Source organism: Protobothrops mucrosquamatus, unplaced genomic scaffold, assembly GCF_001527695.2.
Source record: "Protobothrops mucrosquamatus isolate PMUCROS unplaced genomic scaffold, P.Mucros_1.0 scaffold1566, whole genome shotgun sequence".
Taxonomy (NCBI): Eukaryota; Metazoa; Chordata; class Lepidosauria; order Squamata; family Viperidae; genus Protobothrops; species Protobothrops mucrosquamatus.
The window spans coordinates 354596-426390 of NW_015387733.1; the positions used below are offsets into that span (position 1 = coordinate 354596).

A 71795-nucleotide genomic window follows, 5' to 3' on the forward strand; every position below is an offset into this window, starting at 1 on the left:
TTCCTACTCTCCCAATGTTATTCACAAATCCCTCTCAGGAACTGCTCTCTACTATGAGAAGCCAACATAATAGAAGTGGAAGGGGGTAATACTTTGGTCAGTGCTAATAAACTACACTAAATGTAGATTAAACGGTTACTCTTGCAGGTATATTATTTAAAGGTCGCAAGACGTGAGCTGCAAAGCACAGGTTTTAAATATATCTTTAATGCCATTTGATGGATCAATTAATCAGAACATAAAAAGAAAGGTTGCTGGAATTGGGTATGTCTAGTTTAATGAAGAGAAGGATGAAGGGGGACATGATAGCAGTGTTCCAATATTTCAGGGGTTGCCACAAAGAAGATGGAGTCAAGCTATTCTTCAAAGCAGGGCTTTTCAATCTTTTCACCCATTGTACCACTTTTAGGATATGGCAATATCCGAGTACCACCAGTCACCTAGCAAGATGTCAAAAATTTGATGACCAAAAAAAAAAAAAAAGGAAAAAAGTGATAAAGTACAGGTAGTCGTCGACTTACAACAGTTCACTTAGTGACTGTTCGAAGTTACAATGGCACTGAAAAAAGTGCCCCCCCCAAGCCACAGCCGAGCAAGACACCTGCCTGCCCATCCAGCGGCACTCTTCCTCCTGTCTGAGGTTTTCATTGTTGTGAGCATTTCTGTTGAGGATTGGCAGCGGGGGTGGGGTGGGGGGGGTGTTTGGTTTTTATTCCCCCCATCTGCTGGGTGGTTGCTACAGGTTTTGGTCACTTCACATGACCCTGGGACACTGTGACCATCATAAATATGAATCAGTTGCCAAGCATCTGAATGTAAATCACAAGACCCTGGAGATGCTGCAACATTCCAGCTGATCGGCGCTTCTTCTGGGCTCAGCAGAAGCATCAGGATCAGTGCTGCTTTCCAGCTGGAGCCTGGCGCTGATCCTGGCGCTTCCGCTGAGCCCTGACAGCCCTGCAGCTCCAGCCATCTCTCACTCAGGCTTGTGCGGTGCTGCCACCGGTTCAGATCATTCCCCTCCCCCGCTACCGCTTGTCTAGGATGGTCGCATACCACCTGCCAGGTGCCAATGTACCACAGGTGGTACCTGTACCACTGGTTGAAAAGCCCTGGACTAGATGACCTCCAAGGTCCCTTCCAACTTTATTATTATTGTTGTTGTTATTTTATTGTTGTTATTGTTATAGAATAAAGCTGCAAGAGACGTTGGAGGTCTTCTAGTCCAACCCCCTGCTCAAGCAGGAGACCCTATACCATTTCAGATAGGTGGCTGTCCAGTTTTTTCTTAAGACTGGACAGCCACTGTCCAACTGTCCAAAGTTTAGTTACCCTGCAGTTGGAGCTCTAATAGATGCATTCTGACCAAGGCAGACTTGATAAAAACAATGAGATCATTTGATCCTGACATCTTAGGCATCCATTCCCAACCTTGATTATGTCAGAATGACAACAACCCATGTTGCAATGCACCTTTTTGTCAATTGCATGCAAGCGGACCCTTCTGTTTGACACTCCTGTTAAGGATTTAATTTGCTTTTTTGCTGGTTTGTTTGTTTGTAGCCACTGGCTCCTGCTTAGCTTACGGTTCATCAAGATCTTCGGATCTTCTCCATTTATACTATGGCCTCCCACGCCCTCACTGCACTCATCTCTTCGCTTTTTCCTGCCCAAAAAAACCCCGGGATTTTGCATTGAAACAAAGTCGTCTTGTACTACTGCCTGACTGCCTGAAGGAGGAGCTACCTCAAGAATCAGCTGCTAACATTGCGTTTAAAAAAAAAGCCTACAGAGTTTTTGATCCCTCTTCCTTCCCGTACAGACCCCGGAAGTACAGTTTTTCCTGGTTTCCCCGCCCATTTTCCCGCGCTGCTACCCGGCTTTAGGTCCTTCCCCAAGATGGCGAAGCTATTGAGTTGCGTACTGGGGCCTCGGTTGTACCGAGTCTACCGGGAACGAAGCCCTGCCAGATCGCGCCGCCTCAGGGCTGAACCAGACGATGGGTCCCAAACCTCCTTGGACCCTTCCTGGGTGAGCCCGCTACTTTTGACGACCCCTTGAATTATTTGGTATCGCCCACTACACCCTTTCTAGAGGCTGGGGGGGGAGGTGAGCGAAACCATTATTGAACCCGGACGGGGAGGGCGTTCCTTGACACTAGCCTGCAAGAAGGGACCTGATGAAGACAGCGAGCAGTTGAAGAATTGGGTCGCTTGCAAGCTGGTTTAAAGGGGAGAACAAACTCAACACGGAGAATCCCCTTATTGAGGATCCAGAGGGAGAAATTGCAAGGCAGAAAGCGAATAGCCCGGTTAAAAACCGCATATTGCTTTCCTTATTTCTCAGGCGATTAGAGATCCGTTTTTGTTTTTGCAAAACTTCCCTTTCCTGAAAGGGGATAAAGAGTGTTAGCACGGGCGATGCTCTTGCAGGTTGACATAGCAGCGCTGCAATGGCTAGCCCGGTCGTATATCTATGCCTGCTATGCATCTGAAAATGAACACTGTTCAGTTTAAAACAGCTTGCGGCCATAAGAACCAAAGAGTAAATAAAACAGTATTTATTAAGCATTGTTTCAGGGCATACATAGAAGCCGAGAATCTCAGCCAAATGTTTCACCTTTTACCGTTGGATCATTTCGAACCCTAAAAGAACCGTTGGATCATTTCGAACCCTAAAATAAAGTTTTAAATACTCTAGGCCTTTACCTACGATAGTGTCTTAAAATAAAACACCCATAGTAATCCGACCGGTAGAGGATAAAAATAAGTAAAAGAAAGTGTCTCCCCTACCATGATTCTTGACGGGGGGAGGGTCCCTTTGGGGGAATATTTCATAGGGCTGTTGTGGGAAAAATAAAAGTGCTATGGGTATTACTTTGAAAAAAGGATGAGATAAAAAGTAAAGAAACAAATAGGAAGTCAATAAAGAATAATATTTGTAGCTCAGTTTTAAAATGAGGGGTCCTTGGTAATCTCTGAGATTGGTGGTTTTCTTGCAGATGTTTCATTACCCAAACCAGGTAACATCATCAGCGCTGGCTGACGAAGTTACTTAGTTTGGGTAATGAAACATCTGCAAGAAAACAAGCTGAGAGAGCACCAAGGATCCATCAAATGGGAAATTGGAATGCATACTGGAAAAAGAACCTTCCCTTGCTTTTATATAGGAGCAGATTCTTAGGACTTTAATAATTTAAAAACTGTGTCCCCCAGCAAATTAAAAATAGTTAAGATCAAAATCTTTTCCATGATTCATTTATTGGCTAATAATAATAATAATAATAAAGTTGGAAGGGACCTTGGAGGTCATCGAGTTCAACCCCCTGCCCAGGCAGGAACCCTACACCATTTCAGACAAACGGCTGTCCAGTCTCTTCTTAAAAACTTCCAGTGTTGGAGCATTCACCACTTCTGGAGGCAGGTTGTTCCACTGGTTAATTGTTCTAACTGTCAGAAAGTTTCTCCTTAGTTCTAAGTTGCTTCTCTCCTTGTTGTTGGTTTTGTGCCTTCGAGTCACGATGTTTTTTTTTTAGCAACATTTTTATCATTCCATGAAAGAGAGTGTCTGTCCCAAAGTCACCTAGCTGGCTTTGTGCCTAAGGCAGGATCAGAATTCAGAAAATTCAGAATTCACTAGAGACAGTTTGGTCTATGGTTAAAGCATTGGACTAGAAACGTGAGGACAGTGAGTTCTAGTCCCGCCTTAGGCATGAAAGCCCTCTGAGTGATTTTGGGCCAGTTACTCTTTCTTTGCCCAGCTCACTTTACAGGGTTGTTGTTGTGGGAGAAATAGGGGGAGGAAGGAGTATTAGCTTGCCACCTTATTTATTTATAAAATAAAGGCAAGATATAAATAAATTCATAGTCTCTCGGTTTCTAGCCTAGTGTCTTTAACCACTGCACCAAACTATCTTTGTACTGTTACCAATATATATATATCTATTTTTCTAGAGATTAGACTCAAAGGCTGTGTGTGTGTGTGTATTTCATAATTAGAGCCCAAAGGTGTTCACAGTTGTAAATTCAACCTCCAGAATTTCAGATGCCATGTTAGATCTTCTGTCAAATTTTGAAGGCTGCTATATCATAAATTGCACGTCAGAGTTGGAAAATGCTGTTGAAGTCAAAAATAGAAGAATCTGGATGGGAAAGGGCAGGTTTATATGTTTACATTTTGTCAATATGGGGGAGGTAGCAGACAGCGGTTAGATTAGATTGAGGATGCAGATTACATGCCATTCATAGCTGCATATGTCAGTCTATGATAATCAACGTACAGCAATAGCACTTAGGCTTGTATACCACACCATAATGCTTTTACAGCTCTCTCTAAGCAGTTTACAGAATCAACATATTGCCTCCCTCAGCAATCTGGGTCCTCATTTTGCCGACTTCGGAAGGATGGAAGGATGAGTCAGCCTCGAGCCGCAGTCCTAACTTGAGATGACACCCGTCTCAATCGGACGACGTAAGATTGGTGACGCGGTGGTCCCGACAACCACTACTGTCACTATCTAATCAATAAACAATATCTCTCGGTCAAATCGTATCACCAAGTCCGATCTTTGATCCTCTTACTCTCAAGATCAGGGCGGAACCCGTGTTTCGGTCGACCACTAGAACCTGGAACCCTTCTCTATCAACCCAAGGAAGAAGGAAGAGCAAACTACTGAAAATCTTGCCAAGAAAACTGCAGGGACTTGTTCAGGAAGTAACTGAAAATCATAAACTGACTCGAAGTCACATGTACAACACCCCACCCCACCCCAAAAAAACCCCACATTAGTTGCAAGAGTATTATAGATTAGAACAGCAGAACATCTTGTGTCAGGATGAGTGTGTTATCAACAGGACATTAAGGAAAGGAGTTAAGAGTTGTAATTCTTATTCCCTTAATCTGACACTCTCTTCCCTGTCACTCCAGGATATTGTGTAAAAAGAGAACATAGAAAAATGGCAGATCATAAGAAAAACTGTTAAAATTACCAGGAAGGAAAATGTGACTTAAATCAAGTATGCTGTTGGTGTTTTGTTTATTTTATTGATTAATCAAATTTATAAAGCTGCCCATCTCCATAAAAGCTCACAAATAATTAAAAATGGTATACAAAGCAGAAAACCAATACAGCAAAAAAAAAAGAAGTATAAAATCAGGGGAAAAAACGTATAGCCAAGGTAGTCAACTCCATAACAGTCAATACAGCCACTGTACCTGCTCTATCTTACTCCCAAGTTATTATAATAATAACAGTTGGAAGGGACCTTGGAGGTCATCTAGTCCAACCCCCTGCTCAGGCAGGAAACCCTATACCATTTCAGACAAATGGGTGTCCAGTCTCTTAAAAACTTCCAGTGTTGGAGCGTTCACAGCTTCTGGAGGCAGGTTGTTCCACTGATTAATTGTCCTCACTCTCAGGAAATTTCTCCTTAGTTCTAGGTTGCTTCTCTCCTTGGTTAGTTTCCATCCGTTGCTTCTTGTCCTGCCTTCAGGCGCTTTGGAGAATAGCTTGACTCCCTCTTCTTTGTGGTAGCCCCTGAGATATTGGAACACTGCTATCATGTCCCCCCTTGTCCTTCTCTTCACTAAACTAGACATGCCCAATTTCAGCAACCATTCCTTGTATGTTTTAGCCTCCAGACCTCTAGTCATCTTTGTTGCTCTTCTCTGTACTCTTTCTAGAGTCTCAACATCTTTTTTACATCGCGGTGACCAAAACTGAATGCAGTATTCCAAGTGTGGCCTTACCAAGGCATTGTAAAGTGGTATTAACACTTCACGTGATCTTGATTCTATCCCACGCCTGTTGGCAAAACCATGTTTTTAAGGCTTTATTTCTCCTAAACCAGGTGGCTGCATGTGAATTGGGCTTCAGTTATCATCATCTGTCAACTGCAGCATTGAGATTTATGATCTGTTTTTTGTGGGAGGGAGTCATGAGGTTCGGAAAAACTAGATGAATTCTACACATCAGCTAATTAATTTATTACAACAAAGCTGTAAGATCAGGAATCAGGAACGAAAGGGCAGCTCAGCAAATGTGGTGCAACACAAGATTTTCTTGAGGTAAAAACGTTCCATCAAAGTAGGCAACCTCTTGGCTTCTCAGATATGGCTATGGTAGTAGGTCTAATTGAAGTAATCCCTGATTATCAACCTTGGTAGTTTGAGAGCTAGAGTTGGACCATTTTGGAGGTCATCCGTTTGCCACGTCTTGATTTATTTTAGAATAGAATAGAATAGAATAGAGCTGGAAGGGACCTTGGAGGTCTTCTAGTCCAGCCCCCTGCTCAAGCAGGAGAACCTATACCAGCTCAGACAGGTGATTGTCCAGTCTCTTCTTAAAAATCTTCAGTGATGGAGCGCCCACGATTTCTGGAGGCAAGCTGCTCCACTGGTTGATTATCCTCACTGTCAGGAAGTTTCTCCTTAATTCCAGGTTGCTTCTCTCTTTGATCAATTTCCAACCATTGTTTCTCGTCCTTCCCTCTGGTGCTCTGGTGAACAACCTGACCCCCCCCTCTGCCTTGTGGCAGCCCCTCAGATACTGGAACACTGCTATCATGCCTCCCCTATTTCTTCTTTTCTTTAGACTAGCCAAACCCAAGTTCCGCAGCCGTTCTTTGTATGTTTTAGCCTCCAGGCCTTTGATTTTATCAAGGAAAGTATTTTATTTCCAGTGTTGTTGGTAGAACCCTGGCCCTTCTCAGCAACACAAAACAGAAGAAAATACCAAGTTTTGCTTCCTATAGGTTCTGCACCTTGGCATGTCAGCCTTTATCTGTTGAGAACCAAATATATACTCAGAAACAAAGGCTGATTGATGAGTTAGGAAGAAAAAAACCTGTAGTTTAAGCACAGAGATTCCAATGTCATTCTGTAATTTCATGATAAGGATTGGGGGGGGGAATCTTTCTCTGAAGCCTTGAAGAACTATTGATCACTAGATGTGTGTGTGGGTTGGTTGGGAGTTATTCTTGTATGATTGTGATAAACATTTGTAAGTTGGGAACTAAGCAGCTGCAAAGTCCAAGGGCGAGTAGTCCTTGACTTAACGACAGGTTCATTTACTGACCCAGCTTAAAACGGCACTGAAAACAGTGACTCACGATCGTTTTTTACACTTAACCAGCATGTAGATAGTCCCCAACTTGCAACCTTTCGTTTAGTGACCATTCAAAGTTACTGTTTTTTACACTTAACAAACGTTGCAGCGTCCCCCGTGGTCCCGTGATCAAAATTCAGACGCTTGGCAACTGGCTCATATTTATGACAGTTGCAGTGTCCCCGGGGGACCTTTTGACGAGCAAAATAATTGGGGAAGCCAATTAACAGTCGCGTTGCCAACTTAACAACTGCAGTGATTCACTTAAGAACTGTGGCAAGCAAGGTCGCAAAACGGGGCATAACTTATTTAATCAATGTCTCACTTAGCAACAGAAACGTTGGGCTCAGTTGCGGTTGTGAGTTGAGGATTGCCTGTATTTAACACGCACCAGGCTCAGACAATCAGAGATACCCCCCAGTGCACACAGTAAATCATCCTAGAAATATTCTCAAGAGCATATCCTGGAGTCAGAGGTTCAAATGGTATTTTCTCCAAAGACCTTGCAAGTCCCTGATCTCTGTTACCAATGTTATCACTATAATAAAAGACCTGCGCTTGACCTCTAGGTGTTTTAATTACATGAAAACAGAAGCATATAGCAGAAAAGGCATACGATTTAGAAAGCTGGAAATGTTTCTTCTCGTTTCATTCCCAGATCTTCTGAGTGTTAAAATCCCAGATTTTTCAAGCCAAAATGGGAAGTCTGGAAAGCATGTACCCAATGCATCAAGAGGTTGGAAAATTATCATCTAATTTGCAACCTTGACAACTTTAAGACTTGACTTCGGCTCCCAGAATTCCTCAGCCAGCTGAAGTCCACGAGTCTTAAAAGTTGTCAAGGTTGCAGACCCCTGATCTAAACCATCTATTGTTCAACAGGACGATACACACAAGATAGATGAAAGTGAATGTTGTAGGGAAAGTCTAAAATCGTACTCGTGTCTTAATTTTTCCTCCAAGGAACAAAGGGCAAGATGCCTGAAATTACTGCGTATAATTTCAAAAATAGTGCTTTGCAAACCTTTTGATGCTAGTGCAAGAAACTCATACTCATCTGCCAGGATCGCCGTATGCTACCATCATTCAGGCAGACAGTAGCTTGGGTGTGGATTGCACATGGCTTTAGGAAAAGTTGCAAAGTGCCAGGAGCCAGCTTTACATATAGCAGGTAGTCTTTGATCCTAAAATGAAAGGATGTCTGAATCCCAGATTAAGATACGAGTACGTTTTTAGACTTTCCCTACAACATTCATTTTCACCTATCTTGTGTGTATCGTCCTGTTGAACAATAGATGGTTTAGATCAGCGGTTCTCAACCTATGGGTTGCGACCCCATTTGGGGTCGATCGACCATTTCACGGGGGTCGCCAAGCAAGGCTGTCCGCCATTTTTTTCCCTCTTTTCCGGCGGGTGCCTTACCTCCCTTGAGCTGGGCCAGCTGGTGGTCGGCCTGCTCCGTCTCTGCCGCTTGCCAGCTACGCCTCGGCCGGCGCAGGGGGCGGAACCACGCATGCGCGGCGCTCCCGGGCAGGGAAAGTCCTCGACTTACGACCGGTTTAGTCCTCGACTTACGACCGGTTTAGTCCTCGACTTACGACCGGTTGGGGGTCACGGCATTAAAAAGGTTGAGAACCACTGGTTTAGATGATATTTTTCCAACCTCTTGATGTGTTGGGCATATACTTTCCAGACTAGTAAGACAGGAACAGGTGATTTCTCCCCCACCCCTAGCTTAACAGGGAGCCCGCTTTTCATTTTTTGCTTTCCCCCCCCCTCTAAAGGTTGCAGAGTCTGGTGATCTACCAGCGCCACAGGGGATAAAGTGAAAAGCTCATTTGTGGTCTTTCTGCATTTTGGAGAAGATTTTGAGATGCAAAATATTTGTCTGAGACACCATGATCTGGGGATTACCTGGGAGCCAGAAAAATTGGGGGGGTGGAGTGGGGAGGGAATGATAGTTCTGGAACATATAAATGGAAATATAAAGCAAGAGACATAAATTGCACAGAATTGGGCAGAAGTTGAATTAGAACTACAGATAGTCTCGACTTAACAAGAGTTCATTTAATGACCGTTCAGAATTACAACGGCATTGAAAAAAGGAACTTACGACCATTTTTCACACAACCGCTCCATGGTCATGTGATCAAAATACAGGTGCTTGGAAACTGACTCATACTTATGACCGTTGCTGTCTTCTAAGGTCATGTGATCACCTTTTGCAACCTTTTGCTGAGCAAAATCCATGGGGAAGCCAGATTCATTTAACAGCTGCAGTGATTCACTTAACAACTGTGTCAAGGAAGGTCGTAAATTGGGGCAAAATTCACTTAACAAATGTGTCACTTAGCAACAGAAATGTTGGACTCAATTGTCGTAGGTTGAGGACTACCTGCACAGGTAGATCTCTCATTGATTTGTAGGATTTTTGACTTCCAGTTGCTTCCATTTCCATAGTAATATAGATCCAGGTTTGTGTTAGTGGATACGATTAACCCCAGCCTGTGGCACATAGGACTCAATAGCTATCCCCCCCTTCTCCATATATTACCAATATTCATTCCGTTTCAAAAATAAATCTCAGCCCACTATAAGCACATGCCAATCTTTGAAATATAAAATTAAGAACTAGCCATTTTGTATAAATTGCTGCAGGCCATGTAACTAACAGTATTAGTCCGAATCCCTTATGTTTCCTCAAATAGTTAAACTGCCTTACAAAGGTTTTTGAGAACATTGTTACTTATGCAGTAGATGCAAATCCAGTGGTTCATTGGCCACTATAAAATTGGTAAGTTGGTTGGCTGGCCAGCAACTTGAAACCCAAGCTCAGTAAATGTCTTGTTTCTTTCAACAGGAATCGTATTACCAGCCCCGGACCCTTGAAAAACATGCAGATAGCATCCTTGCGCTGGTGAGTGTCTCCTCCATTTCATTTTGGGGAGAGGGAGAAAGGACCACCACCTCACCGTCTAGAGCAGTGGTTCTCAACCTTTTTAATGCCGCGACCCCAACCGGTCGTAAGTCGAGGACTAAACCGGTCGTAAGTCGAGGACTAAACCGGTCGTAAGTCAAGGACTACCCAACCGGTCGTAAGTCGAGGACTTTCCCTGCCCGGGAGCGCCACGCATGCATGGTTCTGCCCCCTGCGCCGGCCGAGGCGTAGCTGGCAAGCGGCAGAGATGGAGCAGGCCGACCACCAGCTGGCCCAGCCCAAGGGAGGTAAGGCACCCACAGGAAAAGGGGGAAAAAATGGCGGACAAAAAAAATGGCGGACAAAAAAAATGGCGGACAGCCTTGCTTGGCGACCCCCATGAAATGGTCGATCGACCCCAAATGGGGTCCCGACCCACAGGTTGAGAACCACTGGTCTAGAGTGATTGGAACACATTTGTGTTTCTGCAAGTCACGTTCAGGACTGGTCTTCCTCAAAGGAGAAAAAGGCCTTGTATTGTAAATATTTCCTTGGGGTTTTTTGGCTTCCTTTTTCCCTGTATGGAATAGCAATAGCACTTATATATACTGCTTCACAGTGCTTTACAGCCCTCTCTAAGTGGTTTGCAGAGCTAGCATACTGCCCCCAACAATCTGGGTCCTCATTTTACTGACCTGGGAAGGATGGAAGGCCGAGTCAGCCTTGAGCCGGTCAGGATCGAACTGCTGACAGTGAACAGAATTAACCTGCAATACTGCATTCTAACCACTACTACACCAATAATACAAATAGTCCTTGACTTATGATCACAATTTAGCCCAAATTTTCCATTGCTAAGCAAGGCAGTTTTTAAGTGGATTTTGCCCCATTTTGCAGCCTTTCTTGCCACAATTGTTAAGTGAATCACTGCAGTTGTTAAGTTAGAACAGTGGTGGCGAACCTATGGCACGGGTGCCAGAGACGGCACTCAGAGCCCTCTCTTTGGGCACGCGCGCCGTCGCCCCAGTCCTAGGCCTTCAGCTGGGTTTTATAAAACCTTTTCGCTTTAGATCTCTGCCGCCGTGTACAAAAAAAAGAGGTTCAATCAATCAATTTCAACTTCTCACGGGAAAAAAAAAGATCTTGCAAAGTTGGAATTGATTGATTGAACTTTTTAGTCTCACCCAGTCTGCCGTTACCACCGCGCCACGCCCACCCAATGGGCCACACCCACCCGGCACCCGACGATGCATAAGTGGGTTTTGGGTTGCAGTTTGGGCACTCGGTCTCTAAAAGGTTCGCCATCACTGAGTTAGAACATGGTTGTTAAGTGAATCTGACTTCCCCATTGATTTTGTTTGTCAGAAGGTTGCAAAAGGGGATCACATGATCCTGGGACACTGCAACCGTCATAAATACATGCCAGTTGCCAAGCGTCTGAATTTTGATCACATGACCATGGGGATGCTGCAACGGTCATAAGTCACTTTTTTCAGTGCCATTGTAACTTTGTATGGTCACTAAATGAATGGTTGTAAGTCAGGGACTACCTGTATAGCATATCAGAGAATGATACTTTAACTGTTTCCTGTCAGACCCTTCCTCTGGGCTCTATACCTCTGTGCAGGCTTTACAGCTGTTAAGCATTCAAATGACCTCTATCATCCTTGGGTTAGAATGATAGCATCTTCTCTTAGATCTCATTTGTAGCTGACTAGATGGTGAAATCATTAAATGCTTTAGTCTCCTTAAGGGAGCCATTGGACTGGATATTATATGAGATGCTTTGAATGTCTGCTGCCCCTTTTGTTTTATTCTTTGTATTTATTTATTTGCGAGCCAGTTTGGTCTAGTGCAGGGGTAGGCAATCTTGGCTCTTTTATGACTCGTGGACTTCAACTCCCAGAATTCCTGAGCCAGCCATGCTGAGGGGAAAGGGAGAGGTTTCCAAGCTGAGCCATGCTGGCTCAGGAATTCTGGGAGTTGAAGTCCACATGTCATAAAAGAGCCAAGATTGCCTACCCCTGCTCTAGCGGTTAAGGCACCAGGCTAGAAACCAGGTGAGGATCAGTTCTAGTCCCACCTTAGGCATGAAAGCCAGCTGGGTGACTTTGGGCCATTCACTCTCTTTCAGCCCAGCCCAGCCCAGCCCTACCTCACAGGATTGTTGTTCTGGAGAAAATAGGAGGAGGAAAGAGCATTATGTATTTTTGCCGCCTTATTAATAAAAATAATAAAGGTGGGCTAAATTAAAAAATAGGGGGCCTCTATTATGAAACAGGGACTGCATTGACTTCTGCCACCATATTCTGCAGGGGAGTAAAGGAGAGCTGAAGTCCGTTCCAGAGAAATCTGACTTCTAACCCTTGGAATATTGCCTGCTTTAGGGAAGCTGTTAAGAGAAGCTAGAACTCATTAGGAGCCCAATGAAAGCATGTTTACTCACAATACTCACAATACAGTCCCTCGTGTATTACTCACAATACAGTCCTTCGTGGTTTTTCAGGAGTAGCTATGGGTACACCTTCTCTGAGCAGTATCGTTCTTTCCAGACTCGGCTCCCTGTTGGTTTCAGCCACTCTGCTTTCTGTAGCCTTCTCAGCTCTCTTTCTGCTGCTTTCCACCCAGCTCATTTCTCGGGGCACAGAAACACACCCCGGCTTTGCAAAGATTCTTGGAAACGTTGGTTCTCTGTGTAACTCACCCCCTCCCTTTGCTCTGTCCTTGCAGGCTTCCGTGCTGTGGTCCATTTCCTATTACTCCTCCCCGCTCGCTGTGTTTTACCTGTACAGAAAAGGTATGGGCTGCTGGTCCTGTGTGATTCCTTGGGTGTTCAGAGGCTGCCTCTCTGCTCCATAGTTGTAGGTTGGTGGTTATCCTTTGGGTGCTCTGCTCCCCTTCAGGAGGGGTCAGGTGTCACCTCTGGTGGCCACTGCAGGTCATCCAGTCGGGGGGCTGCTGTACTGGACAGGCTTTGCGACTTGGAAACGATGCTGGGAGACACACAGCCTCATGGTCCTGTATTCAGGTAGCCCTCGGCTTACAGCCACAATTGAGCCCCACCTTTTTGTTGCTAAGCGAGACATCAGTTAAGTGATGTTAGGTTTTGCCCCATTTTACGCCCTCCCCTCCCACAGTTCTTAAGAGAATCGCTGCAGTTATTACGTTAAGTAACACAGCTGTTAGGGGAATCTGGCTTCCCCATTGAGTTTGCTTGTCAAAATGTGGCGAAAGAGGATCGCATGACACACACATCCCCGGGACACCGCAACCATCATAAATATAAGCCGCTTGCCAAGTGACCGTGGGCATGCTGCAACGGTTGCTCAGTATGGAAAACTTTGAGAAATGGTCACTAAACGAAAAGTTGCAAGTTGAGCATTATCTATATCAGTGGTGGCGAACCTATGGCATGGGTGCCAGAGGTGGCACTCAGAGCCCTCTCTGTGGGCACGCACGCCATCGCCCCAGTCCTAGGCCTCCAGCTGGGTTTTACAAAACCTTTTCGCTTTAGGCCTCCGCCACCGTGTGAAAAAAAAAAAAAAAAAGGTTCAATCAGTCCATTTCAACTTCTCGCAGGAAAAAAAAAGATCTTGCAAAGTTGGAACTGATTGATTGAACTTTTTAGTCTCACCCAGTCTGCCATTACCACTGCAGCCATGCCCATCCAATTGGCCACACCCATCCAATTGGCCACACCCAGCCAATGGGCCACAGCCACCCGGCACTCGACGATGCATAAGTGGGTTTTGGGTTGCAGTTTGGGCACTCAGTCTCTAAAAGGTTCGCCATCACTGATCTATATGCTGCCAGAAGTCACCCACTAAGTCCCCGGCATTTGCAGGCTGGTTTAAGAAAGATGTCTGCAGGATACCTTGGACCTCTGCCACCCATCAGGGAAGGCAGGAGAGGATTGCATCATCATGGCCTGAGATGAGTGGATCAAGCAGTCTCTGGACCAGGGGGGATGTTTTGAATGAAGTTCTGCTAACTCATTGCTGCCTCGATTGCCGGTTCTTTGCTTTGGCTTTGCCTCAAGGTCATGATTGATGGGCGAGATGCCTACTTGGCTATCCCCAAACCTTCTCCCGGAGCCCTTCCTAAATCACACCAGAATGGAAAAATTGTGAAACATGGGGAACGCTCCCTTAAAGAGATCATGCTTTCTTTACCAAGCTCAGCTCCTGGCCAATAGACATGGACGAGCTCCATGTAGCTTCCTTGGCAAATAATACTGCTTTGCCACTGCCTTCTTCCGGGATGGTTTTTCAAATTCTCTGGGGATTTCCTTGTGGTCTCCTGTCCAAGTACTAACAAGGCCTGACCCTGATGGGCTTTTCAAAACCAGCCGGGATCAACTCAGTTCTGCCACTTAGCTGTGTTTTGATTTGTGTTGAGCTAGCTCAAATTAAATGAAATAGGGTAGATTTCCTAGCTTCTGCTGCCCCCCCCTTTTGGGGGGTGCCTCTGGAGCAGTGGTTCTCAACCTGTGGGTCGGGACCCCATTTGGGGTCGATCGACCATTTCACGGGGGTCGCCAAGCAAGGCTGTCCACCATTTTTTTTGTCTGCTATTTTTTTTGTCCGCCATTTTTTTCCCCTTTTCCGGCGGGTGCCTTACCTCCCTTGGGCTGGGCCAGCTGGTGGTCGGCCTGTTCCGTCTCTGCCGCTTGCCAGCTACACCTCGGCCGGCGCAGGGGGCGGAACCACGCATGCATGGCGCTCCCGGGCAGGGAAAGTCCTCGACTTACGACTGGTTGGGTAGTCCTCGACTTACGACCGGTTTAGTCCTCGACTTACGACCGGTTTAGTCCTCAACTTACGACCAGTTGGGGTCGCGGCATTAAAAAGGTTGAGAACCACTGCTCTGGAGCATCACCCAGATTAAAAAAATATCATCTTTGGCCCAAAACAGAGAGCACCATCCTACAACACAATGGCTTCTTGGCCATTGAACTTTTTTTTTTTTTTACAAAAGGTTCCTTTCCTGTCAGAATATAGAGAATTTAGGCTAAGCAATTTGGAAACCGAGAGAACGGCTCTTTGAGATAAGATTTGCAAAACGGAGCACCTTCATCACAGGGAACAAGACCCTGATTTTCGTTATATTTCCGTTCCTTTGTATTTTTGAAAGGTAGATGTGTATGGGGGCCTCTTCCCTTTTCATAGAAAGTTCTTTCAGATGACCAGGCAGCTGTAATTCAGTGGCAAGCATAAGCCCCACCGTGAGGATTGGGTAGTGCAGTGGTTCTCAACCTTTTTAATGCCGCGACCCCAACCGGTCGTAAGTCGAGGACTAAACCGGTCGTAAGTCGAGGACTAAACCGGTCGTAAGTCGAGGACTACCCAACCGGTCGTAAGTCGAGGACTTTTCCTGCCCGGGAGCGCCGCGCATGCGTGGTTCCGCCCCCTGCGCCGGCCGAGACGGAGCAGGCCGACCACCAGCTGGCCCAGCCCAAGGGAGGTAAGGCACCCGCCGGAAAAGGGGAAAAAATAGCGGACAAAAAAAATGGCGGACAAAAAAAATGGCGGACAGCCTTGCTTGGCGACCCTTGTGAAATGGTCAATCGACCCCAAATGGGGTCCCGACCCACAGGTTGAGAACCACTGGGGTAGTGAATGTCACAGAGCATGTACATGTTTACTTTTTCCATGAAAATGTTTATTCAGAACTCCTATTTTATAAACAAAAATCTGCCAGTATTATCAGAAACACATTTTAGCGGGATACGTTTATGGCGTGGAATATCTTGACCCGCCACTTAGCCAATATCTTGTAACACAGCTAGTCCTCAACTTACGACAACAGTTGGAACAGTCGGAATTTCCATGGCTGCTAAGCAAGGTAACCGGAAAGTGAGTCCTGCCCAATTTTATGACCTTTTTCCTCATGGTTGTTAAGTGAATGGCTGCAGTCATTAAGTGAATCTGGCTTGCCCCCTTGACTTTGTCAAAAGCCAGCTGGGAAGGTTGCCAATGGTGATCACATGACCCTAGGACGCTGCAACCGTCACAAATACAGGCGGGTTGCCAAGCACTAATTTGGATCACGTAACCTTGGGGATGCTACAACAGTCATAAATGCGAGAACTGGCTGTAAGTCGCTTTTTTCAGTGGCTTGTAACTTCCAGTGGTCATTAAATGAATGGTTGCAAGTCAAGGACTACCTGAATAGAAAAGAATTCTTTAATGGCCAAGTGTGAATGGGCACACAAGAAATTTGCCTCCAATGCATAAGCTATCAGTGTACATAGAAACAACAGAGTGATAGGTCATAGTTACAGTCATTAATCATAGGATACAGGCAGCAAGTGATAAATCATAAGATACCAATAGGAGAAGGTAGTAGGGAAGATGAGAAGATGAAAAGGATAATAGCAGTACCGCCTACTACAGGGATAAATATCTTTTAGGCCTAAGGCAGTGGTGTAGGAATTAAGTATTCAGCAGAGTGATGGCAGAGGGAAAGAGCTATCTGTAGTTAGAAACTACAGTAAATAAGTAAATGAACCATTATTGCTGGCATATGTTAGTTATTTTTAATGCCTCCCAGGCCAATGTGTAATCAGATAAAATCAATACATCATATACAGTCAAACCTAAAGCAAGAACTTTGGGGGGGGGGGGGGCTGGAAGCATGCAGATTATTATGGTCCATTGAATCCACTCTGATTCTTTATGACTTGCAGGAAGTCCCTGCTGTTTTCTTAGCGACATTTTTCAGAAGTGGTTTTGCTTTCTTCTTCCTAGAATTGAGAGAGAGAGGGACTGGCCCAAAGTCACCCACCCAGCTGACTTTCATGCCCAGGGCAGGACTGGAACTCACAGTTATCCTGGATTCTAATCCAGTGCCTTTAACCTCTCTGCCAAACTAGCTTGCTTTTACTTTGGAGACAACTTATCGAAAACCACAATAGAAATGGGCAAAGAACTGAAAGACAAAGAGGGAGAAAATACAAACCGTAGCTCCCAAAAGATAACCAAGGGTCAGACGTCAACCCAACTTACAGGAGTGGAATTCCTTTGGGCGTGCTCAGGAGAAATCCAAGCTCTTGACGTTTTTCAAAAAAGAAAGTTGGGAATTCGAAACCAGAAGAATTCACTGGCCCTCTTCCACAGATTAGACATCAGATAGGCTTTTCGTCAGGTAGCTATTTGTCATAGTTTGATATATGAAGGTAGAACAGAGGATGTCACAAGTCTCAAAAAGGTGGGAAGAAGCATTTCTGAGGGGTCCTTGATGTTCTCTGAGCTTGGTTGTTTTCTTGCAGGCGTTTCGTTAGCCAAACTAAGTAACATCATCAGTGGCAGTAGGGAGTGGGGGGTTTGCTTTTCACTTATCAGTGAAGATGTCACCTAGTTTGGGTAATGAAACCCTTTGAAGAAAACAACCAAGCTCAGAGAGCACCAAGGACCCCTTCATTTCAACCCTGAGCTATGTATTCTCCTTTACTGGCAGAAACATTTCTCCAAGTTATGTAGGCCTCTTTGCATTGTCTCAGAAACAAACTGGATCCCTATAAAAGGGGTAGAATAATAGTATAATAGAGACATTGTGCCCAGTTCCAATCAGTAGCATAACTTCCATCTCTCATCCTCAGACATAAAGTCTTGTTCAGCTACCAACATACATGCTGCTTTAGGTAGGGCTCTCTCAATCCAGCAGCCAGGTCTGAGGTTCAGTTAGTCCTTGACTTACAACCACAATTTGAGTCCAGAATTTCCATTGCTAAGTGAGACAGTTGTTAAATGAGCTTTGCCCCATTTTACGATCCTTCTTGCCACAGTTGTTAAGCGAATCGTGGCAGTTAAGATAAGATAACCTTTATTGTCATTTTTTTGCTGTGGGCACAACGGCACGCATCAAAAATGAAATTTAATTGCCCGCTCTCAAAGTGAAACACATACATGACACACACCTAAACATACTACGTACAACATATGTATAGGCTCACACCCCTACATATACATAGCAAATAAATATTAAATACTGTCCATCTTGAATATATAACGGAAGGAGGAAACTTGAGAGTTCACAAGGTTAATGCTGTATGGAATGAAACTCTGGCTGAATCTGGATGTTCTGCTACGGATACCATGAAGCCTCCTCCCAGAAGGTAACAAGGAAAACAGGTCGTGAAGAGGATGTGTAGTGTCCCAGATAACCCTGCTCAAGCAACGCTTCTGTGCTATGTCCTGGATGGGAGGGAGGGAACTGCCAGTGATCTTTTCGGCCATCCTCACCACTCTCTGCACCGCCTTCCTGTCTGAAACAGTGATGCTTCCAAACCAGACTGTGATGCTCTATGACAGGATGCTCTCGATCGTCCCCCTATAGAAAGTGGTAAGGACAGGGGAAGGAAGATGTGCTTTTCTCATGCGAAGCAGAAAATGCAGGCGCTGCGGTGCCCGCTTCACCAGTTTCTCACTGGTGAGCAACTAAGCCAGCTTGCTCGTTAGCTGCACACCCAGGAATTTGATGCTGGTAACCATCTCCACAGGTGAATCATTAATGCACAGAGAAGTGTGGTGTTAAGTTAGTTTGCACGGTTGTTAAGTGAATCAGGCTTCCCATAGACTTCGCTTGTCAGAAGGTCACAAAAGGTGGATCACATGACCTCGGGACACTGCAACTGTCATAAATATGAGGCAGTTGCCAAGCATCCGACTTTTGATCACATAATCATGGGAATTCTGCAATAGACATTAAGTATGAAAAACAATCATAAGTCAGTTTTTTCAGCGTCATTCTAACTTTGGATGGTCACGAAATGAATGGTTGTAATTCAAGGACTACCCATATCAGCTTACAATGGTAAAAGACACTCCAAAAATACTTGTGTTTCTAAAAATGGATATATACAAGATATGCAGCTTTAGTGGTGTTCTTTTTTTATTTTTTATAAAATTTGACACAGACTTCTCAGTGGTGTCACCTTTGATCATCTTTAATTCCTCATCTTAACGGGTAGGTTAAATCATTCCTACAATTGTAAATTAGCAAATACATTCTGCAGTTTTTGCAACATCAAAATCATCTTCAGCCTGGTTTCTTTACGGAACGAGATTGTAACATATGTATACAGATGGATTGATGGGGTAACTATTTTCCTCTTAAAGATGTGAATGCCATTTTGAACTGTATTCCAAAATGGTAGAGTTGGACCATTTTTTTAGGAACCTTGGTTAGGGTGAGGAACAGCCAAGAAAGTTATATCGCATTTTATCTTAGCTCGCTGAAAGTACGTTTCATCCACCTCAGTTCTCATCCTGCTGGCTGGAAAGTCAGAGAGTTGCCATCCTAGAACATCCGGAGGGCAGATTAGGGAAGTCAATAATCAACCCCTCTTTTCCTGTTTAAGAAAAAAAAATGCATTCTGAACCTTTGATGTCTCAACTGCTCACTCTGAACTCCTTCCCTATCTTCTCCTTTCTTTCCAGGGTATTTAACCATGCCGAAAGTTGTTGCTTTTTCTCACTATGCCGGGACCATGCTACTACTCTTGGCTGGGATTGCCTGTCTAAGAGGTGTGTGCTTTGAGGGGTCTGGATGTTGGGTGGTGGGTCTACTGACTTCAGGAAGCCATACTTTGACTAGGTTTGGAAATAAGAGATCTCTGTGCTTGTTCAGTTCTAACTTCTCTTCATGATGATAATACAGGTAGTCTGTGACTTAACAATCATATTCGGGAACAGAATTTTAGTCACTAAGTGATGCGGTCATTAAGCCAGACATCATGGGAGCGGACCTGATTTTACAACCATTTTTTACCATGGTCGTTAGGCGAATCACATGTTCATTAAGTGAATCTGTCTCTTCAATTGACTTTGGTGTTGGAAGTTGGCTGGAAAAGTTGCGAAATGCGATCACATAACTGCAAGACGCTGCAACAGTCATCAATGTGAGCCGTTTGGCAATCGCCCAAATTGTGACAGGACCACAGGGGTGGTGTGACGACAGCTGTAACTTTTGAGGAGGGGTCATGAGTTACTTTATCTGAACCATTGTTAATCAAGTTGTCATAAATCAAGGACTGTCTGTAAAACAAGCCCGGAAGAAGCTTCTGTAAAAGCAAGCCCGGGAGAAAACTCAACAGTGAAGGGAAGGGGAGAGATAACACAACTCTCTGGTGCAATAAATCAGGAAGCAAGGCGACCTGTTCAAATGGCAACAGGTTTAACACTGTGTACAAGAATCTGAACTGCTAACCGTCAAAGCAAATTGGCAGCAGATAAGAGCCAATGGAATTTCAAGGTGGGCTGGACTTAGATCTCTTGTGGGCGCGAAGGGACTCGAGACTGATGGTGCATTTGACCCCTCCCTCGGCCTCAGCCTGGTCATCTCTACTACATCAATAGAGACAACATTGTTAAAAATAATAATAGTTGTGGTTGTTATGAGGATTGAAGGGTTGAGGAGGGATTCAAAGAGAAAGGAACCGCATGGGTCTCCTGGGTGGGAACCCTGAGCAAAATGGACCATTTAGGGCCTCAGTCACTGAAAGGGTTCCGGCTTCTTTTCAGGCATCGGACGCTGGACGAACCCTCAGTACATCCATTTCATTACCATCCTTGAAGATGCTCACCGGTATGGCACACCTGAGCACAAGGTAAGGGTAGCTGTGGTTACGTGTTATTCGTGTGGCGTATGAAATTGTTAAATATGTGATTAGAGAATAATCATATTGCTGTTTTTCATTTTAAGCAAAGGAGACCAAAACAAAGTCCTAGTCAGAAACCAAGAAAGCTTTTATTTGTTTTGGCTGTTGCACACCTTCATCGCTCAACCTTCAGCCTTAATGTTCATTCTCTTTTTAAGGAGGCTAAATTTTGGGTGGTTTAAACGTTGAAGAAAAGGGTTGGTTGTATTTTGTCCCGCATTCATCTAGTTCTTTGAGAAGGTTCTCTGAACCTAGAAAGGGAAAACTGTCTAAGCAGTCTAAACAAGGAAGGTTATTTTGTGAGCGTACTTCATAAAGAAGGGTACCGACTTCAGAGGTTACATTAATCTCATACCACATGTTGTTTCTCATCCTTTTTCTCTTTCTGATTATGCCTCACAGAAGAAACTTGCCAGCTACAATTTTGACTTCAGGAGCTGGCCTGTAGACTTTCGGTGGGACGAGTTCACGAGTCGGTGAGTTGGCAGTGGGGAATAATTCTATTCTGTCCTTCATTTTTGGTTGTCTCTTCTTTCAAGTAGCGACAGAAAACTTGGCTGGGGTTCACAAAATATATTATAGGGTGACAAATGTGAATTGAATGGAAAAATGCAGAGGAAAGTTGGCTGTTGCAGACATTCACAAGATAGCTTCTATGTTTGTATGCATAGAATAGGTAGGGATTTACATATTAGCTAATCCTTCCTTCCTTCCTGCTTCCCTGCCTTCTCTATGTCTTTTTTTCCTTTCCTTTCTGCCTGCCTCCCTGTCTTCTCCATCTTTTCTTTCTTTCCTTCCTTCCTTCCTTCCTTCCTTCCTTCCTTCCTTCCTTCCTTCTTCCCTGCCTTCTCCATCTCTTCTTTTCCTTGTTTGCTTGCTTCCTTCCTTCCTTCCTTCCTTCCTTCCTTCCTTCGTGCTTCCCTGCCTTCTCCATCTCTTTTTTGCCTGCCTCCCTGCCTTCTCCCTCTGTTCTTTCCTTCCTTCCTTCCTTCCTTCCTTCCTTCCTTCCTTCCTTCCTTCCTTCCTTCCTTCCTTCCTTCCTTCCTTCCTTCCTTCCTTCTTCCCTGCCTCCTCCATCTCTTTTTTTCCTTCCTGCCTGCCTCTCTGCCTTCTCTCTCTCTCTTCTTTTCCTTTCTTCCTTCCATGGCTGCCTAACTTTTTTTTGCTGTATCTGGCCATTTGTTATAAATTTAGCATCAGCCAATATGTCCTCCATCCGGATGATATATGCCATTCTTTATTCTCCCAATATTCTCGGCAATCCCTGGACAATGTACTCAATGATCTGGCTTTCATGTGCTTTCTCTGTTGGTCTTGAAAGAAAATACACACAATCTTTCCCCTTGGAGTTAAATTAAACTGTTTGGTAATACTTTCAGGTCAGATTCAAGAAATGTCTCCTTGTTGCGGTCAGAACCAAAGCATCGAAGTGCAGTCAATGGTTTTCTCCATGCGATCAAGAAACTTCCCTGCCAAATTGCCAGGTATATGTCTTGTCTTGCTCCTGTTTTAGCCTTTGCGAAACAGGTTAAACAGGGCTGAGGACACAAGAAAATTATATAATTTAAGGCAGATATCAAAGACTACTTGAACGGATGAACATCTTCACAATGTAATCCAAATAGTTAATGACAAGGGATAATGAGAAGGTGCATCAGTTATGCTTTATAAAAGCTATAGAACTTGGAGAGGAATTCTTTTCATGCTTAGAGAGGAGAGGATGGAGTATTATGAGACACAATTACTGCTCTGCATTATTCATTGACTTCATTAGGACTGGTGAAGCTTTATTTCTCCAGTGAAGCTCCGAAAATTGTGAGCTGACTCAAACTGAATTGCAAAAGAAGCTGTCCAGTTTCATTTAAGTCTTACAAATAATGCACTGAACATAGCAAACATTATACAATCAAGGGAATATTGCGATTATTCAGAGATGCCCAAGATAACCACCGTTATAACATGATGTATATGTACATGCATTGTTCCCTCCTACTTTCAAAAATGAATGTTTAGTTTAAAAATGAGGCAGGTTTGGGTTTGCTGCGAAGTCCTGATAAATTGATCTCTTTGGGAAATTATTGTGCGAATATGAATAAGAGTAGAGTAGAATAGAATAGAATAGAATAGAATAGAATAGAATAGAATAGAATAGAATAGAATAGAATTCTTTAATGGCCAAGTGTGATTGGACACTCAAGGAATTTGTCTCCAGTGCATGCTCTCAGTGTACATACAAGCAACAAGTGATAAATCATGATCATAATCATAAAATACAATCATCATAAATCATAAGATACATACTCAGTGATAGTCATAGGATACTCTATAATTAATCTGGTTTTATAGGGGTTTGTATTTTTATGCTTTGTATTTGTACTGTTTTTAATACGCTGTGCACCGCCCTGAGTCCTGCGGGAGAAGGGCGGTATATAAATTAAATTATAATAATAATAATAAATTATTATTATAATAATAATAATAATAATAATAATAATAATAATAATAATAATTATAATAATCAACATAAATCATAATAGGGTACAAATAAGTGCAATCTGTCAAGGGATCTTCATAGCTCAGTGTTTCTCAACCTTGACAATTTTAAGGCATGTGGACTTCAACTCCCAGAATTCCACAGCCAGCATTGCTGGCTGTGGAATTCTGGGAGTTGAAGTCCACATGCCTTAAAATTGTCAAGGTTGAGAAACACTGTATAGCTTGACACAATCAACATAAATCATGAGATACAAACAACAAAGTTATAGTCATAAGAAGCTAAAGAAATAGGCAATAGGCACGATGAGAAAGCTAATAGCAATACAGCCCTACTAGGTGGTTTGACATCCCAGGGCAAAAGACAATGCTGTGGGTTGTTTAGCAGAGTGATGGCATGGGGGAAACAACTGTCTTTGTGTCTGGTTATTTTGGCGTGCAATTCCCTACAATATTGTCTTGAGGGAAGAAGTTGAAACAGGTTATGTTTCACAGGATGTGAAGGTTAAATGATTGAGGTTTTCTCCTAGAATAAACTTTGGCAGGGAGATTGCACAGTGCTGAGACTCCAGTCCTTCATTTTCCCCATGTGTTTGTTGATAGCTTTATAGTGGCACACACCTTCGGACGGCGTATGCTCTACCCAGGCTCTGTCTACCTGCTGCAGAAGGCTCTGATGCCCATGTTACTTCAAGGACAGGCTCGGCTGGTGGAGGAAGTGAGTAAATACCAACTAGGAATTTAGGAGTCTCAATTCCCAGACTTCTTTCCAGGCAGTTTCTCATCCCAATGCAGGTAGTCCTCGATTTAATAACCATTTGTTTATTGACCATTCAAAGTTAACAACAGCACTGAAAAAAATGACTTATGACCATTTTTCACAATAAGAGCCCTTGCAGCATCTCCCCCCCTGATCACATGGTCAAAATTCAGGTGCTTGGCAACTGAGTAGTAATTTTTGAAGGTTGCAGTGTCGGATAGTCATGTGATCCCCGTTTGTGGCCTTCTGACAAGCAAAGCCAATGGGGAAGCCAGATTCATTTTACAACCGTGTCACTAATCTAACCGCTACAGTGATTCACTTAACAACTGTGGTAAGAAAGGTTGGGAAATGGGGCAAAACTCACTGAAGAACTGTCCGGCAAGAGAAATGTTGGGCCCCGTTGTGGTCATAAGTCGAGGACTACCTGTACAAAAAATAGAAATTAGTTTTCCTGATTTGTTTCCCCCCCTATCTGCTCCATCCTGTCTCCTGGGAATCTGGCCTTTGGGAAGCTTAAAAGAAAGGCAGATGTTACTTCAACCCCTAATAAAGGTTGCCTTTCTCTTTGCAGTACAATGGAAGACGAGCAAAGTTGGCAGCTTGTGACGGAAACGAAATCGATACCATGTTCGTAGATCGAAGGGACACTTTGGAGCCTCAAGGCAGGAAACTAGTGAGTTTGACGCCAAGTCGTGGTTTAATTCACAAAAACGTTATTGATAAATCTGCCTTAGTTTCTCTCCCACTCATACTTTGCAGTAAGAATGTACCAAAATTACTGAGCTGCTAAGGAAAGAGTAGACTTCTATTTCCCCTCACTGACATCAAAATGAAATGGCCTTCAAAGCAGGAACTATTATCGATCTGTCTTTTATCATCCTGTCGGCTCACCTATGTGGGAAAATGCCCGGTTGCCGATATTCATAAATTGTTACTTAATATGGTTGCTTCTCGGAGAAGCTGATCACCTCTGCAACTGTGTGGGAAAGTCTTCCCATCACTTGCTTTGCCTGAGGCGCCTCATGTTTCCACTTTGAAATTTTCCTCAGCAGCTATCTGGGGCAACAGATAACCCTGTCTAGTAAACACCGGCAGAATCTAGGTTCAAGCTGTCCTACACTTAGAAGTTGGGCAAGACTTGCTATCAATCTGACTATCTTTCTGTCTGAATACCAGCGAGCTACGCTTTACCCTGTCTGAGATGCCTCATAGAGTTGCCGTGGGGATTAAATGGGAGTGTGCCCCTGAAAGATTGTTTATTTATTTATTTAAAGCAGTGGTTCTCAACCTTCCTAATGCCGCGACCCTTTAATACAGTTCCTCATGTTGTGGTGACCCCCAACCCTAAGGGCTCCCCAAGTGCGCACCGACGCCGCCCACTCACCCGCTGCGCCCGGGGCTCAGCGCGCCTCGCCTGTCCTCGCCTCACTTCTGAAGGTCGCCAGCCTGCCTGGCTCCAGCTGGCTGGGGGGGGGGGCAGGAAGGCCGCTCTGCCGGCTCCACCCAGTCTGGTTGGAGAAGCGCCCAGGCGGGGAGAGGGAGAGAGAGAGAGAGAGAGAACGTGCGCAAGAGAGAGAGAGCCAAAAGGGCGACAGCACCGGCAGAGCTTAGTTCAGCATCCTCCGCGGAAAGGGCCGCGAAGCAGCGCAGCCTCCCTTAGAAGATGCTCGACGGAAACAAATCCGGCGCTGCAACGGCCCCCAGCTCGAAGCCGTGTGGAGACGGATAGAGGAGCGGTGTCTCGGTTCCTAAGACCATCGGAAATATGTGTTTTCCGATGGTCTTAGGCGATCCCTGTGAAAAGGTCATTCGACTCCCCAAAGGGGTCACGACCCACAGGTTGAGAACCGCTGATTTAAAGCATGCATATAGCCCCTCATCTTCCAACCAATTCTGGGAGGCTCCCAATATTAAAACAACATATAAAATCATATAATCATAAAATTCAACAGAATAACAGAGTTGGAAAGGGAACTTGGAGGTCTTCTAGTCCAGGGGTTGGCCACTTTAAGACTTGTGGACTTCAACTCCCAGAATTCCTCAGCCAGCCATGCTGAGAATTGAAGTCCACAAGTTTTAAAAGCAGCCAAGGATGGAGACCCCTGTTCTAGTCCAAACCCATGCTAAGTTGGAAGAGACTTAGAGGTTTGCTAGTCCAACCCCCTGCTCAGGCAGGAAACCCTGAACAGATTAAAACATTAAAAACAACACTAACCTGGTGCCAAGGCAAACCTCTAATGCACAGTCATCTGATCTTCTCTCAGCGCTTTACAGAAACCTAGGAAGGTAGAGGCCTGCCCAACTTCAGCGGAGAGATTGTTCAGTTGCTCAGCGTTCTTGAGCAATCGGTAGCGTGCAAATCTAATCAAGTAACAACTGTAGGGAGTTGTACAAATTAAGTTGACTTTCCTGGCAGGATAATTTGTGCTCCAGGGCATCATCCTGTCGTTGTAGTGAAGGCAAGGCAATCTTTTTCTCAAAGCAGGATCCTCTCATCAGCCCCAGGCAACATGGCCACTTTTGGCTGTCCCTGGATGGCAGGGAAGATATTTAATACATGCAGTCTTTGACTTACAGTAGTTTGTTTAGTGACCGTTCGAAGTTACGGTAGCACTGAAAAAAGTGATTTATGACCATTTTTTTCACACTTAATAATCATTGCGGTATCCCTAGGGCAGGGGTGGGCAACCTTGGCTCTTTTATGACGCGTGGACTTCAACTCCCAGAATTCCTGAGCCAGCCATGCTGAGGGGAAAGGGAGAGGTTTCCAAGCTGAGCCATGGCTGGCTCAGGAATTCTGGGAGTTGAAGTCCACGCGTCATAAAAGAGCCAAGGTTGCCTACCCCTGCCCTAGGGTCACGTGATCAAAATTCAGAGGCTTGGCAACTGATTCGTCTTTATGACGGTTGCAGTGTCCTGGAATCATGTGATCACTTTTTGTGACCCTTCTGACCAGCAAAGTCAATGGGGAAGCCAGATTAACAGCCGTGTTACTAACAACTGCAACAGCTCACTTAACAACCGTGGCAATAAACGGGGCAAAATTTATTTAATAAACTGTCTTACTTAGCATCAGAAATTTTGGGTCCAGTTGTGGTCACACGTCAAGGACTACCTGCGCCAGAAAACTGCAATGCCTCTCAAAGGAACACTCAGGTTTCCTAACTGCGAGGATTTTGAGCAGGGGTTTGAAGTAGAAGACCTCCAAGGCCCCTTCTAAGCCTTGTTATTCTGTTCTTCTTCATTACCTCTTAATTCTCTTCTTATCTCAAAGAGGACTGAGGTGGAGCTGCAAAGCTTCATAGAGTAGAGGCCACCAGGTTTTCCACATTTGAGGCACAACGTAGAATGTACATCCTTTTATTTGACGCCTCCTTTTGAGTAAGAAAAACCTTCCTTTGCATTTGCAGGAAATTTAAGTTGTCAACTCAAGATCTAGGACCATTGAATGGTGTAAGGCAGTGGTGGCGAACCTATGGCACGGGTGCCAGAGGTGGCACTCAGAGCCCTCTCTGTGGGCACGCACGCCATCGGCCCAGCCCCACCACTCCCCATGGCCCCCTCCTCACCAGCAGCCCCCCCCCGGAGGAGAGTCGTCCCGGGTGCAGCCTGCGCAAAGCAGCACAGCCAAGGACATACAGTTGATGCTGCGGGGCGTGGACAGAGGGCGTGGCCACCATGACGCTGCTGGGCCGCCTGGGCGATCTGCTGTGGCGGGCCGTGGAAGTGGTGGGTGGCCCTGTGGGCAGGAGAGGCGGGGGCGGGGCAGGAGCGAGGCGGTTTTTGGGCACTTGGTCTCTAAGACCAAATGAAATGCACAAGATGATTTTATTTTATTTTCTTAAGTAATTCTTTGTTGCCAAACAAAGGCACCCATTGTTTTGTAAATAACTCAACCCAAAATAAACCAATTTGGGGTGGGTGATGGTTGCTTTGTATCTTTCCTGGAGAGATTGGTTGATCTTATTCCCAGGTCCTGAAGCTGTTTCTCTAAGGATGATTCCCATCAATATCCCAGTATTTAGCACTGTTTGGTAGATCCAGCTACTTATTATGCACAGGATGTTCATAGGCAGGAAGTTGGTGGAAACTTCCTGAAAGTTGGCTGGTTGCACAGTCCATTTCCTGTTCTTTGCGTTGCTGGCGTGATAAGGTTCCTATTTTTGTTCTTTTCAGGTGATTTGCTGTGAAGGAAATGCAGGCTTCTATGAAGTAGGCTGTATCTCTACTCCTTTGGACGGTATGATCCATCTCCCTCCATTGCATTATTTTCAAGGAAAAGGACTTTTAGATGACTTAATTCGCTATTGATAACAGATTAACCTATCTATTAAGTGTATTTTATGTCCTGGAATTGAATTAAACCAGGGATTCTCCCAAAACGATTGCAAGAAAAATTGAAATTCTAAAATGTTTCTGGGATTGAGCCAAATTGTGGGCTATGTTTTCCATTCATATCCTGTGCTAGAATGCAGAAAAAATTTCTCTGCTAGTTTTTTTTTAAAAATTGCTGGATTTCTTCCCTTCTAGCCTAGTCTGGTGTTACACTGTCCAGCAGACAGTCTCCCTCCATTTTGCACTTACAAAATCCATTTTTAATCTGGAAAAGCGGATGGTGCCTGGATGGCGTCTTAGAAGCAGGGCTATGAAAATTAAGTCAATGGGAGAAATCATCCCCAGCCAGATAGGTAGTTGGGTTGCTGCAGAGCTTTAATTACCGTGTTTCCCCGAAAATAAGATCTGTGATGACCCAGGGCCCCGAACGGAAACGTTCACCCAACAGCCCCCACATATGCTGGCACAAGTTCAATAAAACAGTCAACGGAGTTAAACAGTTCTTTAAAGTAAAACAGATAACAAACAGAGTATGATCCTTTCAACGCCCAGCTTGCCTGTAACCTGCAAACTGCAAAACTGAGGACAGCAAGGAAAACTCAGCAGGAAACAAACTTGATCCAAAATACAAAGAGTCCAGATACAAGAGCTCACATCACAAGAGTTCACGTTTGTTCCCGGCAAATGCCCCACCCCACAGCGTCTCCTTAAATACCTACTTCCCAGGTGTGCCTTGTGGAGTGGGGCGTGACGCTCTCCTCCCCAGCAAGTGAGCCTGCCTCTGTTGTTCCCTCCTCCTCTCTGCTCTCCTTGCTCTGGGATCTGGTGGGGAGGGGCCTTGCTCCTCGCCTGAGCTCTGCCTTCCCTGTTCCAAACTTGAAGGGCCCTGGCCTGCTTCAGCCTGTTCCTCCCCACAGTCCTCTGAAGCCACAGACACCCCCTCCTGGGCCTCAACAGGGAACTCCATATCGTCCTCAGAGTCAGGCTCGGACGGAGACATGACAAGATCCAATCAGAAAATAAGCCCTAGCATGATTTTTCAGGACGCTTGTAATATAAGCCCCATCCCCCAAATAAGCCCCAGTTAAGATTGTCAGCCAGATGGACGCATTTAGTACCGTATTTCCCCGAAAATAAGACCTAACCGGAAAATAAGCCCTAATGTGTCTTGTGGAGCAAAAATTAATATAATTTTCAGGGCAAACACAGTATATGCTTGCATGGTCAACCATGTGTTTTATACGTTGAGCTCCTGTCTGGATTTCCTGAACTGAAGTAAGGGAGTGATGGAGACATGTTTTATTGCAACGGTCCCCACCCTTTGCTGCTTAGCGCCCTGGCTGGGGGGGAAGGAAACCGGGTTGTGCGATCAGCAGGCCAGTGTGTGCACATGCATGCGCAGCTCAACTCACACAAGCGGTGGGCCAGCGCACACCTGCATGCACACACAGCTCGACCGCAAGTCGAGATGTGTGCACATGCGCACCAGCCTGCCACTCAAGCAAATTGAGCTGTGCACAGTTTGTGTATGCATGCCAGCCTGCCACTCGTACAGCCCAGTTGGAAATAGGCCACAGCCCAGTAATGGGCAACTGTCCAGGGGTTGGGAATCCCTCTTCCATCATGCCTTTCTGGGCGGGGAGTTCCTAAATCATGTTCAGCGCAAATCTTCATACAGTACTTTGGAAATTACAGGTAGTCCTTGCTTAATGAGCAGTCGCTTAGCAATCATTCAAAGTTACAACAGACCTCCCATGAGCTACTTACAACCCAGCTGCAGAGTTCCAGTGATTGCATTTGGGGCGCTTGGCAACCGGCTCACATTAACGGCTGTTTACAGCATCCTGCAGTCATGTGAATGTGATTTTCTCCATTTACTTCCCATTTCTGGCCCAAAAAAAAAAAAAAAAGGCCCATTGAAGAAAACAGGCTTGCATCACAACTGCAATTTTCGCTTAACAACCACTGCAACAGAAGTTGTAAAATCAGGCATGGCCACAACATGCTGATCCGCTTAATGACTGCCACAATTTATGACCATAATTCCAGACTCAATTATGGTCATAAGTCAAGGACTGTCTCTATAGTTGCAAAATCATTATAGCTGCTTTAGGACCAGGTAGAGTTGATGTTGTGTAAGGATCCTGCTTTTTTTTTTTTTTTAACCCTAGATGGCTCCTTTTCTCCTTCATCTCCTGCTTGAGCAGGGGGTTGGACTAGAAGATCTCCAAGGTCCTTCCCAGCTCCATTCTGATTGATTGATGGTTCTTTTTTTTGTTGTGGCTGGGATTCTAGTTATCACTGATCTTTCCTTTCCAGCTGATTTTTTTCCTTCTGTCTTATAGCTGGATATTCTGTGCTGGGATGGAATCATCCTGGGTTTGCAGGCAGCACGGTAAGTTATCTCTGAGATTTATCTCAGATTATTTTTGAGTTCTCCAGTAACTAGTCTCTTAAGAAATCTGATCTAGACCTGTCCATTCAGTAACATATTGGCTGTATTGCAGACCAATGAGTTAATAAACCAAACCAATTAATACTTGGATCAAAAAAAATGTAAAAGTATTATTTGCTAGGCTGAAACAATGGTCTTTTTTGAAAGCCTTTAAAAGAAGGAAGCAGGTAGAGGCCTGCTATTTACATGAAGTAAATGTGAGTAATTCAATTTCCCATTGCTGTCTGTTCTGCCCTGAATATCTTTTGCTTCCTCTTTGAAGAAGCTTAATAATAGTAATTGTTGATCTCTAATTGGAAAACCCAAGAATATTTATCTTTAAAGAGATTCACTCGGGCTTATAGAGGACAAGAAAGGTTGAGAGCCCTTAAATACTAAATACTGACATTTAACAAATGCTAAAATCCAGGGAAATGAAATCAAGCATTTTTATCTGAGAAATCTAGAAACCTACAATATATAATGTAGAAGAAGGGGTCAACCTGTTCTCCGAAGCACCTGAGGGTAGGATAAGAAGCAATAAATGGAAACTAATCAAGGAGAGAATCATCCTAGAACTAAGGAGAAATTCCTGACTGTGAGAACAATAAATCAGCGGAACAACCTGCCTCCAGAAGTTGTGAATGCTCCAACACTGGTAGTTTTCAAGAAGAGACTGGACAGCCATTTGTCTGAAAGGGTATAGGGCTTCCTGCTTGATCAGGGAGTTGGACTAGAAGACCTCCAAGGTCCCTTCCAACTCTGGTATTCTGTTATAATGCCCAATATTTATTCTTTGTCCTTCTACAGAAGAGGAACTGATCAGATTATTTCAGTGGTTTACATATAGCTAGAAATAATGTTTTTCCTCATTTTGGGCATGCACACACATTCTGGAAAATGTTAGGGTTTTTTTCCCTAGAGTACGGCTATGCAGTAGCATTATCCTGTTCCTATGTGTGGATTTATGTCCTAGTTTTTGTAAGGGCAAAACTGGGTGGGCTGAGAATGACAAGCAAGGTTTTTGGGAAGGGATTTTCATAGAAAAGAAAAGAAAAAAGAAGAGAGGAAAATCCTAGTCCAGTGATGGCGAACCTTTTAGAGACCGAGTGCCCAAACTGCAACCCAAAACCCACTTATTTATCACCGGGTGCCAGGTGGGCATGGCGCACTGGGTGGGTGTGGCTGTGGTGGTCATGGCAGATTGGGTGGGTGTGGCCAAGGTGGGCGTGATCACCTCGATGTTGCTTGTGAGGAGGGATGCCTGTGGGAGCCGGGCAGGGTTGGGGGAGATCCAGGGGGTCTCTGGCAGGTGGGGCGGTGGGCAGGAGGCTCGTCCTGTGGGATGAGGCGAGGCAGGGGCTGGGGCAGCTGCTGCCTGACACCATCGGCCCCTGCACACAGAGGCCAGCGAGCGCATGGGTGCTGGGATGCATCCGGCCATGTGGGACCTCAGCAAGTTAGCGGGCAGCTGGTTGAAGAGGGACAGTTGCCATCTCCGGGGCATGACGTGCGTGCCCACAGAGAGAGCTCTGAGTGCCGCCTCTGGCACGCGTGCCATAGGTTCGCCACCACTGTCCTAGTCTTTTCCCTCAGGCCTGGTCTCCCTACTCCCAGCAGCTTTGCGTTAATTGTTTTCCCCACATGTCTCCAGGGAGTGCCACTGCCACAGAATGAGGCCAACGCCATGGATGTGGTGATGCAATACGCCATCCACCGCTTGGGCTTCCTTCCTGAAGACATTATCCTCTATGCCTGGTCCATTGGGGGCTTCACAGGTATCACATAAAATGGCTGAGAAGGAACTAGCAACTCCTAGCAGAAGGGAGATGTTGGAAAGAGGGAGGCAGTATTTCTCAACCTTGGCAACTTTAAAATATGTGGATTTGAACTCCCAGAATTCCCCTGCCAGCATTCTGGGAGTTGAAGTCTACACATTGAAATTGCCAGTGTTGAGAAACACTGGAGGGGGAGTATTGGCAAACCAGAGTGGGATGTTGTTGTTGTTAATAATTGCGAAGTCGTGTCCGACCCATCGCGACCCCATGGACAACGTTCCTCCAGGTCTTCCTGTCCTCTACCATCTTCTGGAGTCCATTTAAGCTCACGCCTACTGCTTCCATGACTCCATCCAGCCACCTCATTCTCTGTCATCCCCTTCTTCTCTTGCCCTCCATCTTTCCCAGCATTAGGCTCTTCTCCAGTGAGTCCTTCCTTCTCATTAGGTGGCCAAAGTCCTTGAGTTTCAACTTCAGGATCTGGCCTTCTAAAGAGTAGTCAGGGTTGATTTCATCTAGGACTGACTGGTTTGAACGACTTGCAATCCAAGGGACTCGCAGGAGTCTTCTCCAGCACCATAGTTCAAAGGCCTCAATTCTTTGTCACTCAGCCTTTCTTATGGTCCAACTTTCACAGCCATACATTGCAACTGGGAAAACCATGGCCTTGACTATACGCACTTTTGTTGGCAGGGTGATGTCTCTGCTTTTTAGTATGCTGTCTAGATTTGCCATAGCTTTCCTCCCCAGGAGCAAGCGTCTTTTAATTTCTTGGCTCCAGACCCTATCTGAGGTGATCTTGGAGCCCAGGAAAATAAAATCTGTCAACAATTGGGATTAGGTGGAACAAGTTGTATCTTTCTTGGACAGACTACCTAGTGCTTCCTATAAGCCTTAGGTATAGTCCCAAGCCCCTCAGACATTGCCACCATGTTGTCATTTTAGTAAACGAAAAGGAGTAAAATAATAGACTGGGGGGGGGGGTTAATATTAACAGTGATTAATTTAATACAGATTTCATTCAACTTTGATTTGTATTTAAATGATTGTTTCATTCTATCTCAACCCCTTTCTCAGTCTTAGCCTCCCCTTTATTTGTCAATGTCATCCTTACAAGGGTAGATTAGACTTTATGTGTTTGTTGCCTTGACAACAGATCTTCCCTCTCTCTGTCGAAGTCATCTCCTATATTTCTACAGTGGCAATGCTGTCCTTGGTGTGAAACCCCAAGGCCAAGTGTGGCTTTCAGCCTGAACTAAAGTTAGACACCTTGGATTTTAGGAGGTGCCCATCTTGAGGCATACAGAATTTGCATTGCCAAGTTCACGTATCTGGAAAAGGATTTGGTGCCCTAGATGAAATATCCAAACAGAATCCTTTCCTATAGTAACCATGTTCAACCCACTGATTGCCCCTGTTATGTATTAATGGAAACAAGGTTCGTCATACTTGGTGGCCCTGTAATGAACATAAAGAGATTAGAGTTTGAAATGATGCAATTTTGAGGGGACATGAGATCAATTCAAGGCGGAACAATTGAAGTATTTGGGAGGAAGCTGATAGTGGGGTGGGAGCGGGTGATTTTATAGCAGCGGGTGGCAATCTATAACATTCCAGATGATTCTGGACTACAGTATCTGATTCTCTCTTAGAAACATTTTCAGTGGTGAGAAAGGCAGGTAGAGGAACACAGATGTCCTACTTGTTTATGATTTCATGATTTGCCTGTTTGGGTTCCATCTCTCCCTAAATAATGATTTTTTTCTTCCTCCTTGCACCCAACAGCCACTTGGGCAGCCATGTTTTACCCTGATGTCAGTGCCGTCATCCTGGATGCTTCCTTTGATGACCTCGTGCCGCTCGCTCTCAAGGTCATGCCGGAAAGCTGGAGTAAGGGGAAGAACAAGAAATGAACCCTTCTTTAGGGTCCAGTGGTTTCACCTGTTTTGAATCTGTTTCCCAGACTTTTAAATGGTTCAGTCCATGAGACAGGTTAAAAAAAAAAAAAAAACTTGGTCGATTAGAGCTGAACCAACTTCTTCCTTTTAACCACTAAGTTAGTTCTCTTTCCCCCTGGTGGACTGTGTTTGGTTCCCTTCCCTTGTCATCTTGGGAGTGTTTTATTATCCTGTCACTTTGATATCAGCTTGTAGGTTGAAATTCCGGTTTTACAACATTGCTATCAATCAGTGTATTATGTTGTAGACGTCATGGAGCTATGAAATCCCCAGCCCTGAGTAGCTGCTATGTTTAGAAATGGTTTAGTTTGGAATTCTTTCATTTTTTTCTTTTCCTGTCTTCTGCTTTAACCACGATGGAGGTTGGTGGATGTGTAAACGTCACTGCTCGGCCTTGTTTCTCGTTTGTGTGTTTCACAACTGGTGTCGGTTAGATTCTCGACAGGATTTTCCCTTCGATGGCAACGGCCACTGAGATACACAGTGTTCTCGTAATACATTTGTTTACAAATGTACAGGTTGAGCAGATAAGCATTCAGCCAGGGAGTCCAGAATCGTGAACTGCCAAGTTAAGGCTGCATGTTCGTTTAGGGCAGGGCTGGCTCAGGAATTCTGGGAGGTAAAGTCCACAAGTTTATAAAAGAGCCAAGATTGCCTACCCCTGGTTTAGGGGTAAGGCCCACTGACTTAAAAGGAACTTGATGGAAGACAGACAACATCTGTTATTTTTACAGCTTGTTCTGTCTCCTTCCATGCTCCCTATACAAACTGCCAGAGAGTCATTGTGATGTAGTCGTGGTGCAGGTGATAGGATAGGACCAAGGAGACCCAGGTTGATGTCTGTTCTTACTGGATGACTTTGGGCCATTGCTCACTCTTAGCCCAGCCAGATTCACAGGGTGGTGGTGGTTGCACAGATTAAATTGGGGGAGAGCAGGGTGCAGTGTCTGCCATCTTGGGCTAAGGAGAGAGATCTTACTAGACCTGTAAATGTTGCAGACTTTCACCTACCGTTGTTTTAACTGGTAGTGTCAGGGTTTGGACCTGAGGCTACCTACCTACAATTTCTGTGCTCTTCTGCTGAATGGTGGCATCTTTTGTGCAAGGATTATCCTTCAGGCAAGTAATCCTCAACTTACAACCATTTGTTTAGTGACTATTCAAAGATACAATGGTACTGAAAAAGTGACTTATGATCAATATTAGACTTGTAAGCCGCGGGAATCACTGAGTTGCGCAACTCTAAAAATTGAGTGAATAACTCAATTAAAATAAATAAATCCTCACATTTATCCCCTTGATCACGTGATCAAAATCCAAGATACTTGGCAACTAGCATATATTTACGATAGTTGCAGTGTCTCAGGGTCATGTGATTGCCATTTGCAACCTTCCCAACTGGCTTCCAACAAGTAATCAATTGGGGGAGCTGGGTTCATTTACCAACCACGTGATTCACTTAAGAACTGCAGTGATTCACTTAACAACCGTGGCAAAAAGGTTGTAAAATAGGGTATGGCTCACTTAGCAATGGAAATTTTGATCCCAGTTGTGGTCGTAAACCAAGGACTAGCTGAATTTGTGCCAGCCCTTTGCATCCACGACTTAATGCAGATAGTCCCCGACTTACGACCACAATTGAGCCCAAAATTTCTGTTAAGTGAGACATTTGTTACGTGAGTTTTTTTACGACCTTTCTTGCCACAGTTGTTAAGTGAATCACTGCAGCTGATAAGTTAGTAACCCAGTTGTTAAATGAATCTGGTTTCTGTATTGACTTTGCTTGTCAGAAGGTCGCAAAAGGTGATCAATCACCCTGGGACACTGCAGCGGTCATAAACACGAGTCAGTTGCCAAGCCTCTGAATTTTGATCACGTGATCATGGGGATGCTGCAAAGATCGTAACTGTGAAAAACAGTCATAAGTTGCATTTTTCAATGCCATTGTAACTTTGAACAGTCACTAAACAATTGTTGTAAGTCGAGGACTACCTGTATACTGGGGCTGCGTGCAGACTTTTTGTTGGTGTTTGTCAAGATCCATTGTGGAAAGCATTGTGTAGAACACGGGTCCTCAAACTCGGCCATTTTATGACTCATGGATTTCAACTCCCAGAATTCCTCAGCCAGCGTACCTTGAAGTCCATGAGTCGTAAAACGGCCGGGTTTGAGGACCCCTGGTGTAGAAGCTTTTGCATCCCTTGTCTGCGAGATCCTTACAAAATCCATTATTTCAAAATGATTAAGCTGATTAGCTGGAGACGGTGGAGAGCAATTTATTTTAAAAGCTATGTGAAATTGGTTTGGGTTAGAGACTTAACTTGCTGGGCAGAAAGGTGATATAATGTTCTCCTCTTTGTTCCACAGGGAGCTTGGTCACCCGGACAGTCAGACAGCACTTAAACCTGAACAACGCAGACCAGCTCTGCAGGTAGGCCCCTCAGAGGAGGAAACACCCACGGAGCAAAGCCATTGCCAAAAGAATGTCAGAAGATGCCAGCCCTTTTCTGGCTAATTTTTAAAGACAAAATATCCTTTGGTTATTTTGGACCACCACTCCAGCCAATGACCAGTGGCCAGATAGCCCATTGGGGCATTGCTTTTGTTGCCTATCAGTAGCAAGTGGAAGTGAAGATTAGCCATTAATTTCATTGTAGCAAAGATTCAGTTCTGGACTTGTGGACTTCAATTAATTAATTTCATTATAGCAAAGATTCAGTTCTGGACTTGTGGACTTCAACTCCCAGAATTCCTGAGCCAGCCACGGCTAGCTCAGGAATTCTGGGAGTTGAAGTCCACAAGTCATAAAAGGGCCATCATTCCCCACCCCTCATCTAGAAGATGCCAGACAAAGAAAGACTTTCTATAGTGGGTTCTGTGGAGAATGCAGAATTGAAGAGATCAGAACATAATAATAAGAATAAGAATAAGAATAAAGTTGGAAGGGACCTTGGAGGTCATTAGTCCAACCCCCTGCTCAGGCAGGAAACCCTGTACCATTTCGGAAAAATGGCTGTCCAGTCTCTTCTTAAAAACTTCCAGTGTTGGAGCATTCACCGCTTCTGGAGGCAGGTTGTTCCACTGGTTAATTGTTCTAACTGTCAGGAAGTTTCTCCTTAGTTGCATCTCTCCTTGATTAGTTTCCATCCGTTGCTTCTTGTCCTGCCTTCAGGCGCTTTGGAGAATAGCTTGACTCCCTCTTCTTTGTGGCAGCCCCTGAGATATCGGAACACTGCTGATGTCATGTGTCTGATTAACGAAACACTTAAAAGGACTTTCAGGCATATTTTCTTCTAAAAGCATTTATTAAGGTTACAGAGACGTCAGTACAGCATGGTGGAAATGCTTAGGTCTCGTCCCCCCTCGTCCTTCTCTCGTCCTTCTCTTCATTAAACTAGACATACCCAATTCCATCAACCTTTCCTTATACTGTATGCTTTTGCCTCCAGTCCCCTAATCATCTTTGTTGCTCTTCTCTGTACTCTTTCTAGAGTCTCAACATCTTTTTTTACATCGCGGTATTCCAAGTGTGGCTGTCAGGTTCCGAAAGAAGTGACTTTTCAAAGAACTTTGAGGCATAATTACCTTAAAGAATCCTTTAATGAGTTACATAATCCGGCACGAACGAAGTAAAGCCAAAGACTGAAACACCCCCCCATCCTAGCTCTCGCGACAAGCACAACTCCCTCCCTCCTTTCACAGTCATCAATCATATGCTCCAATTAAATAGAGGTGTGAATGTTCTTCTCATCTCATCTTTGTTATTACAGACTGCTGCTGCTTTGACCTTGGCTGAGCTATGCTAAGATAATGTAGTTCTATTCACAGGCATTCCTCCCCCCTCATCTGGCCCGCAATGCCTGCTTTTGCTCTTGAAGCAATGTGTAGGCTAAATAAGATATGTTTGCTTCTTCACATATGTCAAGCAATAACATCCAATGTTAGCAGACTTGACAGTGGCCTTACCAAGCCATTGTAAAGTGGTATTAACACTTCACGTGATCTTGATTCTATCCCTCTGTTAATGCAGCCCAGCACTGTGTTGGCTTTTTTGGCAGCTGCAGCACACTGCTGGCTCATATTTAATTGATTGTCCACTAGGACTCCGAGGTCCCTCTCACAGTTACTACTATTGAGCAAGGTACCCCCTATACCAGGGCGTTTCAACCAGTGGTACGGGTACCACCTGTGGTACATTGGCACCTGGCAGGTGGTACGTGACCATTCTAGAAAAGTGGTAGCGGGGGAGGGGAATTTGTGAAGTGACCAAAACCTGCTGCAACCACCCAGCAAACTGGGGGAATAAAAACAAAACACCCGCCCACCCCACCCCCGCTGCCAATCCTCAACAGAAATGCTCACAACAATGAAAACCTCGGACAGGAGGAAGAGCACCGCTAGGCGGGCAGGCAGGTGTCTTGCTCAGCTGTGGCTTGGGGGGCACTTTGTTCAGTGCCATTGTAACTTCAAACTGTCACTAAGTGAACTGTTGTAAGTTGAGGACTACCTGTACTTTATCACTTTTTTCCTTTTTTGGGGGGGGGTCATCAAGTTTTTGACACCTTGCTAGGTGACTGGTGGTACTCGGACACTGCCATATCCTAAAAGTGGTACAATGGTTGAAAAGGTTGAAAAGCCCTGCCCTATACTATACCTGTGCATTTGGTTTTTCTTGCCTAAATGTAGAACCTTGCTTTTTTCACCATTGAAATTCATTTTGTTAGATAGTGCCCAGTGTTCAAGTCTGTCTTCTTACCATGGAAAGTTCTTCCTAGTTCTTTTTGCCCTTTTGACTTTTCAGCTTCTGATATTTACCATTCTTCCAAGCGGCGAGTTTCCCCCTTAAAACTCCCTGCTTGAAACCTTTTGAAGCAAAATACAGGTAGATCTCAATTTACAACAGTTCATTTAGTGACCATTCCAAGTTACAACGGCACTGGAAAAATGCGACTTACGACCGCTTTTCACAGTTACAACCTTTCCAGCATCCCCATGATCGTGAAATTAAAATTCAGATGCTTGGCAACTGATTCATACTTGTGACCGTTGTTGGGTCCCAAGGTCATGTGATCCCATTTTGCAACCTTTCTGACAAGCAAAGTCAATGGGGAAGCCAGATTCACTTGAGAACCGGGTTACCATCTTACCAGTTGCAGTGATTCACTTAACAACTGTGGCAAGAAAGGTCATAAAATGGGGCAAAACTCACAACAAACGTCTCACTTAACAACAGAAATTTTGGGCTCAATTGTGGTCGTAAGTCGAGGACTACCTGTATTTTGCAGAACCCCCTGTATTGTCCCTTTGCTCTTCCCTTCCAAGTATGCTAAAATGAAACAGGTAATTCTCCATTTTGTCTGAAGCAGGCAACTGTCAGTTTTCAAGCAGGTTAGTCAGAAATTAAAGCTTCTGGCTTAGAACGGGGTGATATGGCGTTGATATGCAACCATAACGGGGACATGAAAAGAGCCCCCTCAGGCGTCGCCTGGGCAACAGTGATGTCACCGGCTAATCCAACGGTTCTCAACCTGTGGGTCGGGACCCCATTTGGGGTCGATCGACCATTTCACGGGGGTCGCCAAGCAAGGCTGTCCGCCATTTTTTTTTCCCCTTTTCCGGCGGGTGCCTTACCTCCCTTGAGCTGGGCCAGCTGGTGGTCGGCCTGCTCCGTCTCTGCCGCTTGCCAGCTACGCCTCGGCCGGCGCAGGGGGCGGAACCACACATGCGCGGCGCTCCCGGGCAAGGAAAGTCCTCGACTTACGACCGGTTTAGTCCTCAACTTACGACCGGTTTAGTCCTCGACTTACGACCGGTTTAGTCCTCGACTTACGGCCGGTTTAGTCCTCGACTTATTACCGGTTGGGGTCACGGCATTAAAAAGGTTGAGAACCACTGGGCTAATCCTTTCAACCCGGAAGTGCCTTGGTAGCTGCTTCCAACATGAATGTGGAAGTAGAACAATGTCCGTAGCAAGTTCATATGAAATGTCCTGGCTTACCTCCGTATTCAAACAAGTCTCCCTGTGGCCTCCTCTTCAGGTATCAGGGTCCCGTGTTGCTGGTCCGCAGAACCAAAGATGAGATCATCACCACCACGTGAGTAAAATAGAAACCAAGGAAAATTGCCCAGATGTCCACCCAGCCTTGCCAACTTGGTTGGGGCAGTAAATAAACATAGCTTTCATGTAATAGTAGCCGTTTAGAGTAGGGAAGATCCATGGCATTAACTCTCCTTTTTTTTCTGACCTTCTAGGGTTCCAGAAGATATAATGTCTAACAGAGGGAATGACTTACTGCTGAAGTTATTACAGCACAGGTAAATAGAAAATAGATAGAGAACCAAACGTTCCCAATTAATAACTCCGATTATATTGCATCTCATCTGCCAGATTTTTCCTAGCAAAATCAGTTTTCAGGAATAGGCGACATTTTCGTGTGTTTTCCACCCAATATGTCAGGAAAACACACTTGTCGGTTTTCAGCAAGAATGCCACTAAAATCCAATGCTTGAGGGTGGAGAATCCAGAGGCCACAAAAATAGGTTTGTGTAGAACTGAACATATTAGTTGACCGCTTTGAGGAAAGGTTTATAAATGCAGGTAGTCCTCGATTTGCGACCACCATTGAGCCCAACATTTCTGTTGTTAAATGAGACATTAGTTAAGTGAGTTTGGCCCCATTTTACGACCTTCCTTGCCCCCATTTGTTAAGCAAATCACTACAGTTTTAAGTTAGTAACCCGGTTGTTATATGAATCTGGCTTCCCCATTGACTTTTGCTTGTCAGAAGGTCACAAAAGCTGATCACACGATCCCCAAGACATTGCAAGCGTCATAAATATGAGTTGGTTGCCAAGCATCTGAATTTTGATCACGTGACCATGGCGATGCTGCAAAGGTCGTGTGAAAAATGATCATAAGTCAAAATTTTCAGGGCCCTTGTAACTTTGAACGGTCACTAAGCGAACTGTTGTAAGTCGAGGACTACCTGTAGATTTTTGTCTGGGTTGGAAGCTGACAGGATTTTATCTCAACAACTGCCACCTGCCCTAGGTATCCCAAAATCATGACTGAAGAAGGCATCAGAATTGTCCGGGAATGGTTGGAAGCTTCTACACCCATGGAAGAAGGTAAATATGGTCAAAACCTAAACCTAAACCCCCAGATGGGTGACATGATGAGGCTTGTCTTGACAGGTGCCAGAGCTGTTGTAGGTTTGGATGATTCATATTAACCACCTTGTGAAGGAATTCTTGGTCCCAACACAAGACAGTTTCAGGAACAGGCATTGGTTACTCAACAGAAAGGGTTAGAAATGTCAGAAGAAGATCTATTCCAAAGATGAAAGGCAGAATTAAAATTGGAATGTTGCTGTGATGCTACTCAAATAAAACCTCTAATGTAAACATGTCAAACACAAGGCACAGGGGCCGAATGCGGCCCGCGAAGTGGTTTCATGTGGCCCGTGAAGCCATCCTGGAAACAGTGAGGGAACGGCTCCCTCTGCCTTGGCCCTGGCCCAGGCCGGCTGGGAGCCAATGTACAATTTTGTGGTGGCCATCTATGCTGCAACACATTCAGTCTTAGCTCCACAAGATTGTCCAGAAACAGTGAGGAACCAGCCCCTGCTGCATTGGCCCCACCCCCTGGGTGCATGCCTTGGCCCTTGCCCCGGTCCCACCCCCTTCTGCCAGAGACCCTCAGATCTGTCACACTCCTGCCCAGGCCCCCACAGGCACCCTTGATGCGAACGATATAGAGCTGGCAATGCGCACCCAGTAGGCCACACCCTCTCCATCCACGCCCACCCAATAGGTCGCACCCACCCTGGCCACACCCATCCGGCCCCCTAAGGGCAACTGCAATGCTGATGCGGCCCTCAATGAAATTGAGTTTGACACCCCCTGCTGTAATTCATGCAAGAGAACTACAAGACATCTTCCCAAAATATATCTCCAGATGCAGCGCTGTAGAATGTTTTAATGGTTGGTTTTATTATATGATGTCCAGAGTCACTTTGTCTAGGATGGAGGGGGGGGGGTGGATGGATGAATGAATGGATGGACAAAAGAAAGAAGGAAAGGAGATGGGAAAGAAGAAAGAGGAAAGGAAAGGAAAGGAAAGGAAAGGAAGCCCTTGCAATCAGAGCAGTGCCCCACCTTTGCATCTCCCTGCCATTCAAGCCAGAGGGCACTACTTAGACCAGTGGTTCTCAACCTTTTTAATGCCGCGACCCCCAACCGGTCGTAAGTCGAGGACTAAACCGGTCATAAGTCGAGGACTACCCAACTGGTCGTAAGTCGAGGACTTTCCCTGCCCGGGAGCGCCGCGCATGCGTGGTTCCGCCCCCTGCGCCGGCCGAGGCGTAGCTGGCAAGCGGCAGAGACGGAGCAGGCCGACCACCAGCTGGCCCAGCCCAAGGGAGGTAAGGCACCCGCTGGAAAAGGGGGAAAAAAAATGGTGGACAGCCTTGCTTGGCGACCCCCGTGAAATGGTCGATCGACCCCAAATGGGGTCGCGACCCATAGCTTGAGAACCGCTGACTTAGACCAACTCCTTGTCATTGCAGCCTCCATTTATAGCCACTATGAAGTAGAAGATGACTGGTGTTTGTCTGTACTGAAGTCGTACCAAGCCAAAGACAATGATGAATTTCCCTGGTCTGTGGGTGAGTTCAGTGTGAGAAACACAAAGAGCAGAAAACTAGGCGTGCCATGAAACCAGCTCATGGAATTGCCACAAGTCAGTCTCGTCTTGGTTGGAGGAAATCTTAAGAATGTGCAACCCAGGTTGGCCAATTGAATTTGAAGACAGGAAACATTGACCAATAATGTTGGCCCTGGCTTACTGGCACGGGAATTAGCTAGTGATATACTGCACTCCCACAACTACTTTTAACTGAGTAGACCAATAATGACGACTGCATTTCAAACCAGACCAGCCAATGGGGAAAATGGAATTTGTGGAACTATCATCTGATTGGTGTGGAGATGCAAAAGGTACCCATCGGCAAGGTCAAGTATTTATTGCTTTGACTGTACTGTAATGCAGTGGTCTGCAACTATTCCAGCCCCTCCCAGTGGGCAGGGGGGTGGGGTGGAGTGAGTGGCAGGTGCAGGCGCGCGCATGCCCTCCGTGCAAATGAAGCAGAGCGAGCAGCAGGCAACCTGCGTTCATGTGCAAAGCTCCACTCGTACGAGCGGAGGTCGCTTATGCTCACACGCAAAGCTCCATTTGCACGAGTGGAGCTTCACACATGAGAGCAAGCACCCTCCGCTCACGCGAGTGGAGCTTCACACACACACGCTTGCCCATTTATCCCATGGCCCAGTTTTGAACAGGCTGCGGCCTGGTAGTGGGCCGCAACCCCAAGGTTGGGGACCCCTGCTGTAATATATCTTAGAAGTGACCCCCTGTGACATGATTTAGCAATCCTCAACTGTCATTGGACTTCTTAGGAACACAGGAGAGGTGGCAATAAAAGCAGTTTTGTCCACTCAATAGGAAGACAGGATATCTGCAGAGTGTAGTGAAAAAAGTCAAGTTGGTAACTGTGATTGTGGCTATGATCAAATGCAGGTTGGTTGCTACGATGTTGTGATCAAAGTTCTACCATTTTTCTGGGCATTGATGGCCACCAACTTGGCTTCGGGCTTTAAACAGCATTTTTAAACCCAAATTGACTGAACAGAGGTTCTGTTGCATCTTGCCTCCCTGTTAGCACCTTCTCAGCCCACCTCATTATTGTTTTCAAACCAGGTGAAGACATGACGCTAGACGGGAGACGACAACTTGCACTATTCCTGGTGAGTTCTCCTAGCCTGCACTCACATATTCTGCTCCCCACACTCCCATCGTTCCAGCATGTCACCCCCCTTTCATCCACCATTTCCCTGTCCAACCAGGTAGGTTTCACAAGACTGCTGTAATGCCCTTAGGATTGACTCCATTTTGTGCATGCACACGCTCAGCAACAACTGAAGCGAAGTATTTGGAGTCACTGCCATCAAGAAACACCGGAATTATCCTGAGGGAAAGGGAATACAGGTAGTCCTCGACTTACAACCACAATTGAGCCCAAAATTTCAGTTGCTAAGCGAGACATTTGTTAAGTACACCTGGCCCCATTTTACGAACTTTTCTTGCCACCATTGTTAAGTGAATCTGGCTCCCCCATTGACTTTGCTTGTCAAAAGGTTGTAAAAGGTGATCAGATGACTCTGGGACTCTGCATCCGTCATAAATATGAGCCAAGTTGCCAAGCATCTGAGTTTTGATCACGTGACCATGGAGATACTGCAACGGTCGTAAGTGTGAAAAACAGTCCTAAGTCAATTCAGTGCCGTTGTAACTTTGAACAGTCACTAAATGAACTGTTTGTAAGTCTAGGACTGCCTGTATTGAAAATCTGACAGTAATTGACAATCTGTTTCTTCGAGTTCAGTACATTAGCTCCACAGTTTGCTCAACCCATTCTCATCCTGATGATGGCATTATGGACAAGAAAACCTACTGGGCCCATCCGATCAGTGGCAGTTGTTGCTACTTTTCCAGTGTATTTAAAGGCTTTATTTTATGGTCCCATTAAAACAGGGGTCTTCAAACCTGGCCCTTTTATGACTTGTGGACTTCAACTCCCAGAATTCCTCAGCCAGCATGCCTGGCTGAGGAATTCTGGGAGTTGAAGTCCACAAGTCATAAAAGAGCCACGTTTGAAGACTTCTGCATTAAAAAAAAAAAAAGGCAATTTGATGGCTACTTTTTAGGCCTTGGAGAGCAGAGATGGCCCAGAAGCTACCAGTTGGGTTCCCCCAATGTAACTTTTTTTTTTTTTCATTCCACAGGCACGGAAGCACCTGCAAAATTTTGAAGCGACACACTGCACTCCACTTCCACCCCAAGAATTTCATCTTCCATGGAACTTATAGCATTCTCCACCACCCTCACCATCCCCACCGTCACCACCTCCCCTGCTTCTCCTGCACTCACGGCTTCTGGTTCTGACGTCCCTTCCGCCTCTACCTTTCTTGTGCGTGCATACACCCGCGTGTGTGTGTGTGTGTGTATGTGTGTGTGTGTGCGTCAGCAGCAGCCATCACTGTCCCTCCCCTATGCTGTAAATCTGCTTCTCTGCCCTGTAATATTGATCATCTGGCCACCAACCCTCACGTCTTATCGTATGGGTTCACAATAAAGATGGTATTTTTTATATTTCCTGACTCTCTGGTCTCAGGAGCTGCAGGCCCTCTGCTGGCCTTGTCTGCTGTTGGAAACTAAGCGGATTCGATCTGGGTTGGAAACTGGAATTACAGGGCTGGAATTTTGGCTGGGGGGAAAAAAAGGGAGGCTGCGGGATACTACTTCCTTGATGTTTCCAAAGAGACAGCATGCAAGTATCCCATCCTCTCTAGGAATCAAATTCAGCTAGAGGACGTCTTTACTGCCTCTTCACAGATAGATATTGGAAAAGCAATAACCTCCAGATTGATAGGACTTCCATGCTGTGTGGTCCTCCTGTTAGTGGGTGAGCTGTTTGCCTCGGGTGGAATATTTCAGTACACAAATAGCCTTTAACTATCCTGAAGAATGTTTAGAAATGAAAAGGGCAGAGAGCATCTGACTAGCTGAAGAAACAGAGGGGGGGAAGCAAGAATTCACGCAGGAAGCAAGAATAGAGTAAGCAGGAAGTATACAGATAAATATTTAAGAAAGGCTAATAAATATCCTCATGAGTTTTTACCCTAACCCTAATCCTCAAAACTAAATGAGGGGGGGGGGGGAATTGGGAATACAAAGTATTGACCTGCCCATTGGGTCAAGAGGACTCTGTTGCTATTTTTTTCTTAATTTCTTAGTTTAGAATAGAGCTTCTCAATAGTTTCCCATAGTTTCAATTGGGAAATTGTGACCGTCCGAAACCTAGCCAAGTTCAAAATCACTAGGGAATTTCTAGAAGCCTGGCACTCTTAACAAATCAGACTATGCAAAAGACAATCAACAAAGCAAAGGGGGAACAAGAAGACCAAAATAATAATAATAGTAAAGTTGGAAGGGACCTTGGAGGTCATCTAGTCCAACCCCCTGCTCAGGCAGGAAACCCTATACCATTTCGGAAAAATGGCTGTCCAGTCTCTTCTTTAAAACTTCCAGTGTTGGAGCATTCACCGCTTCTGGAGGCAGGTTGTTCCACTGGTTAATTGTTCTAACTGTCAGGAAGTTTCTCCTTAATTCTAGGTTGCTTCTGTCTTTGGTTAGTTTCCATCCGTTGCTTCTTGTCCTGCCTTCAGGCGCTTTGGAAAATACATAGATTAACTCCAGGATTAACATCAGACCAACAATCTAACAATGCCCCAATCAAGGAACTGCCACACAAACCAATAGTAAAAGGCCCAACCAAAGAATCTCTAAGGCCACCCCCACCAACACTGACAATCCAATAGAATATAAACTGGCAGCAAACCGCACTCCTTACTAGCACTGATGATGTTACCTAGTCTGGGTAATGAAACGTCCCCACTTGCAAGAAAACAACCAAGCTCAGAGAGGACCCATCAGGTCAACCCTGAACTATAAATATTCTCCTTTATTAGGGCTTCTCAACCTCGGCAACTTTAAGATGTGTGGACATCAGCTCCCAGAATTCCTCCTCCAGCATGGGTGGCAGTGGAATTCTGGGAGTTGAAGTCCACACATCTTAAAGTTACCAAGATTGAGGCCTTAATAAAGGAGAATATTTGTAGCTCACATCTTAAAGGAATGTCTTCAAGGAAAAACAAAGTCCAGTTGTCTTTTGAAAAAACACCTTTGGGGCAGCCATGACCTGGATGACTGAGAATCTCCATAGACAAGAAGAAGAAACTGTTGATGGAGTCTTCCGACAAGGTCTCACACATTTCTGAAGGCAAGATGAATTGTTAAGTGAGTTTTGTCCCATTTTACAACTTTTCTTGCCACAGTTGTTAAGTGAACCACTGCAGTTGTTAAGTTAGTAACACGGTTGCTAAGCGAATCTGGCTTCCCCATTGACATGACCCCAGGACACTGAAAACCTCATAAATACTAGTTGCTAAGCATCCAAATTTTGATCACATGACCATGGGGTGCTGCAACGGTCATAAGTGTGAAAAAGGTCATAAGTCACTTTTTTCAATGCCATTGTAACTTTGGTCACTAAACAAACTTGTAAGTCGAGGACTACTTGTATAAAGATCTGCTAACTATTAAAGAACAATTAAATGCATCGCATTGCTAAGAGTAAGCTGGTTAAAAAGATAATAACTTTGCAGCATTCATACTCGAGCTTCTTTTGTTTTCCTTCTTCTCAGCCCCCCCCCTTTTTTTTCTTGATTTGTTGTAGGGGTTTATTTTATTTATTTATTTTGGACTGAACATCGGGGAAATGGCTGGCAATTTTCAACTTTAGAAAAGCTGAAGAAGCTTGGTGGTCGGAGAAGACCATAATGTACCTTAGGTATGCTCTACAGATAGTCCTTGACTTACAACTACAACTGGAAACTTCTGTCGCTAAGCAATGCAGTCATTAAGTAAGTCATCACATGACCATGCCTGATTTTACTATCTTTTTTGCCACGGACATTAAGTAAATCATGAGGTTGGTAAGTAAATCCAGCTTTCACCCCCCATTGACTTTGCTTGTCAGAGGTCAGCTGGGAAAGTCGCAAATGGTGATCACATGACCCCCAAGACACTGCAACATATGCTTAACAGTTGCTAAGGGCCTGAGTCACAATCAAGTGACTGCAGGGATGTTGTGACAACTTTAGAGCTAGGACCATTCATAAATTACTTTTCTCAGCATCGTCCTAACTTCAAAGTCACTAAACGAATGGTTGTAAGTCAAGGACTACCTGTACAGTGGAGTGTACTCTCAGGTTCCCCCACCCTGGATAAAAGTTTCACTGCTCTCCTTTCTTGGGCTTGGAATAAAGGCTTATTTCTAATATGTCACCATTGTTCAGAATTGAACTGTGTAATTTTTTGTAAGCCGCCCAGAGTCACTGAGAGTGAATGGGCGGCCATATAAATTTTCTAAATAAATAAATAAATTGAGGTGCTTTTCCTCCAGGAATTGTGGGCTCTCCGTCCCTGGAAGTTTTCAAGCAAAAAGATGGTTTAAGGCTTCCTGCCTTGGGAAGTGGGTTGGATTAGAAGACCTCCAAGATGCCTCCAACTTCGTGGTTCCATGATTCTAAGAAGCATTTTAGTTAATTAGCAATTGCAAAATGAGTACTGTTAATTCCCTGAGCTGATACTTGTTTTTTTTCCTGTTTTTGTTTTTGCTTCGTTTTGTGTTGTTTTCAGGAATAGCAGTCGTATTTTAAGGCAATAGGTAAGTTATGGGTCCCGGGCAATGTTCCTCCTTGGTTTCCATCAGCCTTGGTGTGAGATGAACATGAACAAAAATAATTTGGCTGTCCATGAGACAGCCTGGCCTTCCCCGTCCCAAGGCTGAAACCACACACTGTGGCTGGCTGGAGATGATAAAATAGTGTTCCTCCTTTGACTCACAGAGGAAAACCAAACCACCACAAAGAAGCGATAACCTTTTCCGAGGGCTAATTTTGGCCTCTTGTTCAAAAATGCTTCCCTCTTTTTCTTGAGTGGAATTAACGATGGTAGAAGGCATTGCAAAACATCCAAGCGGGGTGCAAATATGAAGTTTTGTCTCCTGAATGTATTGGTGGAAATAATCCTTCTGAGGAAAGGGCAAGGTAACAAAAAAACACCGAGGGGCCATCTTGGAGCTGGGAGATGAAGAAGTGGGGTGAGGCGAAAGACTTCTCTTATTTTTAGTGACCTCTCTTTCATTTGTGGGTTTAAATGGGAAGACAAATTTTTCTGTGGGTGCACGTTTAGGATTTGCGTATGTGAAAGATTAGCCTGTGTGTTCAAGGGCACGAGAGTCAGATACCTCAAAAAAAAAAAAAACCACAGGTATCTCAGCATCCACAAGATAAATTACAATGCCCATTATCCCGAACTATTTGGGAATGATGGGAAGTGTGTGGCCCACTACATCTGGGCACCACAAAGTTGGGCAAAAACCGCTTACAAGAAGAATCAAGAGAATGGTTTCTTGTGAGTAGGATTCTTAAAAGTAGGGTAGGAAGCAGCGTTTGGCTGAGAGGTGGTTAACTTCTGCTTGTCTTCTCCATCAGCAATCTTGGTGAAAAAGCTCACTCATAAACCTGGGGAGGAGGCCTCCTTTCCCTGTGAAGCTGTGGGCTATCACACACACTTGTTTTGGCTCCCTCTGAATCCCAAATGTGCGAACACCAGCACAGAGAGAGTGGAGATAAACTGGAATCCCACCAGGAATGAAGTAATTCCTCTTCGGTTCAACCACCGCCTGATATACCAGCCTCCACAATTACTAATCCTTAAGAATCTCATCATGAGCGATTCAGGGATTTACATCTGTCGCTTATCCAATGGCTCAGAAACTCACGCCATCCTGACAGTAACCACAGGTATGTCTGCATGAATGCATTCGAAATATTACTTTTCCCTAATAGTCAATATATAATTTTTCAGGCATGAACCTTTAACCATTCCATTTTCTGTACCGGCAATCCTCGACTTATGACCACAACTGAGCCCAAAATTTCTGTTACTAAGTGAGTTGTTAAGTGAGTTTTGCCCCCACTTTATAGCCTTTCTTGCCACAGTGAATCACTGCAGATGTTCAGTTAGTGACATAGTTGTTAAGTAAATCTGGCTTCCCCATTGTCTTTGCTTGACAGAAAGTCGCAAAAGGTGATCACATGACCCTTCAACCGTCATAAATATGAGCCAGTGGCCAGTTGGGGGGATGCTGCAATGGTCATAAAATGTGAAAAACAGCCATAAGTCATTTTTTCCAGTGCCATTGTAACTTTTGAACAGTCGCTAAACGAATGGTTGTGAGGACTGCCTGTAGTAAGATCAGATTGAATTGAATTAAATTGGTTGAATTGAATTGAGTCGAATGATTTGAAATGGATTTTAATTGTACTTGTTTCTTTGATGGTACTCCATGCCAAAACAGTATCCTGTGTAAGGAGAAAAAAATAAGATCAAGTCTTACTTGGGGAGTTAATTTTTGACTCTAACTAGCACACTGGGAAAGCACTTTGAACAAATGTGGTTCAATTTCTATGTGCACCACAATGAAGCCTGCTGAAAGCTAACCTGGGTTTAGGATATTTAGAATCATAGAGTCATAAAATCATAGCTTTGGCAAGGCTGATCTTCCAGATCTATCTAGGCCAGGAATTATAAGTTCATCCCAGATAAAAGGCTATATTTATTTGAAAACCTCCGGTAATTGGGGATCTACATCTAACTGTACTTAAAAAAGAATTCACAAGGTCAAACTATTTATTTAGGATGCAACTGCATCTTTGATGCCTCTTTAACTGTTAATATTATCAGGAAGTACAGAGAAGATTTATCTCTTTTCCCCCCAGTTGTGATGCAGACTAAAAAAAATCCTATGTGTTGCTAAGAGGCTTATATATAAAAAAGTTTCCATCGGAGCCTATAGGAAGTTTGAAAAAACATGTTAAGGTATTTTTATACAGTTCATAGCTGCAGAGGAAGCTTTCCAACGTAGTGATTCTAGGAAAATTAAGACATCCTGCTTACATAGACCTGTAATTAACAAACAAAGAGCTAAAGATACAGCTGTTTGGACTCATTTACAAATAGTCCTTGATTTATGACCAAAATTGAACCCAAACTTTCTGTTGCTACGTGAAACATTTGTTAAGTGAGTTTTGCCCCATTTTACGACCTTTCTTGCCACCGTTATTAAGTGAATCACTGCAGGTGTTAAGTTAATAACACGGTTGTTAAATTAATCTGGCTTCCCCATTGACTTTGCTTATCAGAAGATCGCAAAAGATGATCACATGACTCGGGACACTGCAACGTCGTAAATATGAGTCAGTTGCCAAGCATCTGAATTTTGATCACGTGACCATAGGGCTATTGCAATGGTCATAAGTGTGAAAAACAGTCATAAGCCACTTTTTCAGCACTGTTGTAACTTCGAATGGTCACTAAACGAACTGTTATAAGTCGAGGACTACCTGCATCATCAAGGGTACTGTTTTTTCCAGAGTTTGTCTCCAAACTCTGGAGCACCCTTTTGTTTGGAGGAATGGAGAATCCCTAAGGTTTTTCAAGGTGGAAAATCTAATGTGTAAGGTGAAAATAAAATTGGCCAAGGGATATGGATTAAAGTCCTTTGCTTGGAATGATGCTCACACACTTCTTAAAGGATAAGTTGGGATGTGCAGAAAATTTGGTAGCATCTGAGAAACTTCTGTTAAACTTCTCATATTTTTTAAAATTTCTGTTTTTACTTTAGATTTTTTTTAACCCACCTTTATTACTGTTTTATTAATAACTTAAGGTGGCCAACATATCTAATACTCCTTCCTCCTATTTTTCCCACAACAACAACCTTGTGAGGTGGGTTGGACTGAAAGAGAGGGACTGGCGCAAAGTCACCCAGCTGACTTTTATGTCTACGGAAGGACTAGAACTCACAGCCTTCTGGTGATTGGCTGAAAATCAGCCAGCCGGCTTTTATGCCTAAGACTGGACTAAAACTCACAGTCTTAGTGATGGGCCCAAAGTCAGCCAGCTGGGTTTCATGCCTAACATAGGATTAGAACTCGCAATCTCCTGGTTTCTAGCCTAGAGCCTTTACCACTGGACCAAATCTGCCCATGGTAGTAACCAGTGGTGGGATTCAAAACCTGAACAACCGATTCGCTGAGTGGACGCCGCTTCCGAAAGTCCGTTCTGGGCCTGGGCCTCTGAGGCCCAGAACAGACTTCCGGAAGTGGCATCCATGTACTTCTGGTGGATTGTTCTGGGCCTGGGAAGCCTGCCCCAGGCCTCCGAGGCTCAGAACGGACTTCCGAAAGTGGCATCTACGCACTTCCGCTGGCCCATTCTGGGCCTTGCAAAAAAGGGCTAGGGCTTCAGCCAGTTTGCCAAAGTCAACAAAAAATTAGCTACCGATTCTGCTGAATTGGTGCAAACTGGCTGAATCCCACCATTGGTGGTAACCATTTTGGATCAATGCTTCTAACCGGCTCTCCCAAAATACCAAACATGGCCCAGAAAGAGGATCTAGTTCTATATTGGGAAGATTGTGGGAAACAAAGCATTCCTGGTTGCCTAGCACACCTTAGGATTCCTTCAACTCCAAAGTTAATCCTGCCATCTACCTTATTTCCTTCTTTTTCTTCAGGCTGCCACAACAATATCTTGGTCTCCTCCCACAAGCTCGGTATCTCCTATTTGCAGCTCAAGTGCCAGTACTGCTCTAAACGGAAAACTGATAGTTTCCGATGGCTGCTGAACTCAAACCGACTAGGCAACCGCCCCTGGGCTAAGAAGACCAGTATGGGCTCGTCAGTATTATTACATGCCATACAGGATGAGATATGGGGACGCTGGGAGTGCCAGTCTACTTTCAATCCTGCTTGGAGTTCTGAATTTTGCTTGAGTTCACCCACTGGAGAGAAGGACGAAAGTAAGTTGGAAATAAACGGTTTGCTTTTAATGGTAGTTTACAGTATGTGCATTAAAGCAGGGGTCCCCAACCTATGGGCCACGGCCCACTACCGGGTCATGGCCTATTGGCCACCGGGCCGCATAAGTGGCTGGCCGGTGTGTGCAAGTATGCATGCACGCACAGCCCCACTTGCATGAGTGTCGCCACAAGCATCACAGGCATTCGTGACCACACTCATGTGAGTATCACTGTGAGCGTTGCAGGCGTTCGCGGTCCCACTCACGCAAGCACTCACAGCCCCACTCGTGCGACAATGGGTGTTCATGCCCACAGGCATGCATTCACCCACACACACAAAACCATCCCTTCTTTCTCCCCTCCCCGGGCCGCCAATCCCGAAAAGTTGGGGAACTCTACATTAAAGAGTTGCACACAGAGAGGGGAAATGTTTAGCAGACATGGCTTCTTCCCATCAGTGACTGAACTAGATGTACCAGGTGTCCAAAAATTATTTGATTTCCCCATCAGATATTGAAGGAGACAATCAGTACTTTCAGGCTCCTTCTGGAGAACCATCACTGTCCATTTCTCCAACTGGTTTTTGTACAGGTAGTCCTCGACTTACAACCATTCATTTAGTAAATTCAAAGTTACAACGGCACTGAAAAAAGCGACTTACGACCGTTTTTCACACCTATGACCGTTTTAAAAGCTGGCCTCATCCAGATGAAAGTTACGACTCTTGCAGCATCCCATGGTCACGCGATCAAAATTCAGATGCTTGGCAACTGGCATGTACTTAGGACGGTTGCAGTGTCCCGGGGGTCCTGTGATCCCCTTTTGCATCCTTCTGACAAGCAAAATCAATGGGGAAGCCAGATCCACTTACCAACCCTGTTACCAACATAACAACTGCAGTGATTCATTTAACCACTGTGGCAAGAAAGGTCGTAAAATGGGGCAAAAATCACAACAAATTTCTCACTTAGCAACAAAAATGTTGGACTCAGTTCTGGTCGTAAGTTGAGGGCTGCCTGTAATTAAACCACCTTAAAATCTGAAACTCTTTCAGAAGATGGAAAGAGGCCACAGTGCTTGACTTGGGAAAAAAACATCACGTATTTTTCATTCCATTGTCATTTTCCCAACAGTTCCTGAAGATATTGATTCTACTGAGCCCACTTGGTCAGCATTCTCTGATTGGTCGAGTCCTGCTGTCCTTCAAACCACCGAAGTTGCACAGAAACGCCATGCCGGGGATAGAATGGCTACCTGGATTTGGATGCTGCTGTTAGTTGGTGTGGCTCTGATCGCGGCTGCCTTGAGTGTGACCTTGCATTTTTGGAAAAAAGATTTTTCAGACAGGTGGGTCAAAATGCTTCTGTGAAGAACTTTGATGGGAGGGAAGTGACGCATTTTCAACCGGGTATTACTCCACTCTCTATTTTGGCTCCTGTACAGGTAGTCCTCAACTTACAACCATTCATTTAGTGACCGTTTGAAATGACAACGGCACTGAAAAAAGAGATTTAGAACTGGTCCTCACAGTCATAACCATAGCAGAATCCCCCATGGTCAGAGGTCCCCAACCTTTTGAGCATCAGGGACCGGTTCCATGGAGAGAGGGTTTTTTGCAGACTGGAGGGGGCGTAGTTTCATGTACTGCCTGCATCCTGCTTTGCTTGTTTGCGTGGACCAGTTTCTGACATGCCGCAGCCCGATGCCGTTCCATGGACCGGGAGTTGGGGACCCCTGCCCATGGTCACATGATCAAAATTTGGGTGCTTAGCATCATCATTCATTGGCATCCTTCAGTCTCGAGAGATTATGGTATCGTGCTCTGAAAGGAGGTCCTAAAGCAGCATCTGGTGTGGCTAAAAAGGCCAATTTGAGAGTGGCAGTCCCTCCCACACTGAGGGCAGATACAATCTGTCCCCTGTCCAACCCCCAGATTTCGCTGGTTCTGGGACTGCCTCTTTGCCTCAGCCTTCCGCACAAGTGTCTCTTCGAATTGGAGAAGGCCATGCACTTAGCAACCGGCATGTATTTACAATGGTTGCAGTGTTTTGGGGTCAGATGATCGCCATTTGCAAGCTTCCCAGCCAGCTTCTGACAAGCAAAGTCAATAGGGGGAAGTTGGAGTCGCTTAATGGCCATACAATTTACTAACAACTGCAGTGTTACACTTAACATCCATGACAGAAAAGGTTGTAAAATCAGGTGTTAATTCCCTTATCAGCTGTCTTGCTTAGCAGCACAAATTCAAATTGTTGAAAGTTGAGGACTATCTATAATTTCATTTGTCTCTCATTCGCTGCTAAGTCATTTGCCATTGATCATTAAAATGAAATTGTTGATCATTAAAATGCTTGTTAAATTTAGAAACTCATAGCTCTTCTAATAGATCACAGGGAGTTGATCTAGTAGATTCTCCCCAAATGCCATCACATTGTGCTCCTTATTACTGGCTGCTATTACTGGGCTTTGGAAACATACCTTGTTTTTAGGAATGGATTCATTGGTTGTATTTATATTCTTCTTTTCATCCAGGTGTCCTCATAACAACACTGCAAGGTCAGTTGAAGCAAGACGTTGTAATCACCATGAAATAACTTTCATGTCATACAGTGGGTGGTATTTTAGGTCCTAGTCCAATGCTTTAACCATTACATTATTCTTGGCCTTACAGTTGTCTTCAAGGATTTTGTAGTGTTCCAAATAAAATCAAATGGGAATCAGGTTGCAGCCATTCCACCATTATCCATCCAGAGAGTCTGCTGTATGCATTTAAACTTTCTATACCAGCATCTCAACATCAGCAACTTTAAGATGAGTGGACTTCAACTTCCAAAATGCTCTAGGTAGCATGAATTCTGGGAGTTGAGGTCCACATGTCCTAAAGTTGTTGAGGTTGAGAAACACTGCTCTAGGCTATTTGGAACCTCCTATGATCTATGTTTTATGGGGAAAATGTCTCTTCTTCATAGTCTCTTCTCCATTTAGACAAGAAAAACCAAATCCACAGATGGTACCTGGCTCAATAGTTGTAATTGTGAGAGTGATCTTGAAGTCCTAGAGGACAATCACTTGAACATGAGCCAGCAATGTGCTGCAGCTGCCAAAACAGCCAACACAGTGCTAGGTTGCATGAACAGAGGGATAGAATCAAGATCATGTGAAGTGTTAATACCACTTTACAATACCTTGGTAAGGCCACACTTGGAATACTTCATCCAGTTTTGGTCACCACAATGTAAAAAAGATGTTGAGACTCTAGAAAGAGTGCAGAGAAGAGCAGCAAAGATAATTAGGAGACTGGAGACTAAAACATATAAGGAACAGTTGCTGGAATTGGGTATGTTTAGTTTAATGAAGAGAAGGACGAGGGGGGACATGATAGCAGTGTTCCAATATCTCCAGGGTTGTCACAAAGAAGAGGGAGTCAAGCTATTCTCCAAAGCGCCTGAAGGCAGGACAAGAAGCAACAGATGGAAACTAATCAAGGAGACAACCAATTTAGAAATAAGAAAAAAATGTCCTGACAGTTAGAACAATTAGTGGAACAACTTGCCTCCAGAAGTTATGAATGCTCCAACATGAAGTTTTTAAGAAGAGATAGGACAGTCATTTGTTTGAAACGGTGTAGGGCTTCCTGCCTGAGCAGGGGGTTGAACTAGATGACCTCCAACCCCCTGCTCAGGTCCCTTCCAACTCTGTTATTCTACAAAATGTATGAGGTCCCATCTATTATGCAATTGTAAGCACAGAATGGTTGGACATTACACTGGCCTACAACCTGTCCCTAAACCAGGGGTAGGCAACCTTGGCTCTTTTATGACTCGTGGACTTCAACTCCCAGAATTCCTGAGCCAACATGGCTCAGCTTGGAAACCTCTCCCTTTCCCCTCAGCATGGCTAGCTCAAGAATTCTGGGAGTTGAAGTCCACGAGTCATAAAAGAGCCAAGGTTGCCTACCCCTGCCCTAAACCCACATAGTATCTTTCAGAAGTAAAATCTATTCTCAGTAATCCCTGCCAAGGTATGAAACATTGCCAAATCTGCTTATCGAGAAAGGAGTTTGATAAGGAAGTGGATGCTATTTTAGCTGGTCTTGCCATATTGATTATAATATTTTTTTAAAAATTTCTTTCTAGGGCTTCTGGTGAAAGAATGGAGCATACAGGTAGGGAGTGTACGGAGTCTTTCCCACTGATTCTTTTTGAGCAATATTTCTGGACTAGTCCTCTCTGTGCAGAGTGTTTTTGTTTTTAAATGGAACATTTTGAATATTTCCAAAATGACACTGTAGCTTACTTGTTGTTCCTTCCCACAGTCATAGAGTTGTTGAGTTAATAGAGACTTTGGAGGTTTTCTAGACCAAATCTGCACTGCCATCTTTTCTGTTTTTATTTTATTCTCTTTTCACTATGTCCATTTCTCTCTTTTTTCATCTCTTGCTTATTATGACACCACAACCTCAAGATTTTGCTTCCGCGAGAAATCCCATCAGAAAGGAGAAAATAGGCAAACAGGAGAGTCTGGATGAGGTAACTACCCGCTGGATGTTCCTAAGACCACAGCACGGTCAGAATAAACTTGGGCAGATTGTGAGTCCAGGGTGTTATGCCATACTTCCATAATTGGACTCACCACAAATATTAACTTTTCAACACAGTTAGTCCTTGACATGACTGGGGGCTTCAGCCTGATAAGTTTGTCTTTAAGTGCACAGGTAGTCCTCGATTTACAATTTTTCACTTAACGGTCTTTCAAAGTTATGATGGTGCTAAAAAAAGAGGGCATACAATTAGTTCTTGCATTTATAACTGTTGTAGCATGCCCACCCTCACGTGATCAGAATTTGAGTGCTCAGAACCGGCATGTATTTACCATGGTTGCAGTGTCCCAGGGGTTATATGAATGCCATTTGTGACCTTCTCAGGGACTTCTGACAAGCAAAGTCAATGGGAGAAGCTGGATTCGCTTAATGGCCACATTATTATTATTATTATTTAAATTTATATACCACCCTATCTCCCTTACGGGACTCAGGGCGGTGAACAGGCAATAATAAAAATCACAATAAATATTAAATAAAAAGCCTGCTCTAAAATACCCCATATAAAAACCCCTACCAAAACACAATCAAAACTATGCCAGGCCGGCCGCACGGAATAGATGGGTCTTCAAGGCTCGGCGAAAGAGGCGCAGGTCCGTAGTTGTACGTAGATCGGGGGGGTAGGTCATTCCAGAGGGCAGGAGCTGCCACAGAGAAGGCTCTCCCCCTGGGGGTCGCCAGCCGGCATTGACTGGCCGACAGCACCCTAAGGAGGCCCTCTCTGTGGGAGCGGACTGGTCAAAGGGAGGTATTTGGTAGGAGGCGGTCTTGCAAATACCTAGGTCCATTGCCAGGGAGCGCTTTAAAAGTTGTTACTAACACCTTGAAGCACACCCGGAAGGCCACCGGCAGCCAGTGCAGCTCGCGCAGGAGAGGCGTTACATGGGAGTATCTAGAGGCCCCCAAAATCCCCCGCGCGGCCGCATTCTGAACTAGCTGGAGCCTCCAGGTGCACCTCAAGGGGAGCCCCATGTAGAGAGCGTTGCAATAGTCCAGGTGGAAAACAACAAGGGCTTGAGTGACCGTGCGTACGGCGTCACGATCCAGAAAGGGGCGCAACTGGCGTATCAGGCGAGCCTGATGAAAAGCCCCCCTTTTAACAACCGTGTCAAAAAAGGTCAAAAGAAACCAGGCATGGCTCTCACCTAATACTCACATTGGACATTTCTGGTCCCACTTGTGATTATAAGTCAATATCTACCTGTGGTTCATTATTTATCAGCTGGCCGGACTTCCCCAGCTTGCTATAGTCTGGAATTGGTCCACCAGACTCGTCACCCTGGTAAACACATTGGAAATTATAATCCAGCACTTGTAAAAGGAACCTAGTTTGAAACGGTTAAGCTACCTAGGAGAGAGTTCCCCAACATTTCTGGATTGGCAGCCCGGAGGGAAAAGGAAGGGTAGGCATCTTTATGCGCACGTGTGAACGGGCCCACTAGTGCTCGCACGACACTCGCAGCGATGCTAGCGTTCACGTAACACTCGCAGTGACGCTAGTAGGGGGTGTGTGAGTGCATGCACAGATGCACGCTCACTGGCCAGTCACTCACATGACCCGTTGGCCAACGGGCCATGGTCCGGTAGTGGGCCATGGCCCACAGGTTGGGGACCCCTGGCCCCTGACAGTCTTTTTAAGAAGGAAAGGAGAAATGAAATGCTGGAGCACAACTGTTATATTATCAATTGTTATATTATAGCAAATATTATTTCCCCCCCCTTCAGTCTCTAAGGGTATTCTAACCAATAGAATAAAATATTTATAGTTCAGGAGGATTGAACGGTGGGTGGGGCCCTTGATGTGTTCTGAGCTTGGTTGCTTTTTTGCAGACATTTCATTACCCAACTAGGTAATATCATCCGTGCTAGCATGAGTATGCTAACGGGTATTAGAATACTACTAATTAGATCAGGGGTGTCAAACTCAATTTCATTGAGGGCCGCATCAGCATTGCGGTTGCCCTCAGGGGGCCGGGTGGGTGTGGCCAGGGTGGGTGCGGCCTACTGGGTGGGCATGGATGGAGTGGGTGTGGCCTACTGGGTGGGCATGGCCAACTCTACATTGTTTGCGTCAAGGGTGCCTGTGGGGGCCTGGGCAGGAGTGGGACAGATCTGAGGGTCTCTGGCAGAAGGGGGTGGGACCAGGGCAGGTGCCAAGGCATAGTCCACTGGAGGAGCCTCACTGTTCCTCTCAGGCGATGCGGGGGGGGGGCTTATGGAGCTAAGACTGAATGCGTTTCAGCATAGATGGCCACCACAAAATTGTACATTGGCTCCCAGCTGGCCTGGGCCAGGGCCAAGGCAGCGGGGGCCGTTCCCTCACTGTTTCCAGGATGGCTTCGCGGGCCACATGAAACCACTTCGCGGGCTGCGTCCAGCCCCCTTGCCTTGTGTTTGACATGTCTGAATTAGATAAATCAACCCTTTATCTAATGCTGCTTTCTTTTCCAGAGATCTTCTTCCCTTTATTATGCTCAGCTGCAGCATCTCCAAGGAAAATCTCCACCTGTTCAGGCTCCAGACAATGCCACGGTATATGCTGTGATTGTCTGATATCACTTTTCATCCCTTCCTACTACATGCACTCGAAGACTGAATCTTTTTTTTTACCTGTGATACATGCTGAACTTCACCTGGACTCTGTTTTGAATGGCATATTGTGAACTCAACAGGCACAGGACCCAGCAAATCTTCCTGGCTCCAAGTTTGAATGAGAGTTTTCCTTGAACCTTTCAGAAGGGTGGGACAAGACATAGTAAAGTAGTAGTAATGCCCTTGGGAGGGTGGGCTGCAGCAGGCTTGAGAGCTACAGTATCCATTTTGGGGAAGCCTAACAAAATTTGTCCCCGTGCAGCAACACCAAAGTGCAAGAAGAGAATATCACTCCCTTCTTTCTTGGGACCTCTTAATAATAGAAATCTTCTGATGTATTTATATCCAGAATATGTCCAAATATATCTCTACAACTAGTCCTGGAGATTTCCTTAGATAGCAAGGGCATTTTTGTCAAGGCCAAAGCAAAACAGAGAAAAGATTATATTCTCCCATTACTTGTATCTTATCTACAGTATCCAGCTGCACCTGCTGTGTGCATTTAAAGAAACAAGGGCATTATTTGCCATACTTGCAGTTAAAGATGCTTTCACCCATCCTTTTGACCTCCTCAACCCCCCAGTTGCATTTGTAAATATCTAAGCTCCTGTGCAGGTAGTCCTCAACTTACGATCCCAAGCTGTGATAGTTAGATAAATCAAGTCACCCATGTGGCTGGCCCAATTCCACGACCACGTAGAAGCAGTCATTAAATGAACACTGTGCTTGTTAAGTGAACCAATGGTTTGCTATCGCTTAAATACTTAAATCATTTAAACATGAGCCAGCAGCCAAAAACCCTGATACAAGCCTTGCTTGTACAAACAGAGGCATAGAATCAAAATCACATGAAGTATTAGTACAGCTTTATAAATCCTTAGTAAGACCACATCTGGAATACTGCATCCAGTTTTGGTCACCACATTACAAAAAAGACGTTGAGACTTTGGAAAAAGTTCAGAAAAGAGCAACTAAAATGATCAAAGGCCTGGAGACTAAAACATATGAAGAACGGCTGCAGGACTTGGGTTTGGCTAGTCTAAAGAAAAGAAGAAATAGGCAGTATTCCAGTATTTGAGGGGCTGCCACAAAGAAGAGGCCATCAAACTATTCTCCAAAGCACCAGAGGGCAGGACAAGAAACAATGGTTGGAAACTGATCAAAGAGAGAAGCAACCAGGAATTAAGGAGAAACTTCCTAACAGTGGAACAGCTTGACTTCAGACATTGTGGGTGCTTCATAACTGGAGGGTTTTAAGAAAAGACTGGACAGCTACCTATCTGAAATGGTATAGGGTCTCCTGCTTGAGCAGGGGGTTGGACTAGAAGTCCTCCAAGGTCCCTTCCAGATCTATTCTGATTGCTATGGGCTGTTTTTCAGCAAATGTCAGTTTTCAGCAAAACTGTCATAAAATATAATCGCATGACAGCGGCATGCTGTAAACGGCCATAAATGCCAGCCAATTGCCGAGCACCAAAAGCACAGTCAAGTGATACCTGGGAACTTCAAATACAGGTCATAAGCACACCCAAGGAGTTCTGTCATAATTTAAAATAGTTGCAAGAAGTCATAAGTCAAGGACTACCTATACCAATTATTTCTCTTGGTTCCTTCCTTTTGCATTCGGGTGTTTTTGCTTTCCTACCACCACATAGATTTCAATGTACTTGGGAGTCCTGTTATTATTAAACACCTTGTACATTTAATGTATGTTTATTATTCTTGTATTTACAACATTGTGTTATAAATATAATAAATATTCAGTATCAGCCATGGATTCCTGGCAACTGAGGTCTTTGTTTCCTTCCTATATATGTTGTTCATTTGCAAGATACACTAGAAACAGAAACTAGAAATGAAAAATTGTAAGGTACAGGTCTCTGATTTTGCAAATGGAAAATGCAGTCCTAAACATTATCCCTACAATATAAGCTGCCTAGAGCAAAATGACTCTTGAATAAACAGGCACAGCGTGACTACTTGTGTGACGGGCCCATTAACATTTATTTAGACATAAAGCAAAAACTGTGCAAAACAAAAATACCATGAACGTGACAAAAATACATTTCTAGTTTACATTCCAACAAACAGGTGATCCTCCCTGCCTCCAAGTCCACTGTTGATCGTCTGCTTTCTCTCCACAGGTTAATTTTGTTGATCACTGTAGAATCAGGTTTCTTGCGAATCTTAGCAATGAAAATATCTGCAGAATCCTTTTGCTTACTAGAGCAGTTACCTTGCGTGCAGCTTGACCTTCAGCCAAACTCACCTATCCTTCAATAAACCAGACTGTGTGCATAGATCTTGATGATTTATTAAATGAACAGCCTTGGCAGCTGGAAGATGTGTGGGCTTCAACTCCCAGAAGTTCTCCAACTTCAGCCTTTCAACAAGCTTGGGAAACCCTGCTCTAAAAGATGGTATGAATTCTGGGAGTTGCAATTCCATACAACTTCAAGTTGCCAAGGTTGAGACACCCTACATCAAAAGATTGTATAAATTCTGGGAGTTGAGGTTCAAGCTTCTATAGTTGAGAAACGCTGCTCTAAAGGATCGTATATCAGCCTTTGGGACAGATCAGCTTTCTGAACAATTGCTTGCAAGCATTTCTGCATAGATGGTAGCAGGTATCCCCTCCTTTTTCTGACTCTGGCACTGCTCAGTCTCCTTGAATTCCAAAACCGAGTATTGGATTTCTTCTGCTTCCTAAAAAAAAAAACAGAAGGGGGAAAAAGAGGGAGATCAAAAGACCAAGGCCCGCTATGGTCAGTAGTATATAGCAAACTCCTTCAACCACCATCAAAGTTACTGAATTTTAGCTCAGGCTAATGACCAGACCATATAGTCAAAGCTACAGTTTTCCCAGTAGTAATGCATGGCTGTGAGAGTTGGACCATAAGGAAGGCTGAGTGCCAAAGAATTGATGCTTTCGAGTTGTGGTGTTGGAGAAGACTCTTGAGAGTCCCTTGGACTGCGAGGAGGTCAAATCAGTCAATGCTGAAGGAAATCAAGCCAGACTGTCCTTTGGAAAGTCAGACACTGAAGCTGAAGCTCAAATACTTTGGCCACCGAATGGGAAGAGAGGACTCATCGGAAAAGACCCGGATGTTGGGAAAGATTGAAAGCGAAAGGAGAAGGGGATGGCAGAGGATGAGATGGTTAGATAGTGTCATTGACCCAATGAACATGAACTTGGGCATGCTTCCAGAGACAATGGAGGACAGGGAGCCCTGGTGTGCTCTGGGGTTGCAAAGAGTCTGATTGAACAATAATGACCAGGCATTGCTTCTTCGTGGTTCACCTGCAGAAGCTCAGGGTATTGACAATCAATAAAACTGAGTTTTCTGTCATGTCTCTCTTGTAGCATAGTCAGATTTTCAGAAATCTTTAGATGAAGATAGATAAGGTGACCAACCGTCCTCCTTTAGGGAGAACAGTCCTCCTTTTGTAAGTTCTGTCCTCCCTCGAAAAGTGTCCTCCTACATGTCCTCCTTTTTGATATTTGAAGACTAATCTGCAGGGGGTTTTTTTCTCATAGAACGCTCAGAACGGCATTCCAGCACCTTTTTTTGATGTTTTTTTTTCAACTTTTGCATGAGCTGTGCTACTCCCCCTATTGGCTTTCGAAAGCCAATAGGAATTGCTGCTGAGCGCGCCAAAACACCCGGCCGGCAAACTTTGCACATGCAAGTTGTCTGCAGCGAAGGCGAATTGGCAGGAACTTACCACCCCTCCCTGCTACCCAACTACACCATCTCCTAGTTAGTTCAGAAGATACCTGGAGGAGACTGGAGCGGTAAGTTTCTCTTGATCTTCGGCTCTGCTAGGGCAATAATGGCTGTGGGCGCAAGAGGCAGGGGCGGTGGGGGTGCTGCGGGCGGGAGTGTGAGGGGTGGCAGCGGCCGGCTGCCCCCCATGCTGTGGGAGCCGCGGGGCCCTCTCTACACGGGGCTGCACAGGGTGGGTGATAGTGCTGGCGGAGCGGCTGCAGGCAGGGTGTGTCGATGGCGGGCTGCCCCCCGAGCCGGCGCTGCTGGTGCTTTGGGAGCCATGGGGCCCGCTCTACACGGCGGGGCAGCGGTGCTGGAGGGGCGGCTGCGGATGGGGGCACGGCGGGCAGTTAATCTTCCATGGGCCGAGCCAGCTTTTACGATATTTTTTTCTTCAATTTATTTGTGTCCTCCTTTTCATTGTAAAAAAGTTGGTCACCTTAAGATAGATCTACCAGAGGGTAAAGGAGAATGGAGGACAAATACCCTCCATCCTCTTCTATCTGCCTCTGTCTCTCTTAACAGAGCTATCATATCTGAGCCCTAAAGGTCCAGAAGATGGCAGCAAAGAAACATCCCTTATACTGTATGTGTCACAGGTTCTTTTAAGTATAGTCCTAGATTTACAACCACAATTCAGCCCAAAATTTCCGTTGTTAAACAAGATAGCTGTTAAATGAGTTTTGTCCTACTTAACAACCTTAACAACCCAAATTTACAACCTTTTTTTGCCACGTGTGTTAAATGAATCACTACAGTGAAGTGGTTGTTAAAGGAATTCTGGCTTCCCTCACTGACTTTGCTGGGAAGGTTACAAATGGTGGCCACATGACTCCAGGACATACCAGTTGCCAAGCATCCAAATTTTGATCACGTGATCACGAGGATGCTGCAATGGTTTGTAAGCAGGGGTGGGATTCAAATATGTGAACAACCGGTTCTCTGTGTGGATGCCACTTCCGGAAGTCCATTCTGGGTCTGGGCAACCAAAAATTAGCTACCAGTTTTGCCAAAGTGGTGCGAACCGCTGAATCCCACCACTGGTTGTAAGTGTGAAAAATGGTCATCAGTCACTTTTTTCAATGTCATTTTAATTTCGAATGACCACTAAAGAAATGGTCCTAAGTTGAGAATTAGCTGTAGTAGATCTGTACTGCTAAAGCAGGGGTGTCAAACTGCTGGCCTGTGGGCCAGTTTCATTATACCGCGCCCACCCCATTGCCGGCAATGCAAAAAGAGTCGCCATACGTCGCAACACATCACGTGATGTGGCGAGTTTGACACCCGTGCTCTAAAGTCTTGAGGGACCTGACTTGGAAGCAGTTAAGTCTGCATAGGTACAGGTGCGAAACACGGCCTTCAAGGAATGAGCCTAATAGTCTGGCAGGACAGAAATGAGTGAGGCAAAAAAAAAGGGAAATCCTTTCATCTTTCTCTTCAGGTGCCAAAGTATTGTTGCCAGAGCAAATCCAAACCCTAAAAGCAATTTCTTAAACTGACTTTATTTGCAGCCAGTTTATGCAAGGGAGACAAACAGCTGAAGACTACAATGCATAAACATCCACTACCCTCTGAAGGAAAGCCTAGACTGGCCCAATATGCAAATATATGTAAATCAGTGATGGGATTCAGCCAGTTCGCACCACTTCGGCAGAACCGGTAGCTAATTTTTTGTTGCCCAGGCTCAGAATGGACTTCCGGAAGCGGCATCCACACAGAGAACCGGTTGTTCACCTATTTGAATCCCACCACTGATGTAAATTAACTTGTTGCAGAATGGTTTTAATTTATAAGGGCTTGCGCTTGAGAAAAAGGACATTTTGTCACAAACTGGAACGTGGATCACGTTTATACCACTGGAAATGGCATATTAATCTATTCAGTACTTAATATAACAATCAGGAGCAGTAGACGTGACACAGAACTTACCTCATTCATCTCTACGTCTTTCTCTTTTTCTTGGTCCTTTAGGGGTTTTTCTACTCCTAAGATTGGAAGATATTAGCAAATGTAATAGAACAAACTACAGCAACTCACTATGACCTGGTCAACAGCTATACTTCCCAGGCACCCATCCTGTAAAAGTGGACTTCACGATGTGGAATGGGAGAGCTCGCTGTGGCCAATTCTCCATGGCAACTCATCGCAGGACAACTCACCACAGGGCAATTCAACAATTCAATTTAATTATTTAAAATAATTTAAAAAATAATTTTAATTTTCATCTTTCACATTTAATTTTCTCCTTCCTGTGGTATCCTTTCTTTAATGATCCCGTCCCATCATTTTGAGGGAAGTCAGAGCCCCAGAGAAGGAAATATTAAAAAGGCAGAAAAATATATTTTTCCTCAAAAGGATTTTTAAAAGCAGAAACCAACCCTGCCCCCAAGTCTGTCTCCAGCAGGAGCCAGCCCTATACAAATGCAAATGTAGAACCATCAGAAAGTTGGAGCCAGAAACCTCAAGAAGACAAAGAGACCTAAAATCTGCATACCCCACCCAAACTCTAGGAATCATTAGCCCCATCACCAGAGAAGCAGGATATGATAATAGGATTAAACCACAGATACCAAGGCCTAGAAAAACACACTCAGATTCAGTTCAAAGTTCATGCCACAGGAACAGGAAACTATTCCAAACAAAAGGCTAGAGAGGGTATAAAAACCTACAGCCCATGTACTCAGACCCTTCTTTCCTCCGGTCTTTCCTGCAAGAATCATCTTTCTGCCTCTTCAATAAACTGTAACCATCTTCCCAAAGCAGTCACCATGTTGCTTATTTATTCCCGGCTTGGATGAACCAGGATAAAGACTTTACTTCCAACAATTTCTTCAATATTAGTGTAACTCTTATCCCACGGCAAGTTGGCTGCGGTGAATTGTCCTAGAACCCACTTCAGCAGACTTCAATAGAAAAACTGAGCCGAAAGGCTCTTTACTGTACCCAGTAAAACAGAGAAATAATTGTGGACATCACAATTTTGACTGTCAATGATGCACTGATTTGGATATACTAAGCATAAACAGGAAAATAAAAAAATTCATCAATCTTTATTACAGTCATAGATCAGCAAAAAGGAAAAACAAAAATTTAAACACTACTCACCAAGTGAATTCTGAATCCCTTGTGATTTTGGCTCCTTTGCAGTCTTACTGGGGCTTAAAAGGATGACAGAGAAATGCCTCCTAAATATCTGATTTTTATAAGGTTCATTCAAACAAGAAAAACATGGTGCTGTGCTAAATCAGATATTTAATATGAGCGCTGGCACATGTAGGATATCAAATAATTTTAGAATCTGAGGGTACCTTAAAAATCAACCCCTGGTTTGGCCAAAAAATAAAAGAAATAGCAATAGCACTCAGACTTATATTAAGGTGATCAACCGTCCTCCTTTAGGGAGGACAGTCCTCCTTTTGTGAGTTCTGTCCTCCCTCAAAAAGTGTCCTCCTACATGTCCTCCTTTTCGATATTTGAAGACTAATCTGCAGGGCTTTTTTTTTTCTCATAGAACGCTCAGAACGGCGTTCCGGCACCTTTTTTTGATGGTTTTTTTTCAACTTTTGCATGAGCTGTGCTACTCCCCCTATTGGCTTTCGAAAGCCAATAGGAATTGCTGCTGAGCGCGCCAAAACACCCGGCTGGCAAATTTTGCACATGCAAGTTGTCTGCAGCGAAGGCGAATTGGCAGGAACTTAGCACCCCTCCCTGCTACCCAACTACACCTAGTTAGTTCTGAAGATACTTGGAGGAGACTGGAGCAGTAAGTTTCTCTTCATCTTCACTCTGCTAGGGCAATAATGGCTGCGGGTGCAAGAGGCAGGGGCGGCGGGGGTGCTGCGGGCGGGGGTGTGAGGGGCAGCAGCGGCCAGATGCCCCCGGTGCTGTGGGAGCCGCGGGGCCCTCTCTACACGGGGCTGTGCAGGGTGGGCAGTGGTGCTGGCGGGGCGGCTGCAAGCGGGTTGTGTTGATGGCGGGCTGCCCCCCTGGGCCAGAGCCAGCACGGCTAGTGCTTTGGGAGCTGCGGGGCCCGCTCTACATGGCGGGGCAGCAGTGCTGGCGGGGTGGCTGCGGGTGGGGGTGCGGCGGGCGATTGACCTTCCATGGGCCGAACCAGCTTTTACGATATTTTTTTCTTAAATTTATTTGTGTCCTCCTTTTCATTGTAAAAAAGTTGGTCACTTTACTTATATACCACTTCACAGTGCTTTACAGCCGCCTCTAAGCGGTTTACAGAGTCAGCATATTGGACCCAACAATCTGGGTCCTCATTTTACCAACCTTGGGAGGATAGAAGGCTGAGTCAACCTTGAGTCATTAAGAATCGAACTCCTGGGGTGAGCAGTGAGTTAGCCTGCAGTATTGCATTTTAACCACTGTGCCACCATGGCTCTTTAAGGCCAAGTCCCCAGTCTTTCCTGCTTGGCGGACAGACAGGGAGGGTGGGAGAGAGGGGATGGTTCCATGTGAGGGGCAGGCACACTAGCGCTCGCCCATCACTTGTGTGGCCTGGTTCCAAATGGGCCGCGGCCCAGTAGGGATTGGGGACCTCTGCTGCAGGGAAACTGAGTGAGGTGTTCTATCTACAGCTCACCTAGAGGCTTTCATCCCTTTCTAATGATCTCACCTTCTTGAAGGTTTTATTCTATTTATCTAAAGCAATGTTTAGATAAAAGCCACAATTCTGATGACTTAAAGCTGTCAGGACTTTAACTCCCAGAATTCTCCAGCCAGCAGCCTGGTTGGGGATTCTGGGAACTGAACTTCACGCAGCTTAAAACTCCCAAAGTTGAGAAACACCGATCCAAACGGATAACAGCTAGCTTCCTGAATTGAGCTTTATAACAACTCAGAGGGGTTCCAGTTTTAGCTCCAGAAGGAATTGTGCTCCCCTAAAATAAACTTGTTTGTAATCTGGAAGTGTTTCTGGATTCCCAGTTCCTACTAGATCACCAGAAAGGCTTCACTCAAGCCCTCATCGCCTCAGTACCTGACTACTGTAACTGATGCTACATGGGACTGCCCTTGAAGAGCACCTGGAAAGTACAGGTGTGCAACAGCCCACATCCTGATGGGAGTGACTCAATACTCCCAAACAACACCTGTGTTATATGGGGAACTTCATTTGTTCCAGGATGCAATGTAAGATGCTCAAAATAGCTTTTAAACTTGTACATGGCATGGGACCTATGTAACTATAAGAGTCTTGTTTGCTCCAAGAAGAATCTACTAAATAGAACTGTGTGTTTGTCCCACTAAGTTAACCAGACCAGGAAATCAACAGGAAAGCTTAAATTCTTTTATTGATATTGGGCTATAATAAGAAGTTATTGCATATCAGATTGTGCTATACTTTCTTCCCCTTCTTATACTCCAGTGAATTAAGAAACTGTCTGTCTGAGTCACTTCTGAATATGATTTATCTGTTGTGAACTTAATGTATTTTTCACTCCTCATCACTTTGGTAATGGAGCTTACATATTTCCATCAAAGTCTTCTTTCTTTTTTTGGTTCCATGTCATTTTTTTTTTGGCCAGATTGTACGGATACCACCAGAAGACAGCTGCGAGCTGTTTCTCCCCAGCCTCCCACCATCATGGAAATCAAGGAAGTAACATCCCTACAGGAGTTGAACTGAATTCAAGGGAGACATTCCTGTCTCTTTTTACATCTTTACCTGATTCTCCGTGATTGAAGCTTCTCCCAGAGAATAAATATAGCTATCCCCATCCATAGGAGAGTGATGAATCCTATCACGCAACCGCCAGTGACCAGGATCTTAAACTTCTTCTTTGTATCTTTGGAGAGACATAAAATAGAGCTGAAAAAAGGAGCCATTCCAAAGCAGTCAAAAAAAGTCAAGATGGCAGCCTCCATTGTGTGGTTGAACCGTTACCCATGCTGCCCATGCGGGTTTCATAATTAGGGTTGCCAGGTGTCCACTATTTGAGCGTACAGTCCACTTTTTTCACATTATGTTCACTATTTTTTTTCACAAAATAGTGGACATTTTTTTTATTCAAAAGCTTTATGATGAAATGGTACGTAATCTAAAGCTGTACGGTCTACTTTTTTTACTACTTAACCCCCCCCCACTTGTCCGCTATTTTTTGGAAGTAGACCTGGCAACCCTATTCATAATTAAGATCTGGAACTTCAAACTGATAGAGCTGGCAGAGATGGCCAAATTAACTGTTTTAATTTTTTTTAAAAAGGAAAGTATCCAGTTTTGCTTCTATTTGGAAACCTCTTCTAGATTTTGTGTTTGAAACAGGAAAAAAAAATGAAATTTTGACTTTAGGTTTTGCTGATTAGATTCGATTGCTTTTATAGAAATGGCTACTACTCACTAAATATATAAAAGCAAAAAAGCTGAGGTTGTCATTTTATTCTGTATCTTACTGCACTGAAAAAGGCTGGAAGTTAAAGCCTTTTTTATTTTCCCTTTTACCCCCATTTCTTTTCCTTTCCTTTTCCCTTTCCCATTCCCCTATTATCATTATTTTCATTTCTATTTTATATTATGATAAATTTCAATAAAAAAAACCTAGAGAGCATATAATAAAAGTTGGAGCTTTCAATTGAACATCAAGACAAAATCTTGCAAGTTTGAAGTCAGAAACTTCCCACTGACATTTTTAATTGTTTGATGCATTGGGGCAGGCCCTTCCTATGTTTCTTTCTCTGACTGTTAAGCCACTGGGGACTCCTTCAGAAATAACATAGAATCCTAGGTCTGGAACGGAACCCAGAGGTCTTCTAGTCCAACCCCCTGATCAAAGCAGGAGACTTTTACCATTCCAGTCAAACAAATGTCCAGCCTATTTTTGAAAACCTCCAGTGATGGAGTATGCACAACTCTGGGGACGGAAGCTGTTCCGTTGATTAATTGTTTTCATTGTCAGAAAATTTCTCCTTACTTCTAGATAGGATCTCTCTTTAACAAGCTACCATCCATTATTTCTTGTCCTGCTCTTTCTTTCTGGAAAACCCAGATAGAGCTAGCAAAAGGCAGGACTAAAACTCACAGTTCTGGTTTGTTGGTTGGTTTGTTTGTTTGTTTGGCAAATTTATATGCTCCCCCAACTCACACACACTGACTCTGGGCAGCTTACAGCATTAAACATCCACAACATAAACCCTCAGAAAACCCCATCACCCCCAGTTCCCTCCTGCCCCCTTTAACCACCACACTACACTAAACTGATTAAATTAGTTTTCCTCTACAGATAGTCATCGACTTACGACTAGAACTGAACGCAACATTTCTTTTGCTAAGCGAGACATTTGTTAACTGAGGTTTGCCCCATTTTACAACTTTTCTTGCCACAGATGTTAAATGAATCACTGCAGTTGTTGTTAGTAACACAGTTCTTAAATGAATCTGGCTTCCCCATTGACTTTGCTTGTCAGAAGTTCACAAAAAGGTGATCACATGACCATGGGACACTGCAACCCTCATAAATAAAGTTTAATGAAGAGAAGGACATGATCGCAATGTTCCAATATCTCAGGAGCGGCCACAAAAAAGAGTGAGTCAAGCTATTCTCCAAAGCACCTGAAGGCACGACAAGAAGCAACGGATGGAAACTAATCAAGGAGAGAAGCAACCTGGAACTAAGGAGAAACTTCCTGACAAAACAATTAACCAGTGGAACAACCTGCCTCCAGAACCTGTGAATGCTCCAACGCTGGAAGTCTTTAAGAAGAAACTGGACAGCCATTTGTCTGAAATGGTATAGGGTTTCCTGCCTGAGCCGGGGGTTGGACTAGATGACCTCCAAGGTCCCTTCCAACTCTATTATTATTATTATTATTATTATTATTATTATTATTATT

The 71795-nt window shown here is 44.6% G+C and overlaps 1 protein-coding gene and 1 long non-coding RNA gene across 2 annotated transcripts in view; one reads left to right on the forward strand and one right to left on the reverse strand.

Annotated features, from left to right (window-relative positions):
* Window positions 1-1885: 1885 nt before the first annotated feature.
* Window positions 1886-45643, forward strand: ABHD16A (abhydrolase domain containing 16A). The gene is made up of 20 exons (XM_015822441.2): window positions 1886-2031; window positions 9966-10022; window positions 12753-12819; window positions 19463-19549; window positions 20546-20631; window positions 21085-21158; window positions 22062-22166; window positions 23779-23893; window positions 24510-24611; window positions 28115-28178; window positions 30619-30668; window positions 32362-32485; window positions 34271-34375; window positions 36811-36874; window positions 40482-40538; window positions 40696-40758; window positions 41495-41571; window positions 43011-43109; window positions 44201-44247; window positions 45286-45643. The coding sequence occupies exons 1-20, from the start codon at window positions 1900-1902 to the stop codon at window positions 45367-45369; spliced, it is 1659 nt and encodes a 552-aa protein (XP_015677927.1). The 5' UTR covers window positions 1886-1899; the 3' UTR covers window positions 45370-45643.
* A 24089-nt stretch (window positions 45644-69732) lies between these two features.
* LOC107293290 overlaps window positions 69733-71795 on the reverse strand; it is a 5421-nt gene continuing 3358 nt past the window's right edge. The window contains exon 3 of the long non-coding RNA XR_001549021.1: window positions 69733-69754. This is a non-coding gene — a long non-coding RNA (uncharacterized LOC107293290). The remainder of the gene's footprint in view (window positions 69755-71795) is intronic.

Coding starts and splice junctions, on each gene's coding strand:
- ABHD16A (XM_015822441.2), top strand. CDS start 1,900: ATGGCGAAGCTATTGAGTTGCGTACTGGGGCCTCGGTTGTACCGAGTC. Junction 10,023..12,752: donor CAGATAGCATCCTTGCGCTG/GTGAGTGTCTCC, acceptor CTGTCCTTGCAG/GCTTCCGTGCTGTGGTCCAT. Junction 34,376..36,810: donor GGTCATGCCGGAAAGCTGGA/GTAAGGGGAAGA, acceptor TTTGTTCCACAG/GGAGCTTGGTCACCCGGACA.